Genomic DNA, 70,211 nt, shown 5'->3' on the forward strand with positions numbered 1-70,211 from the left:
GGGCTGGAGCTGAGGGAGGAACTGAAGTGCTCTGGGTGGCTGTTTCTTGGGAAAACAGCCGCAAACCCAGAAAGTGAAGCAGGCAGGGAGTGCCTGTGCCCTTGGCACACAGGCAGGGCAGCTGGGGGCTGGAAAAGCAAGTGCTGAATCCCTTCTTTTCCCCTTTTTTTTGTAGCACCCCTCTCAAAGCACCAAAGAGTGAGAGCCCCTCACTTGATGCAGCCCTTCCTTCTCCTGCAGCCCAAGAGAGAAATAAGGGATCCCCAAAATTCAGGTTGGTTTTGTTTGAGGCACCTGCCAGGAAACGTTCATGTTCCAGCACTGCCAGACTGTGTCCAGGGAAAGGTGGGAACACACAGGTCCATGGGAGCCGGGGGCTGGGGACATTTCCCAGCACACACGGAATGCCCTGAGTGCCAAGGGACTTTCAAAGTCATCGATCCATCTCCCAGCCCTGCCCACACACCCCAACAACCCCACCCTGGGCATCCCTGGCAGCGCTGTCCAAACGCTCCTGGAGCTCTGGCAGCCTCGGGGCCGTGCCCATTCCCTGGGGAGCCTGGGCAGTGCCCAGCAGCCTCTGGAGGAAGAGCCTTTCCCTGCTCTCCAGCCTGAGCCTGCCCTGGCCCAGCTCCAGCTGCTCCCTCGCTGCTGCCACATCTCCTGGGCTGCACATCAATGTAACATCCACAAGATCTCAGAAAGAGAAACCTCAACAAGGCTCCCAAAGTCACAGCCACAAGGCTTGGCTCATTGTCAGAGCCAACTGATCTTGCAGCAACGACCAAACCCTGTGGAAAACCCCCAAGCCTGGCCCTTTTCACACCTGACCTTTCCTTCAGCGATACATTAGCCCCTGTGCCCGGGCTGGCTGCTGCTGGAATTCTAAGTGGGATGCTGCTGAGTTTATTACAGAGCAGAGGGCTTGGCTCAGCAGGATCCCCGGGGGCTCCGGCCGCTCCTGAGCCCTGCTTGCCATGTTTAATGGACTGGGCTACAAGAAGCTCGGCTGTTGGGAGCCCCCAGCGTGGCTTGTAAAAGCCAGGCCCAACAATGAGCTGCAAACTGGGCTGTGTGGCTTCCCTGCTCTGCTTCCCAAGCAGGTTTTTGCTTGTAAAGGCTCCTCGCTGGAAGCCGCAGCGCTCCGAGGGTGAGGCCGGGACGGCTTTTGATACGTTATATAAAAAGCCCCCACGCTTGATTCCTTTCCCAAGGAATACTTGATATTTGTTGCTCTGGGGTCCCTAGAAAGGAAGAAAATTACTGGCCCATTAACAACTACCCCTTGGCCTGTTTTCCCGGATTTAAAACAATGCACTCAAAATTGGCAGTTGAGCCAGCCTTAAACATTTGTTTTGCCTCAGATTATTTGCAACACCCTGTAAACTCGGGGGCTTTTCGCTCCCTGGCCAGGGGGATTTCTCTTATGCATTTTTCCATGTGTCTCCAACATATGGAGCAATAAAAAAAAAAAAAAAAAGAAAAATCAAGCTCATAGCTGGTGTCACGAAATGTTTTGGGGGTGGGGAGGCCTTGGGGAGGTGGTGTGGGACTTGGATCACTGTGACCTGGCAGAGACCTGGGCCTGAAGGAAGCTCATGTTTTTATGAGCCAGGAAATTGCAGGCTCAGCTTGGGCTGTGCCAGTTGTCCAGATGGGTTCAAGTTTCACATCATAACTTGGGTCTCGGTGGAGGTGAGGAGGTGGAGGGAGATGTGGCAGCTGCATGGGAGGGTGGACACCACAAGATGCAGGGATGGCTACGAGACAGAGCTGGTGCTTGGGGAAAACATAAGAGCCCGTGAAGGGAGAAAAAATTCATCCAATTTCCACTCCCACCCACAATTGCCCAAAAGCTGCTGAGTTGGGAACAAGTTCTCAGAGTCCCCGGTTGCCAGGGGCACAGATGAGCCTGGAGCGCTTTCCTGGGCCAGCTGGGAGCAGAGACACCCATCCTTCCTCAGGTACCAACTCTCCCTGCTCTGCCCTGTCCAGCAGGCTGAGGGTGGGATTATTGGGGCTGTCCTGTGTAGGGCCAGGAGCTGGACTTGATAATCCTTGGGGATCCCTTTCAGCTTGTGATATTCTTTATGAGCGTTCTTTTAAGGGGAGAGAGGGCTGGGAAGGGAGAAAGGTGTGGGACACAGAGGTGGGACCAAACCATGGAGAGGAACACCAACACACCCCAACCCTCAGAGCAGAGACAGTGGCCAAGGAGATGCCTGAAGGGCACTTCAATCCCTTTCCTCTGTCCGTCAGCAGAGGAGTTCAGCTATGCCCAAGTCTCCCAAAACACCTTTTTTTTCTGCATCTGTCTGAAAATTTTTCCATGCTCAGGGGTTTCTGGATGCATCCCTGGCTGCCCTGAGGTGCCCAGTGCCCAGCTGGGCACTGCCTGTGAGCCGCAGCATCGCTGGCAGTGAGGAGCCAAACACACTGAGGAGTGCAAGACTTTGGGCAAAGCTGGTGTTTCCCAGAGCTCAGCATTCACATACTCACCCACATATTGTCCTCTAGGAAATCCTGCTGGGAATATGGGAATAATACAGGAAACTTTGGGGAGAGGCTCAGGAGTCACAGCAAAGGGTGACATCCAGTGCTCCGTCTGCTCCTATCCGCAGCCCATTCCCTGTGAATTCCAGGGCTGAGAGTTCACTTTTCCAGCAGTGGGTGGGCATCCCACAGTGCAGGCAAGTGGCCAGAGAATCCCAGCTGCTCCCAGCACCCCTCAGCCAGGGGCTGTGAGCCGCCCGTTCACACCAAACACAGCACAAACATCGCTGCAGCACCCCCGGGCATCTGTCAGAGAAATGCTCAGCAGGGCACCACAGTCCAAGGGAGGGGATGTGTTTAACCTCCTCTTTAAATAAAAGGCAGAAAATTAATCACGCAGCCCGGACTGTGGTGTTTCCCAGCTTTCTTCATTTGTCACTTCAGCCGTGCTGTTTCAGTGCAGGTTTTAGCAGTGCCTTGGGCAGCCCAGCAGCAGCTCAAGGGCTCTTGGCAGGCTCAGCAGAGCAGGGAGTGAATTCTCCTCTGCTCCCCCACTCAGCTGTGTGGTCTCTCAGCCCTGTCTCGACTTGCCCAGGCTGCCCCAGCTCTTCAGCACAGTGCCCACGGCAGCCCCATGGAGCCAGGCAAGTCCTTTTGGCCACCAGAGTGAGGTCTCTCCAGGCCAAAACATGGCCAGGGACAGCTTTGGAGCTGGAGCCTCACCCAGAAACTTTCACCTCAAACCTTCCTGTGTGGGGAGGAGATGAGAGGGTTTTCCTGCCTGGCTTCAGTCCTTGCTCTGGGCAGACACTGGGTGGCAAAACACCACGGTTCTTTTGGGAAAATCCCCATCGACCTTCTCTCCCTGCCTTCAGCTGCCCTGTTTGATGATGTGCCATGCTGCTGGTGGGATCCAGGCCCACATCCCACAGCGACAGCCCATATCCGAGGCCCAAACAGGCGTGGGACCATGGCTGTGGGCTCAGGGTGGGCACCACATCCAAATAACCCCACACAGCCAAGGGGAACACGGCTCTCCCCCCTCAGCCCCATGCGAGCTGCGCTGGAGTTTGTAACGTCCAGCTGTCATCACTGGCATTTGTCAAATGAAGTGACCACTCTCAGGACAGGTACTATTTCAAAAGTGGACATCACTTTAAAAAAGTGCTAACGTACAAGGCTGTCAGGTCCTGGCCTCAGGAGCAAGATCAGTTCTCTGATGTTTGGGGCAGAGATAAGGCGCCGGCGCAATGGCCGAGCATGGCCCGGGCCCCTTCTGGGAGCCACTCAGCCGAGGGCACAGCAAGCTGCTCCTCCCCAGATGTGTGACCAGCAGCCTCCTCCCCAGCTCACTGCTCCAAGCAGCTGGGAGGGAGCTCCAGCCCGCTCAGCTGCACCCCAGCATCTCCCAGAGCCTCACCTCCATCTGCACGACGGAGCCTGAAAAGCAGGGCAGCAAAGCCTCAGTAAAATTCAGGGAGTTAAAGCACAGGAACAACCTTTCAGGGTTAAAACCTCCTGGGTTTCAAGTCACTTCCCAAGAACTCTGTGCTGGAGGATTTATTTTACAGAGCAGGCAGTGGCTTCCGCTGCTGCTGCTGACCCTGAGTGCTCTGCTCACCGAGGGCTGCTTCATCCACAGGATTTGAGGGTTTTCCCAAAACCAAGAGGCCTCTGAAAGTGAGGAGGGAAGGTACAAAGCTTTACCATGGTGTCTGTCGCCCCTTGTCCCCAGCAGGGCTCAGGGACACACAAGACTCATCTGAGCCTCTGCTTAGCGAAGGCCCCTGGGGCACAGGCCTCACTTCCCCCGGAACCTGCTCATGCACCTTCATTTAGGAGAACAAGCAAATAAATACCCCAAAACTAGAACTCAACCACATCCCTGCTGTTGCCTTCCTACTTGCAGCAATGGAGCAAGCCAAGCCCCAAGGCAGAGGCTCTCAGGATTTTTAAGGATTATCCAGCTGGAGCAGGAGCCCTGGAAAAGCACAAATAGCCTCTGCCCAAGGAAGGGACTCGATGGAATCACCCCAACAGGACAGGGAGTGACCGAACTCTGTCCCTTGTCCACCCCAGAGCATTTCCCTGCAGGGCATCCCTCCCAACGCTGCTCCCCAAACACCAGCAGCACCCAGGGCAGGACATTCCCACCCCAAAAATAACACAAACAAGCAAACAACACCTTCCCACCCCTTCTCCCCACGGGCAGAATCCCACCTACCCCAGGGACCGCTCACCTTGCCAGCACCCAATCCAGCATTGCAGCAGCTACTGCTGTCCCAGGGCTTTATGTAGGATTCACCACCCCAGGGAGGGAGAGTCCTGCCCTGTCTCTAATTACTGGCAGCTTGTCCAGCTAATTAATCCTCTCTTCTTCCTTCCTGGGTGTTTTACCAGCTGTGCTCATCAGGACATCCCATTCTTTGTTAAAATCAGAGTGGAGATTGACTTCAGTGTGTGGAGTCCTACAGTTGGTCTGTGGTGCATGGCTGGAAATGAAATGACATTTCAAGAGTATTTTCCCTAAATGGTGTGGTATTTGTCATGGAAATAACATGGAGAAGGGAAACCCAAAGGACCAAAACGATGCCACAGAAACACAGGGAGCACCTCCCTCATTGTTGATTGTGGGTGGTTTTTTGCAAATAGTAATTTTAGGGTAATCTGGTGGGGAAAAGAGATTTCAATCAGAAATTTTTTAAAATGTAAAAGTTCTTTTTTGTGGGTAAGGAAATATGTCTATTTAAATTAGAATGGCATTTCTTTATTTCTTATTAATAAAATATCACAATGGGAGGACAGAGTTTTGCATTGAGCTGTAGAAAAATGAATTAATAAAGCATCAGCGATAAGCAGCCCAGAAAAGCTCTCCAAGGCCTTGCCCAGGCTGTCAGGCCAGGAAGGGCCTGTGCTCCTGCAAGGAAAGCTGAAATCAGAAGTTGAGGCCCTGCAAACTGCAAGCAAAGCCAGGGCACCGTACTGAAGTGAGGGTGATTAACGCTGGCACAGCTCTCCTTGGGAAGTGACAGAATTTGCCATCCCTGGATGTCTTCAAACCACGTTGGGATGGTTCCAGGGGCTGGATGTGACCTTCCCTGGCACTGGAATTGCTACTGTTCACCTTGCAGCTCCCCCAAAAATCCGTGGAGAGACCCAATTTCTCCTCCCAGCTCTGCTTCCAACCTGCTCTGGGCCCTTATCAGAGTGATTTCTACTCCTTGTGATTTTTGCTGTCAGTTCTCCAGCCTTGCTGGGAGAGCTGAGGGCAGGAATGCCCTGCGTGGTGCTCAGCAGCATCAGTGGGGCTGATTTTGGGGCTTCATGACATTGTTCACATAGGAATTTTCAAGGGTTATGTAGTTTTTGGTGGGGATAAGGAGTCTGGGGGGATCTCGCTGCCAGCAGGTTCCATGAGCACACTGACTGTACAAAAATCCTTAAAATTCCTCCATGCAAAAACTTCTCTTCATAGGTAGCGAAAATAGGGAATTGCATAAACAAAAGGATCAGAGGAGAGAGGATTTTGCAGAAGGAAGTGGATGAGTGAACTCTGTATCGATGCAAACACCCGAAAATACAAATCACCAAGGCTCGAGCATCAATTTTTAGGTTATCATCTTCTGGAAAAAGGGTGAGTTCATTTAGGGCCAAAGAACCCAAAGGGAGAGTTTGCCATTCCTGAGACACCTCCAGGGGATGGAAAATCAGGAATGATCAACCAGAACAGCACCACAGGCATGAAGAAATAGAGAGGGGGGGACAAATCTGACCGAGCTGGGCTGGATCTGTGGGCTTGAACCAGAAATGTCCTGTATTTCACAGGGGTTTTGAGGAAAATTGTTAATATCAAATGTGATGTAGAAGCCAAAGTTTCAACCAGCTGGGCTGGGAGACAGGAGATGTCAAAGCAGAGCTGCAGGGCTTTTTTAATGGCCCTTTTATCAACCCAGTGGTCAAGCCACTGTGTGAATTTTGGCTTTGAGTCGCAGGGAACAGAGGATGCATCAAGCCAGGGTCTGTCCCAGTGCCTGGAGCAGGAGGGAAGTGTCCAGGGGGTTGTTACACCTCCTGACAGCCTCCTCCAGCCTGAGCCACACCGTTTTGTTGCCTTGGTGGTGGCAGAGGGAGGGTGGGGGTTTGCAGCAGGCCCATGGTGTGGTTTTGATGGATTATCAAGCATGGAGAGACAAAAATTCAGGTTTTTAAAGGACATCTTCACCTGGGCACTGAGAGCCCCCTGAGTCATTCCCTTGTGCTGACTTTTTCCATGGTTCGGGCCTTCCTAGGACCTGGATTTCAGAGCTGAGCTGAGCCTAAGGTGCAGGCAAGCGCTCTTCTGGTGTTGCTCCTCTCTCCTCTCTGTGCAAGGACCATCCCAGTGGCTAATCCTGAGGAGGGTTAATCCCACCACATCCCATCCCAGCTCCCCGTTCATCCCCAAACACCATCCCAACCCCACTCTGCTGCTTCCAAACCCCACCTTTATTCTTCTTCCCCCTGGCAAAGCTGCAGGGAATCATCAGAGGCACCCATGCGGCCTGGCCTGGCTCAGAAGGGTGGCACTGGCCATGGAAGAAACACTCGATTATTTAGCAGCTGTCAAGGTGAAGCTGGATCACCTCGGCGTGGGGAGGGAAGGCTGGGCTTCGGGAGAGGCACAAAAGCATCTTCCCCAGGCAGCTGAGGGAAGCACAACCCACGGAGCAGCTCCAGGCTGCCCGGCGGGACTCTCCGGGTTTCCAGGAATGAAAGGAAGCTGGGGATGTCCTGGCAGACGCCGGGGCAGGGCTGGGCAGACGAGCTCTGCCCATCCATCAGCGCCCGTCAGGCTCCCCGAGCCAGCCGTGGGATAAATCAAACTGAGAGGGGAAGGGGGAAAAGAGTCCGAGGGGGAGCTGGGGAGGCTGCGAGCAGGGGGGAGAAGAGGGAACGAAAAGGCAGTGCGAGGGAGAGGAAAAACCAGATCAAAGGCAGAAATTCATCAGAGATAACGGAATTATTTATTTTTCCTGCTGCTAGTGGGGATTTTTTCCCCCCCCCCCTTTGAGGCCCCCCAGGCCTTCGGGGCTGCTCCGTCTCCAGCCAGTCTGTTATTCTCAGGCGTCCCGTCACCCCACCCCAGGCACAAAGCAACATGTTCACTTCATCACACGGCTCTGCTCGGCACAGCGAGACCTTTTGATCTCCGTCTCTGCTGTGTTTATATGTGACAGTGCAAGAAATGTATTTACAGTACACGGGGCTCTGTTAGACACTGCCTGCCTTCATTTGAACATTAATATTGGCAGCAGGGGAGGGGGGGGGAGCAGCTCTCCTTTAATTCCCCCCTCATTTATTAAAATGTTTATTTGGAAAACCGCAGGCCCATTTATCTGGTTATTACTCAGAGCAGGATCAAATAATAACTCAGGTTCTCCGTGTCACACAAGACAACCCAAATATACGCTGGATGAGGGCTTTCAATGGCCCTTGGATCCATCCTCAGCCTGGCACTCCACCGGCTGGAGGGCCCTGGGTGGGCTCCCTGGGCCTGTGATGCAGCTTTTCATCCCTAATTCCACAGGCTCAGCCCCAGCCCGAGCCTGTTGCTACCGCTGGAGGCGCCCCCGAAAGCCCCCCGATAGCAGGGGGTGCCTCTGCGGTCAAGGGGAGCCTCAGCAGAGCTTCTCCCCAGCTCTGCCTTTGAAGCCTCCCGTCTCCTGCCATCCCGTCGCCTTTCCCAGCAGGAGATGGGTGTGTGCAGGACCAAGGCACGTCCATGCCAAGAGTTCACTTGTTGATGGCAGCCAGGGAACGCAGAGTCACCACGAATCTCCTGCTCTTGGGATGTTCTGGGCTCAGTCTGGCAGTTCTGCTCTCCTTCCTCTGTGTCCACCCCACCATTCCCTTCCAACGTTCGCTCCCTGTCTTGTACCTTCTGCTTCACTTTGGGTTTGCCAACCATGGTGAACCATATTTTGAAAAATGCCAGTTTCAAGGTCTCAGCAGGTCTAGGCCACTCTCAGAGGGTGTAAGGGCCCCTGGCACATTTCTGGTGACCAGCTCTTGGTCTTCAGAGGCTCAGAAAACACTGAAGCCACTTCTAAGTGGAGCTTGGTGTTAATTTGTGAGCAAACAGCCTTTGGCATTGAAATGGTGAAGGAAGGAGGAATGTGGATAATTTCACGTGATCACAGCAGAGCCGGGCTGGAGCACTTCCCACACAGGTCCAGAGGAGAGGCTGCAGGTGCCAACCTGCAAAACACTTGGGAAAACTTCGGTGCTTGAAGAAAGGAATAATTCCAGACACTGCCAGGTGCAAGGAGTAGCAAATTCAGTAAATGAGAGGGGACACGTGGGCTCTTTGCATTTCACATCCCTCTCACTCTTGACTGCAGAGGTTCAACAACCATCAGATCCCAGCTCTTCTCGGCATCATGAAGGGCTTCCCAGCAGCAGCTGCCTGCAAATTTGGGGTTTAAAAGTCCTAATTTGTGCTCCGAGAGCTTCTGCATCCCACCCACCTCCTGCCCTCCAGCTCCACCACGGCTCTGCTGCCCCACAGCCTCTCTGGGTCTTTGGAGGTGTTAGGGGTGCTTTGTCCCATCCTTGGAAGTGTTCAAGGCCAGGTTGGATGGGGCTTGGAGCAGCCTGGGATAGTGGAAGGTGTTCCTGCCGTGGCAGGGGATGGAATAAGAGTTTCTAAAGTCCCTTTAAATCCAAAAAATTCGGCGATTCCATGGTTTAACCATGAGGTGACTCTGCCTTGGCGGCTCCCAAGTGCTCCCAGTGCAGGGTGATCCCAATGGGTGCTTCCAAGCACAGACATCCATGGGATTCAACCCATCTCCATCTCCCAGAGCCTGCAGGGAGCTGAGCCCACCCCATCCTGGAGGGGGAGATTCTGGAATAAGGCACTGGAAGCTGGCACTGCCACCCACAGCATGCCAAGCCCTGACCCCTTAGGAACCATCCCTGCTCTGGAACCATCCCTGCTGCCAGAACCATCCCTGCGCTGGAACCATCCCTGCTGCCGGAACCATCCCTGCTCTGGAACCATCCCTGCTCCAGGAACCATCCCTGCTCTGGAACCATCCCTGCTGCCAGAACCATCCCTGCGCTGGAACCATCCCTGCTCCTGGAACCATCCCTGCTCCTGGAACCATCCCTGCTGCCAGAACCATCCCTGCGCTGGAACCACCCCTGCTCTGGAACCATCCCTGCTCCTGGAACCATCCCTGCTCCGGGAACCATCCCTGCTGCCGGAACCATCCCTGCTGCCGGAACCATCCCTGCTGTTGGAACCATCCCTGCTGCCGGAACCATCCCTGCTGCCGGAACCATCCCTGCTCTGGAACCATCCCTGCTCCTGGAACCATCCCTGCTCTGGAACCATCCCTGCTCCTGGAACCATCCCTGCTGCTGAGAACCATCCCTGTTCTGGGAACCATCCTTGCTGCCAGAACCATCCCTGCTCTGGAACCATCCCTGCTCTGGAACCATCCCTGCTGCCAGAACCATCCCTGCTCTGGAACCATCCCTGCTCCTGGAACCATCCCTGCTGCCAGAACCATCCCTGCTGCCAGAACCATCCCTGCTCCTGGAACCATCCCCGGCTCCAGGAACCATCCCTGCTCCTGGAACCATCCCTGCTGCCGGAACCATCCCTGCTGCCGGAACCACCCCTGCTGCTGGAACCATCCCTGCTCTGGAACCATCCCTGCTCCGGGAACCATCCCTGCTCTGGAACCATCCCTGCTCAGGAACCATCCCTGCTCCGGGAACCATCCCTGCTCTGGAACCATCCCTGCTCTGGAACCATCCCTGCTCCTGGAACCATCCCTGCTGCCGGAACCATCCCTGCTCTGGAACCATCCCTGCTCTGGAACCATCCCTGCTCCGGGAACCATCCCTGCTCCTGGAACCATCCCTGCTCTGGGAACCATCCCTGCTCCTGGAACCATCCCTGCTCCTGGAACCATCCCTGCTGCCGGAACCATCCCTGCTCTGGAACCATCCCTGCTCTGGAACCATCCCTGCTCTGGGAACCATCTCTGCTCCTGGAACCATCCCTGCTCCTGGAACCATCCCTGCTCTGGAACCATCCCTGCTGCCGGAACCATCCCTGCTGTTGGAACCATCCCTGCTGCCGGAACCATCCCTGCTGCCGGAACCATCCCTGCTCCTGGAACCATCCCTGCTCCGGGAACCATCCCTGCTCCGGAACCATCCCTGCTGCCAGAACCATCCCTACTCCTGGAACCATCCCTGCTGCCGGAACCATCCCTGCTCTGGAACCATCCCTGCTCCTGGAACCATCCCTGCTCCGGGAACCATCCCTGCTCTGGAACCATCCCTGCTCCTGGAACCATCCCTGCTCCGGGAACCATCCCTGCTCTGGAACCATCCCTGCTCAGGAACCATCCCTGCTCCTGGAACCATCCCTGCTGCTGGAACCATCCCTGCTCTGGGAGCCATCCCTGCTGCCAGAACCATCCCTGCTGCCAGAACCATCCCTGCTCCTGGAACCATCCCTGCTCCTGGAACCATCCCTGCTCCGGGAACCATCCCTGCTCTGGAACCATCCCTGCTCCTGGAACCATCCCTGCTCCGGGAACCATCCCTGCTCTGGAACCATCCCTGCTCAGGAACCACCCCTGCTGCTGGAACCATCCCTGCTCTGGGAGCCATCCCTGCTGCCAGAACCATCCCTGCTCCTGGAACCATCCCTGCTCCTGGAACCATCCCTGCTCCTGGAACCATCCCTGCTCCAGGAACCACCCCTGCTCCTGGAGCCATCCCTGCTGTTGGAACCATCCCTGCTCTGGAACCATCCCGCCCCTGAGCCAGCCCCGGTGCTCCTCAGGCATCACAAATATTCATTTTTAATGCCTCCTTTCCCCACATGTGGATTTACGATGCCCAGGATAAGGTGTCACCAAAATCTCTGACAAGCCAGGAAACCCCGAGCTGCTGCTTGTGCTCCGTCCTGACATTATTTGGAGACTTGGCTTGGGGAAATCCCGGGATTCTGGGGCCGAAGCCACTGGTGGCAGGAGCACAGATCCACTGTCACCTCCTGGGGGGCTTCAGAGCCCTGGCCCACCCGGGGCTGGGGTATCAGGCCCAGCAAACACAGCCTGGTTCCCAGTGGAGCTGTGATCACAATGAAAAGAATAGCATTTTTGGTAAAATTATATAAATTGGGTGGGGGGAATTTGCTTTAAAAAAAAGCATATTCACATTTTCAGAGTAAATGTCGGGGTTTCAGTTTAACATGACCTTCGAGTGGGTTTATTCTAGTAATTTATATTTATAGTTATACATTTATCCATTAGATATGGATTTATTTAGTTGTTTATCGCAGGGAGGGAAAAGGCATTTTCAGTTCCAAGCATTTACTACATGAGTTTACCTACATTATACTCAAATACAATGTTTTGACTCTATATTAAATTATTCCCGTGACTTCCCCTTTCCTGCCTTATCCTTTGTTAAAAAACTTGAATTTTGGCCTTTCAGCTTCATTTACAATCATTTCATTTCTTCCAACCTCCACTTTCTGAGGTAAACCATTCATTTTCTAGCCCTTGCTACTGCACTCTTTTAGTGCTTTTAATCCTTCCCGAGCACGCACAGGCAAAACTGCCCCATACAGAGGCTCAAAAATAAAACTCAGTAATTGACAACTTGAAAAACGTTTATTTTAAATTTTTTTTCATTTTATTACCCTTTTTTTTTCACCCCTAGCTCTGCTAAGAAGGGGTGAGTCACAGCTTTGAAATCTGCACTGGATGCCAGCTGAAAACAGAGGCTTTACAAGATCAAATTGACAGATGATTCCAAGGCAGCCCCACTCCGCACAGACCCATCCATATTCCCAGTTAAAAGAAATATTGCATTTTTAAGGGTAAAGAAACATATTTAAGAGATAAAGGAAAAGAAAAGTTTGCTGGTCATCAATTATCATAATAAAACAGAGGAGTGGGGGGGGGGGGGGATGAAATTCACTTTAAAGACATATTAAAGCCCCCTAATCTTCAAAGAGATAAAGGCTGCCCCTGAGAGAGCCACTTGGCCAGGAGGCAGCCACGGGCCTGGCCTCAGGGGAGGCTGATCCAGCTCCAAAATAAACCCGGGATCAACTCGAACCGAGTGTGGTCGGGTTCAGGGAAGGAGGAGAGGGGCCACGGAAGGACGCGGTGAGGCCGGGCTGGGTGGTGGCTGTGGGGACACCAGGGTGGCTTCGGGGTGGCACCAGGGGACACCGAGGGATCCCTCACACTGCTCTCCTCCCTCCAAGCCCCGCTGCTCCTGCCGGACATCCCAAACAGCTCAAAACACGACCAAAAGTCCTGCCTGGCCCCGTGCAGCCGCAGCCGGGCCTGCAGGAGCTGAGCTGAGCTCAGCACGGCCGGCGCTCCCCGCCCGGCTCGGGCTGGGGCTGAGCGAGGGGAGCTGAGCGGGGCCCTGTCTCTGCCCCGAGCACCCGGCGGGCGTGCAGAGCCCACGGGCTCGGCGAGGACTCTCACGGCCTTGGGGCTCGTGGGGACGCCGAGGCCCAGCCTGGACTCTTCCCCTGTGATCGCTCACAGGAGATGCAGCAGGGCAGAAAATTCTGCCCTTTCCGAATTTTGGGAATTCAAATTCCACCTTTTAAGCAGCCCCCACAAAGGCTTCAGCTTATCCAACGTAGACCAAAGGGGAGGCTCCACCTGCAAACTGCGTTTCATGGCTCACCAGGTGGAAGAGGCTTCGGTGCCGCTCTGAGTCATTTCCCATCATCAAACATGTCTTTTTAAACAATTTGAGAAAGCAAAGTTCAAAAATCCAGAGAAAAAAAAAAGACCAAAAAGATGAGAAATGGCAAGGCCAGGTGAACTGGGATTTATTCTGGAAAGATGACATTGATTACAGCCCTTGAGAAGTAGAAAATCAACCATGGACGCAAAAATGAGACTGTGAGTTTTGCCAGGTTTTGACCTCTGGTAAAACTGTGGGAGAATTAAGATTTGGGTCCATCTGCTGGGGTAAAGATTTGGAGAAGAAGGTTCCTAAACCTTGGTGAAAGGAGTGTCCCACTCAGAACCAAGCAGCAGGAGTTGTCAAGGGGCAAGAAGGACCACCAGGAAATAAAATCCTGGATGCAGAGAAGGGAAGGCAATTGCAGCTCTTTGGAGAGCCCTGCTGCATTGTGGAGGGAGCTCAGCGCATCCAGGTGCTCACTCCTCCCAGTGCCCTCAGAGTGCAGAGTGCGCGCCAGAAAAATGGGAATTTGTTGCAGCGTGCATGGATTAGGGATCATGCATTGGAACTGCATGACTGGATCATTCACACTAACGCAGAAATGCTCCCCATCCATCTGGACTGTGTCCCACTAACTAGCAGCTCCTCGGGTTTTCCCAGAGTATCTTCCCCCAGCCAGAGGAAAACTGGCCCAGCTCGACCCAGGAGCCATCCAGACCCATGTCAAAGCTCGGGAAAACCACAGCCAAGTTCTCTCCAGCCCCTGCAGCTCTGGCAGAGTCAGAGCACAAAGCTCATTTTATCCCCCCGAGCTCAAGCAGGGATCTGAGAGCAAAGCTGGACAGGAATGCGTGGTGGGTGACCTGCCACCAGGTGTGGAGCAATCCCAAAGCATCCCAGTGCGTTTGGCTCCTCAGAGCATGGAAACAGCTGGGTTCTTGCAGGTTTGGCCAACTCACTTTGCTCCTGCAGCGTGTGGTGGGCCAAGCCCAAGGAGGACAGTGTCCAAAGCTTTGGAGAGCTTGGATCCTCCGGCAGCGAGGGCTCATCCTGCCCCAAAACACACCCAGGCCTCTTATCTCAGCCCTAACTTTCACTCAGCTCGTGCTGTGCCAGCCTCTCACCCTCCTGGGCCCTGGAGGCTTTAAAAAGTTGTTTCCAACCTCAGGGCCCGCTGGTGAGGAGAGTTTATCACCGAGCTCTGCGCCAGACTTCTTCGGCAGCTCGCAAGCCAAAACTAACACAAACAGCAGGCTCCTCATTCATTATTCTAATTCCACCATAAAACATTCCCAAGCCAGCTCTGACTGAGGGTTTTGGGTGATTTACTGCCTTTTCAGGAGGCAGTGTCTATGAGCTGGGTGAGCTCGTGGGTCAGATTTACACCGAGGAGCAGCTGAAAGGCGCTCGCCCTCAGCGCAGCCTCTCCCGTGCCCAGGGCAGCAGCAACGCTGATGGCCTGCTGAAGAATTCCCCAAATTTTCCTGTTTCCCACCACACGGAAGTGGCTGCCTCCAAGATTTTCCTAAAAGAGAAAGGGAAGGGAGAGCATAGGGCGTTGGAAGTGGGGTTGGCTTGGGCTCAAGGGTCTGCTTCGAGGTGGGAATTAAGGAGCGCTGCCCACTGCCAGCTCATCCCATCCCTGGAAACATCCAAGCCAGGCTGGATGGGGCTCTGAGGTTGAAGAAGGCCCTGCCCATGGCAGGGGATTGGACTGAAGGACTTTTGAAAGTCCCTTCCAACCTAAATTCTTTTATCCAAGACACCATGCACAGAACAAGAGGCTCTGGGAATGTCACTCACTGAGGACACCCACACCATGGCAGGTCCTGGCACCACGTCAGGGCTCTCGGGTGGCCAAGGAGGTGTCGGTGACAGCCATTCCTTGTGCTTGTGGCCACTGCAGAGAGCTGGAGCCAGCACTCAGCCTGGATGCGCTTCTGCAAAGCCTTTGCTCCTCCTGGATCCCCTTTTTTCTCCCTTTGGATGGAGGAAAGAGTTCCCAGCCTCAGCCTTGGCAGGCACCACACATCGCTCTGAGAGGTTCCATCTGACCAAGTGACTCCAACACGTGCCTTAGCAAAAAGATTCCCAGCCAGCTCTGCTTCCAGTGGCTCCAAAATCCCCAAATCCCCTTACAAGACGTGCTCCAGTGAGTGGGATGGCAGTGGCATGTGTATCCCACAGCACTGCCTGCTTTGCCTCCAGCTGTCCCCTGGGGAGTGGTGCTGGCTCTGGATGCTCCTGGTTAATCCAGATCAAATATAAAACCTTTGCCATTTTCCCCATTTTTCTGTCCCAGGTTAAAAACCAGATTCCCAGGGAGCCTGGTGCATGGGCAGAGGGGTTCAGCTAAACACGAACCCTTTGGCATCCCATGGCAGGTGGTCTGGAGTTCTTTCAGGAATCCTTTTATTCCTTGAGATGTTCCTATTTTAGTCTCAGCTGAGCTCACAGGTAAAGATGCCTGAGCAGGGTTTTCCAAGCAACACCAGCAATGAATCCAGCAGCTTTCCAAGGGCACCAGGCAGCAGTGGCTGGGAGATATCCTGGGAGCAAACAGCCCAGGAGGTCCCCGATCAGCAGATCCCGGCTCAAGGCACAGTGCAGTGATGCCTCATTGCTCTCTCGGCCACAACCAGCTCTGACACCAGCCAGATGCTTCTCCTTCCTCGAGCTGAGGCAGCTGAGCGAGCCACATCCCTGGGGAGTTTGGGAGTTGGATAAACCCCTGCTCAAGCTGCCAGGGATGAAGCCACTCAAGCAGTGCTGCCAACGGTGCAACAACGCATCTCTCATCCCGAGCATCCCTCCAAGGCTTCCCAGCCCTGCTGTGCACCCCAGCCTTGCCCCCTGCCAGTGCCCAGGCCTTGGCACCACGCTGTGCTGTGCTGTTGGACACAGCTGGCAGGGCTTGCTGCTGCCCTGTTTTCCCCTGGGGGCACCGGGAGCAGCAGTGCTGCAGACGTGTGGAGGGGAGGCAACCTGGCTTTCACATCAGGGCTGCGAGGTGAGGGATTTTGGTGTCCCAGCTCGCTTTGGCACAGGAGAAAATGTATTTCCCCTCCTTCCGTGGGCTGGAGCCTTTAACAGCACAGCCACTTTCGTGTTTCAGTCGGGGTTTTTCTTATTCCTGCTGCACAGAACAAAGCCAGTCTAACATCAAGACCAGGAATTTGGGTCCTTCTTGACTCACTGGAGTAGTGGAAGATGCAGCTTTCTCCAATCATCTCCAGGCTGCTTGGGAGGAGATGCGAAGAAGAGAAGGAAAACAAAGCTTTATCTAAGTGCCAGCGTTGTTCAGGCTTGGCTAAAATCAGATGTAAAACCAGCTCAAGGCTTGGAGTGAGGAGCTCCTGTGGATTTAGCTGTTAAAGTCAGGGGCAGACTCTCACCTTGTTGCAGGGACCACGTGTTTGCCCAGTGGCTCTTCAGCTGCCCAAGCCATTTCCACATCACCCAGAGCAGGAGAAAAGCCTGGGAAGCTCCTTCTCCCATCCTACAGCCAGCCAGAAAACCACCACTCACTTGGATACCAGCACTCCCAAATCTTCCTCTGCCATCGAGCAGCTTTAGGGTGCCTTGCTTTGCTTTTCTGCCCGGGTAGCCACACTTTGCACTAAGAAAAATATTCCGGGATGATTCCTTGCCTGTCCGGGGCAACAGCGGGATGGATTAGAGCAGGATTTGCGTTTTTGTACAGGTGAAGTGGGAGGACACACCTCTCTGCCAGGAAGGGACCATTCTGCGCCGCTTGAACCCAAACGCAGCCCCTCCAGGACGAGACAGGCCCTGGCTTTTCTCTGCCTCCTCCCTTATCGGAGGTGAGAGTCGCCAGCAGCTCAGCACGGTGCTCCCCCAGGAGCGCGGGGAGAGCTGCAAGCCCTGGCTCCGAACACCACCCCAGCTCCAGCAGCTCTGTGTTACCGCAGTCCCAGCAGAGGAATCGGCTCCTGCAGCCAGCAGAGCTGCTCAAACCCCGTCCGTCCCCTGCCTTCTGCTGTCCGCACAGGGGGAGGAGGGATCGCGCTGCGCTCCTTAACCGGCTGACATTCAAAGCCAGCAGCCTCCCCCCCGTCCCCGAGGCGCAGCCCCTGCGATTTGAATTACACGGAGGGGTAGGATTTAGGGGGCTGCTGGGAGCGGACTTGGCGCCCACATTCCCAAATCTGGAAGAGCTCTGGCCTTTGTGAATTGTGTTATGAAACAAAGGCGGAAGAAAACACCTGGAACACTGAGGCCGGGGCGGGGGGAGAGATGTGGCTGCAAGTAAGGTTTGGGCCAGATTTGCAGAGGTCCTTGGAGGTCTGCCACCTCTGCCAGAGGGACCTGTGCACCACGACTTGGAGAGACAACTTAATGCCCAGAGATCTGGGTCAGGGCTTGCTCTGCATGGCCAGAAATCCTGGATTATCCTCCCTGAACGTACACGGAGCAGCTCTGCTGCATCCCGGAGGCACCGACCTGCTCCAGATGTCAGGCGGAGTCGATCTCTGCCTGGGCTGTGTTGGATTTGCTGCACACACTCCGGCAGGACCAGCTCCTTTCCCATGTGCTGACAGCGCTGTGCTCAAGCACCTAAACAAATATAAAAATGTGCCTGGTGGGACGGAGCGCGGGGCCGAGCCGAGCCCCGCTGAGCTCGCAGCTTGCACCTTCCAGAGCTGCTCCCTGCACCTCCCAGCCACTCCTTCGCCCTCCAAAAAACCGTGGCACCCTTTTTGGAAACTCCAGCAAGGAGCTCTAACAAACTTCAGCTCTTCCCTCGCCGCGGGACGCTGCACAAACACGTGCGGCAGCCAGGAGAGGGATGTAACAGCCCAGGGACGCGAGGAAGCGCAGATAAAGCCTCTCCCTCAGCTTTCCCCGGGAAATCCCCCTCGCAGGTGTGAAGAGAGGGGTGAGAGGTTTGTAGGACACTGATAGGATGTCCCCAACCTCCCTTCAGAGTCTGCAGCATCGCAGATGATGGAGGAGAAAGCTGGAGAGGCGGAGACACCAAGCGCCTCCGCGGTGTCCCGGCAGTCCCCCCTGCAGCCCTGCCGGCATCGCTGCCTGGCGCCCCGCTTTGGGAGCTCCAGAGAAGGAGCTGCAGAGCTCAGGCTTCGCTGTGCCAGACACAGCCCCTCCCTTCCTACCAGGAGGAGGGAAAACCCCAAAAAGAAATGGCAATAGGAAAGGGATTGCAGGTCCTGCAGCAGCGCCTGGAAGCCGCCTCAGAGGCGAGGCGGGGGCACGGAGGGAGCCTGACTGACAGCCTGATTTAAGACCTGCCTGAAAAGCAAACAAAAGCAATTGAAAACTGCATCATCTAGGAAAACTTAGTAGGTTGTATTTTCACAAGTGAGGACTGATGGTAAGACCAGCTTAATCCCCCGGTGGACTTTCCACACCTCGGCAGGGGCCAGCTGGTTTGTCTTGCAGCTGATTGCTGAAATAACAGCGGCGGGCTGGGGGTTGGAACGGGATGGGCTGCAGGGAGCACACAGCAGAGGCTTTGGAAGAAATGTGCTCGGTTTCCAAGCCCACCTTGTCCCTGTCACAGCCAGTGGCACCTCCTGGACTTTGCAGCAGGGAGCGAGGGTGCCCCAGCCTGGCAAAGTCTCTGCTCGAAGGCAACTGCAGAAAAATCCCTGGAGGATCTTTCTCCCTGTTTCCAGCGAGTTTGGGGGGAGCAGGAAACGCAACCAAGAGCTAAAGACGTAACTTAGGGCCTTATCTTTCCTTGCCGGGGACTGAGCTGGGGACACGACCAGCCGAGCACGAGCTGCAGAGCAGCGCTGCGGCCGCCCCGGGCTCACCCAGGGCAGGCGCGGTGCCTCACACAGACAAGTGTTAAAAGATGACATCATGTGCAGGCAGGCAAAAAACCCCAACCCAAGGCATTCTGAACATTTCTGTAGATAATGTTTCCATTTAGGTTTGGCTTGAACGAAACTGCAGAGTTTCCTCCTGCAGAATCCAAATGAAGTCCAGACAAAGAGAGGGAAAACCACCCCTTTGCCCCAGCCAGGTGATGTTCCGTGCCCAATTCCCTTCTACCCCTCCCCGAAACGATGAACCAGGATGACATTTCCTTTGCCAACATCAGACTTGTTCACAGAGCAGAAAAGCCCAGGTCTAGCTGGCCCAACACACCCTGCACGGATCAGACACGCGAGCGGCAGATGGATGAGCCCCCGGTACTGAGCACGACCCTTTTTGTCAGCTTGTGGTTTCAAACCCAGACCTGCTGGTTGGAGAACAAAAGGCACAGCAAACACCCCTCAATCCATCCCTTTCCAAGCCATCTACTTCACCCTGGATTTCAGGCTGGATAGATATGTAGGAGTGGAGATAGATAATTAAATGAAGCTGGGAGGTGCCTCACCTGAGATATTGGAACATTCAGGGCTGACAGCCTAACAAGTTCCTGCAGGGGAATAAAGCCAAGCCTGGCATCTGGGAGCTCGGGGGGATGTCCAGATGATTAAAAGCAGCTGAGGCAGATTTGGTAGCTGGGTCTTAATGACCATGGTGTGAAGTTTTTGGTCAGAGGAAGAATTTAAATGACACTTTGTGTTTGCAGCAGGTAAGGAGCAGTTGTGCAGGTTGTACCCGCTTGGTGACCAGTGAACTCCACCAGGAGATGGCCCAGGATGCTCCAGAGGATGGAGCAGCTCTGCCTGTCCCCAGGGATGTGCTGGCTGCTGTTGTCAGGAGCGCCCGGTGCTCTCCAGATCCAAGGGCTCTGCTGAGAGTCAGCGTCCCAGGTACTGCCACACATCTGGAATCCAGACCAGGCAGAGAATTTGCTCCTTTCCTTGCCGGAGGGAGAAGATGAATGAAGCTGCCTGGCTGACCTGGGATTGTTCAAAGGGACAGATGATATATCAAGGTCTCTCCCTCTGCCAGCACCTCCGCAGGGATATGGAGCTGGTCTCAGGGCCATCTGTCCCCTGCTCTGTCCCCACCCTCCCTTTCCTGCCTTCGGTGTCATTTCCCTTCGTGGTTATTCAGGCAGAATTACTGGTTTGCTGCCTGATGTAGCTATTTCAGACCCGATATTTTGGCTGAGACAGTTTTTGCTTTATGAGAACACGACATTACAGCCCAGAGCACCAGAGATTCTGATGTTCTCAAAGCAGAGAGCTTTTTGAAATCCAATTTTGTGGTGGTGTTTGATCTCTTACATTCATCTCCATCTTGGCAAAGGTGGTGTTTGGCAATTCCTGGCTAAGCCAATGCCATCTCCTCCTCCTGTGCTCAGGGCTCTGTGCAGCTGGCAGTGGAAAGGGTTGGGCAGTTTGGAATTTTGGGGGATTAAGTCAGGAGCAAGGCAAGCAAGGTCACAAACCACCAGGGGAAAGTAACAAAGAGGATATAAAGATCAGAGATTTGGTCTCAAAGCTGGGTCACCCTCAGGCCCCAGATCCAAACCCCTGGCTGGGTGTGATCCCAAATACAGCCAGTCCCGCAGAACCCATCAAGCCCGACCTATCCATTTTCTGCTCTCCTGTTGCCAAACCCCTCGTGCTGCCCCTTTGCTTCCAGTGTTTTTCCCTGACCAGAGCTGGATTTAATCCCTTCCCAGCCTTTCCTCATCTCTGCTCAAGCTCAGAAGCCAAACCCAGAGCAAGCACATCCTTCCAAACCCTCCTCTCCTTCACCCCGAGCCTGGAAACCTCCATGCCCTGCTCTGGCTCTTGCTGGTCAGGCCCAAACCCAGGGCTAATGCACCTCCTTTGGGATGCAAGCAGCTCAAACTGTGACCCTGGCAGCCTTCCCAGCCCCAGCTTCCCAGTGGATGGGGGACGGGAGAAGCACAAAGCCCCGGAGCCACGGGCTGTGAGCAGAGGGAACAGCAGAGCGGCTGCCTCGAGCAGCGACTGCTCCCACAGCCCTCACCTCAGACACCTGCCTGGAAAATGGAAAGAGGAGGGGAAGGGAGGAGGAAAAACAGAGAAAAAGCCAACCTCAAGGCCCCTCATCTGATTGATTTCCTGCTGGAGACGGCTGGGTTACCACTGGCTGTTTATTGAGCGTTGCCTGCACGGCTGCTCCCGGGGATTCCTGCCTGGCTCCCCCTCCCAGCCTGCAGGGAACGGGCTGGGCTGGGCTGGGCTGGCCCCAGCCACTTCCATTTGTACCCCCGGCCCTGCCGGGGATGGATGAGTGGGTTCAGGTCGTTAATGCTCCTTTCCCTGCTGCTCCCACGTGGCCCTGCCCCGCTCCGGAGCCAAGCACCAAACCAGGCTGATTTCCCCCTAAGAGTGTTGGCTTTCCCTAAGCTCTGCCACCCCTCCATTGGAAACTGAAAACCTCTCATCCAGAAGCCTAAAAGTGCATTCGTTTTTAAATAAATTATTCATTTTCAGCTTTCCAATTAAAGGAAAAAAGCAGAATTTTCCTTCTGTGATGGACATCAAGGAAAGGGATTTTTCTTTTCCCCCATCACACCTTTAACTGCAATGCATTTTTCCAGGTTTTCCTGGTGTTGGGAGTGCCCTGAAGCTGCTGTTGCTGTCCGTTGTCTCCCAGTGCCACCAAGGGGATGGCAAGAGCCACCAGGTCCCCTGCAGCACCTCTGGCCTGGCCTTTTGAGAAAGGAAATATCCACAGAGCCATTGACTCTCCCGTTTTCTTCCAGCAAGCATCCTGCCTCCCCAGCTCCACGCCAGTAATTCCTAGACAAAAATTTATGCTAGAGCGTGAATTTTAAGCTGGAGTGCTCCTGAGGAGGACGCCATTCCATGAAATAGTGGGATTTGGGCTGAAGTTATCCTGAAATCATTCAACTCCATCTGAAAGCTCCATAGCAGAGCAGCGCAGCGAGCATCCTCTCTGTGGTCCATGGATTGGGAATTCATTTCCCTCCCAATCCCTTTCAAAGGGCAGCTATAAACTGTTCCAACACACCCAAAAACCCCAGGAAAATTCCCTGCAATCATTGCAATCAGCCCGTTCCATCCATTTTCACAGCCTGGGCTCTGTTTTGTGCGGCTCAGTGTCTCCTCCCCACCTCCAGAACAGCAGCAACTCCCCTGGCATCCCAGGAAATGGAGTTCCTGCTCCTGTCCTCTGGCATCCTGCCGCAAGTAACGATCACTGCAAATGGTTCCCTTTGTTTGGGCATCTCTGCTCGGAGCAGATCGGGCAAGAGCCACTGCAGCACTTCAAAAGGAGACTTCACGCATGGGTAAAGGTCCTTTAAAATGGGATTAAAAATTCACATTTTTGTCCCGCATTTTTTTGACGTTTCTAATCAAACCTATCCTGGGACAGAGAGGAGGACGGGCTGAGCTCGCTGTTTTCAGTGATACGACGCAGGGAGGTTTTGGTGGGTATTTCTGATCAGCAATTTTCTTCTTTTTTTTCCATTTCTAAAAATAAACCACCTTCTCTGGAGCACTTACCTGAAGTCAAAAAGGTTCCATTGAAAACTTAGAGTTTTTCATTAAAAAAAACAGCTTTAAAATAGATATGCATGCATCGTTTTCTCCACAACATTTCACTTGCTGCATTTTCACCAGACTGGCTACACCAAAAACTTTCTCTTTCCACCGAGTCCTAACCAAAACCCGGCCAGGTTTAACACTCCAAAATCCCATTTTAGAGCTGGCCACGATGCCCAAAGTGCCAAAGCGGAGCCTTGGATTGCTAAAATCGTTATTCCAGCGTGGTGTCCCGAGGGCTTTGGTGCTCAGCAGCAGGTAAGTGGCCTTTGATCTCCCGGGGCAGCAGCGCCGGTGGATAAGGCTCCAGGGAGACAGACTCCGCTTCCATCCCTCCTTCCCTAATTCCCTTCTGAAGTGCTGGAGCCACTGTCAGCTCTCATTAAAAGAAGGGAATGCCCTTGTTTTAATTCCCAACCAGAGCCAGCTGGATAATGACATTAACCCCGGCAGGGGGTGGCAGGAGAAGGCACCTCCTCGCTTCGAATGTTTGGACAAAAAATTTGCTCTCATTAGGGCACAAGCCCAGGAGATGTCGCCTTTGTAGGGCGGGGGACGGGGCTTTGTTGCGTTTGAATGTCCCCTCCCAGAGCGCCCCGGGCTGTAATTGGGGCCGGGCGGTGCTGGGGAAAGAGAGGGAGAGACAAAAAGGGCAAGGAAAGCTTCAGATCTCCTCTGCAATTCCAGATGCTGCTGCAAAATGTGCTCCTGGAACGTGATCCCTGAAATCAGGAGCGACGTGGTGACCATCAGGCCATGGACGGCCTTGGGAAAGGCCAGACCCTGCCCGGTGCAGGGCTGAGGGAAGCCCAGTCCTGAGGGCAAAGAGAGGAATTCAGCTTAAAATATCCGAGCTGGAAGGGAGACATGGGAGGGACCCAGAGGTGTCCATGGGTCCTTTCTACCAAGAAATGGGGAGGGAAAACCAGCCCCTAACTGCCCACAGCATTCCTGTTTCTCCTCGGGCACAGAAACATTGTTCCCATCGTTTCCAGCAGGTTTCCCGTATTTGCAGGTGGCAGAGATGCTGCAAACCAGGGAGCAGGATCGGGGAATTCCCAGTGCCAGGGACACCGGGAGGTGAGGGAAAAGCTCATTTTCCCACAGCAGCAGATGTTTTTCCACAGCAGGACACATCCCCTGGGAAAAGGAGATTCCCTTGAACTTGAACTCACCTGCTCCCAAGGGTCACAGCACCTCCCTGGAGTCACTTCAGACCGGGAGAATCCAGAGCTGAAAGCCGGGATGTGACGGGAAACACTCCTAAATCCATGAAACAGCCCACGGTCTGCAAGTACTGCACAGGATGTGATAACAAGGAATTGTTATCACTGACTGAGAGCAGCTGTGGCTGCCCCTGGATCCCTGGAAGTGTCCAAGGCCAGGTTGGACAGGGCTTGGAGCAGCCTGGGATGGTGAAACCCAGCAGGGGATCGGAACAAGATGAGTTTTGAGGTCCCTTCCCACCCAAATTCCATTCTGGAATTCTGGGATTGACTAAATCACCACTCCCTGATACCGATGACATCTTTCCCACAGACAGCACTGCTAAAGGCAGAGCCCCAAATCTTCCTCCCAGCTCCCCACGCTTGGAAAAGGGGAAGAGCTGGTGGGAAAAGAGGAAAGAACTGGCAAGAAAGAGCCTGAAGCAAGCAGAAAACGATGGAAGCGCCAACCAACAGGGAAAAATCGTCAGCCCGCCCCTTTCCTCCCGTGGGAAGCGCACTGTCAGAGGGATCTCGAGCTGGGCTCAGGACGGGGGAAATTAAAAGCAAGTGTTCAATTAATTCCTCATTTGTGGCCCAGGACCCAGCTTATTGCTTCCCTCGTTCCCGCCTCGCCCGCTGTCAGAGTGTTTGGAAAGAGGCTGGGAATGGCGGCCGGCCCTGCCTCCGGCGGCCACGGCACCGCAGGGATTCCTCGTCCATGATTTTGGTGTCACTGCAGCTGGGCGAAACCTCGGAGCTGCCCTGCTCATTCACACTCCCGGGAGCTGTGGAGTCAGATCCCTCTGAGAACAGCGCTGGGAGACCGAAGATTTGGGAATGGCCAGACTCCCACTCGTCAGCGGGATGGGAACACAGCTCCAGCAGCAAATGCAGCAGTGGGAACGGTGCTTGGAAAAGGACAACAAAAGCAGTAATATCTGAATTCAGCTGACCTTGTGGAGATTTCCTCCTGCTGCCTCCGCCAAGGAGAGGAACAGGCCCTGGCAGCCAGAAGGTGGGACCTTATCCTGCTCCAGGTGCCTCAATCCCAGCCCATCCCAAAACTCCCCCGAGGTCTGGGGTCAAAGTGCCTCGTGCCCCAAGGGCAAAGCTGCTGTGATTAACTGAGATTTGGAAATTGCATTTATTATCAATTTCCAGCTAAAGCTGCCTCACTAGAGACCTCTCTTCAGCATGCAGGGAGCTCCCACATCAGTGCCTTGCTTATTAAAACTTGTTTCCATGATAAAAACCCCTTATGGATGCCATTCCGTAAGGTTATTTATTTGTTTCCAATAGGAACTGGGGGAAAAAATCAAATTAATCGTGTTCCCAATGTTCCCTTTCAGCCTGAACCAGTTTTAAACTCATTAATATTAAAAAAAAAAATCAGTTTATTCTGTCACCCTTGAGTTTTCCCAAGGACTACAGAGATTCCCTGGGGGGAAACCAGGCACTTTAAAAATAAAAAGGAAACAGGTTTGAACGCTCAAGTCGGGTTGCAGCTCTCTGGAGGGTGACGTGACGGGACAAAGCCTGACAGTGACGGGACAAACGCCACTTGTCACGTTGTTTTCCGGAAGCTTCTCCTGAAATCAGGATCAAGGAGAGCCGGAGGACACGGGACACAACCTCCCCCAAGGCTGAGCCCGCCCCAGCTCGGCCGCGCTGCCGGGCGGCAGCAAACGCACAGAAAATTGGGGAATGTTCCGGGGATTCCGGGGGGGGCAGCTCCTTGCCAGGGAGGTTAAACTGGGGAGTGGCAAAATCAAACTGGGAATGGCAAAACCAAACTGGGAAATAGCAAAATCAAACTGGGAAATAGCAAATTCAAACTGGGGAATGGCAAAACCAAACTGGGGAATGGCAAAATTCAATGAGAAATGGCAAAATCAAACTGGGAATGGCAAAATCAAACTGGGAAATGGAAAAATTCAACTGGGAATGGCAAAATCAAACTGGGAATGGCAAAATTCAACTGGGAAATGAAAAAATTCATTGGGAAATGGCAAAATTCAACTGGGAATGGCAAAACCAAACTGGGAAATGGCAAAACCAAACTGGGAAATGGCAAAATTCAATGAGAAATGGAAAAATTCAACTGGGAATGGTAAAATTCAACTGGGAAATGGCAAAATCAAACTGGGAATGGCAAAATCAAACTGGGAAATGGCAAAATTCAAGTGGGAATGGCAAAATTCAACTGGGACATTGTTGCAGTGGGGATACTGCAACACGCATATATCAAACCAGGAGTCCCGTGGAAAGGAAATATATACGGACAGACAGATTCTTGCTAGATGTTTCAGAGATGTTTATTTCTCCAGCCGCATGGCCGGAGCTCTGCCGAGGAACTGTTCCAGTCACGGGACCAAGGGTCCTTCTGCCCGCGCAGGGAACACAAACCAACCAATGGGAACGAGGCTGAGCAGGGACAGGGAAACCCCGTGTCTGTGCCCTCAGGGCCCCTCTCCCAGGGCTACACGGCAGGGGAGGGACCCCAACACCTCACCCGTTTTATTTTAATAAAAGGAGAATGAAAACAACTGGATAAACATAACAAGAACAGTTTCAAAACAAAACAAGCCACCCTCCTGAGTCTTTAAATGTCCAAACAGATTCTCTGGAACATCTTAGGGCTGACAGAAGGGAGACAGAATTCTCTGAGCATGCTTTGTGGGGAAACTGAGGCAGGAGAGGGTTTAACTTCTTCCCTCCCCCTTTTCATCCCCCACTCGGCATTGGAAAGGGATTTTTGGGGAAACAATTGGCAAAAGCATGGTTTTGTGAGGGAAACCATGGATGAAAAAACGGATTGGGAATACACTGGGGGTAATAGGACATAGGGTAAAAGGGAAAGGTGGGATTAGGAAAGGGAAACTGTAGGGGGGGCTTACAATAGAGATACTGTCTAACATGACTACGATTTTTTGCATATATACTGCCTTTTACAGGAACACCATCAGGCCCAGTGACCTGCGATGCTTGTAACCCTTTTCTCCCTAGTACAATATTAAATTCCACCACCTCTCCATCTCCCAAGCTTGGGATGCATTTTTCAGGGTTATTCTTTTTAATAGCAGTTCTATGCACGAATATGTCTTGCTGGTTGTCACACCTTGTTATAAAACCATAATTTTGCTTAACATTATACCATTTTACTATCCCTAAGGTCTTAGTTGCTATGATCTTTTCCTTTTTCCGAGTGGCTGCTGTTTTCTGTCTCGCTGCGTCTTTGCTCTCTCCTTCGGTCGCTCCCGTGTTGGAATTGTCGGGGCTGCTGGTGCCTGCGCGCTCTTCCCGGGGTCGCGTTCGGGGCTGTGCGGGCCGGGCCGGGCCACGCCGCTCAGTTCTCCGTGCGTCGCCTCCTCTGGTCGCAGCTTCGCTGCCGCTGTCGGGCGCTGCACCCACATCTCGGCCGGGCCCCCGAGCGATGACTCCCCCGTGCCCCGCTCCAGCGCGCGTCTCGGCTGGGCGCGGCTCCGTTCCACCGCCATCGCCGCCAGCCGCCGCCCGCGTGCCGCCCCTCTCGGTCGGGCGTTCACGGGGCTCGCTCCACCACGCGCTGCACGGGACCATTCGGGCACCGCCGGGTCCCGCTGCTCCTCGCTCTGCCGCGGACACTGCGGCTCGCGTGGCTCCGCCCGCACGCGGGAACTGCCTCGCTGCTCCTCGCAGAGCGCTCGGTGCACGTGGCCTGGGCCGCACGGTCCCTGCGCCACGCTTCCCTTCACCAGGACACAGCTGACATTGCTCAACACTCTCGGTAACTAAATAATATTCACGAAAATATTCTTCCATCGGCATATATTTTGACTCCAGTATTAACTGTGTCCAAACGGTTTTCCAAAAGCCCTTGGTAAGAATTAAATCCCAAGAAACATAGAAAAAGTTCTTAAACAACCATGCCAGGAAGTGTTTCAGTTCTTTTTGAGCTTGAATCAAGCTAAAATTTACAAATCGTTGTTCAAGAATCATTTTAAGTTTAAGATAAATGTCCATATGCGGCTCTGAGAGCCAAGAGTCTTCCCACGGTTCCTCCATAGTTTAGATATGGAATAGCAAAGCAAAACCAAGAAGAGGAATCCAAAGTTTCCAGGGTTTACTCACACAAATCAGTCGCTTAGGGATCGGGGATCGTTCTGCTCACAAATCTCCACCATTTGTTGCAGTGGGGATCCTGCAACACGCATATATCAAACCAGGAGTCCCGTGGAAAGGAAATATATACGGACAGACAGATTCTTGCTAGATGTTTCAGAGATGTTTATTTCTCCAGCCGCATGGCCGGAGCTCTGCCCAGGAACTGTCCCAGTCACGGGACCAAGGGTCCTTCTGCCCGCGCAGGGAACACAAACCAACCAATGGGAACGAGGCTGAGCAGGGACAGGAAACCCCGTGCCTGTGCCCTCAGGGCCCCTCTCCCAGGGCTACACGGCAGGGGAGGGACCCCAACAGGACATGGCAAAATCAATCCGGGAAATGGCAAAATCAAACTGGGAATGGCAAACCCAAACTGGGAAATGGCAATAGGTTGAAGTAAGAAGCCCTGCTGCAGTGTGTAAAAATCCCAGTTTTTTGGGGATACAGCCCAGCAGAGCCCCAGGAAAGCGGCTTTCACTCCCCCAGCCCCTCCCCCAGCCCCTCCCCCAGAAGAGCCTCGCTCGGGCTTGGAGGAGCATCCACGGCATGGGAAGCACCGAGCTGGCCACTAAATCTTGGCTTCCCCTCCCGCTCTCCCTCCCTACAACTTGGCTTCCCAGGCAGTAAAATAAGGATAATGACCAATTTTGTCTTTCCTTCTGGAGGGATAATTTGATTGGAGGAAATGACCAAAAAAGAGCCCATTTTGGAGTTCCAAGTGGAACTGGAGAGCCATGGATCCAAAGGAATTCATCAAAGAGCTCCTGGAGGTGAAGCTCTTGGTCCTTCCAAACCCACATTTGGCTCAAAATCAGAATCTTTTGCAAGAACTTGTCCATTTCTATGAAATTTTTGAAGAGGGACAAGGCTTTTCCTCAACTTTCCAGATCTGGAATATTTCATTTCACTCTGGGCATTATTTCTCTGGACCCCTTTGTTTGAAGCATATTCGAATATCTCATGACATATTATTATACATTAAATGTCAGAACGCATTTTGATGCTGGTAAATTTCAACTATGTACACAAAAGTCCAAACAAAACATTTTCTCCTATTGAAATGTCAGATTTTTATTGAAACAAATGATTTAGAAAAAAAAAAAATTCCCAGAGTCAGGAAGCATTTGAGACTTCCTCCACACTTAACTGCTTTTGTTCAATTTTCCTGCATGAAAAACTCTGGTTTCTGATTGTTTTGCAGAAGGGGAAAATCTCATTTTGTTGTTTTCAAACTAAAAAATTGCAGTTTTCAGTCAGCTCTCAAGGCACTGGAATTCCTCAGCCTGGATTTTTCCCCCAGGAGGAAAAGAGGAGGAAAAGCCCCTCATTTCCACCAACAGTGGAAGTTTTTTTAAACAAAAACTTGAGGCAGCTGATAGAAAAGACTCCGCTCCTGGCGAGCCAAGAAAATCGAACTGGTGACAAGTTTTTTTTCCTGAAAAGCCCCAAATTTGCAAACAGGCCTTGGATCCTGTGGAATATCAAAGCTTTTTACCTTTCCAGGCTGGCATTTGGCACATCTTGGCCCTCCATCCGTCATTACCCAGCAAATCGTGTTGATGTGAGAAGGGGAAAAAGGAAGTTTTCTTTGTTGGGAGTTTTCCTTAAGCTTGGGAAAAACAAAAAGAGAAAAAAGAGGGAAGAAATAAACTTGTGCTGTAATTTCCCAGCATCTTCTGCTGCTCCTGTGGAGAGAAGAACAGGGAGCTGGAGACATTCCTGGGCTCATCATGGGGAGCTGGAACTCTCTGCACAGCCACAGAAACGATTGTTGGTATCACACACGTGGTGGTGAAAGTCCTCCCACAAACCTCTGGATCAATCCCTTATCTGATGCAAATGAGGCTGAGAAAGGAGATAAAACCCCATGGAACGACTGGTGCCTTCTCCTGGTGGCAGTGGTTTCCCTGTGGGTGAGATTTCATGGAAAAGAGAGGCAACTTCTGCTCCTAAACACTCCCAAAATGCACCGAATTTCCATGGAATCATGGGAATTCCATCTCAGAAGGGCCCTTGGGAGGTTTCAAGTCCAACCTCGTGCTCAAGGTCCACACTGAGTTCAGGGTGGGTCACTCCCGGCTGTGTCCAAAAGGCAGGACAAGCACATCCCTGTGCTTCCAGGCCACTCCCTGAGTTGTTCTTCCCAACTTTCTCTGGAAAGAAAACTCCTATTCCCCGGAAAAGGAGAGGGTGCAGCGAGTGGAGGCCAGGAGATGGAGAGCCAAGGAAAAGCCAAGTGCCAGCCTCAGCCTCCCCCCTCTGAGATCCCGCTCCAGTTCTGGAGCCCAGGTAACAAAGGCGAGGTTGTTATCCCAAACCACTCACGAGATGCTCCACCTTAAGTGCGGGAATAAAAGAGGAATCCCAGAACACCCTGAGCTGGAAGGGACCCCCTGGGGCCATCGCAGCCCAGCCCAGTCAAAGCTCAGCTCTCACCGAACGGGTTTAGAGCGGAGAAAGCACCCAGGTGAGCTGGGGGTGAGCACAGCCCGGGAGAACCCTCACAGCACCGAGGAAAAGCTGCTTCTCCAGGATCCTGGCGGCAGAAGTGGCAGCACCCAGGGCCTGGCTGTCGGCAGCACCCGTGGGGTGGCACAGTGGGTGCTGGATCTAAGTGATCCCCACGGCCTGGGCTGGAGGATTGATCCCCCCACAGCCCTGCCCTACCTGTGGCTCGAGCTCTTGGCTGTTTTCATTACTTTTTCATTTGTGACTCGCATTCGGAAGGGTAACAGGACACCCCGGGGCAATGTGTTTCCAGGGGATTATTGCCTCCAGCTCGTTGCTTTATGACACATGCCATAATCACCCAGAAATGTACAGCCTGTCACAACTCATTACTTAAGCCTGGCTTATGCAGCCACGTATTAGGCGTGATGGATAGAGCAGAGCCACAAAATCGTATGGACATTTGGTGGCAAGTGTTAGTTTGTCTGGAGAATGGCTTGCAGCTGGGCCAGCTCTGCCTGGAGCCGTCCTCAACTTCAGAGCACTCACGAGCTGTTTTTGCTCCCCCTCTGCCCACTCTGCCTGAGCAAGTCCCACAGTTTCACGCTCCTCTGCTTCCCCTCTTAGCTGGGCAAGGCTCTCCCACCTGCAGCCACCAGCACCGAGCACCTTCCAGGCAAGCTGAGCCCCACAAAACTCCCCCGAGGCCTCACAAAAGCAAGTCCCAAGTCAGGCTCCTTCTCCCTTTTACTGCCCATAAATCACCGGTCCCGAGATTTCCTGGAGAGCAGCGAGGTGGAGGAGGGAAAAGGGGAGAGCAGGGAACGTGGGGCATGAGCTGCTTTCTTCCAGGGAATGGTGCCACTCTGGGTTTATTTTACAGCTCTGGGCACTCCGGGCAGCTGGCACAGGGAGCCAAATGGCTGAAAGCAGGGGTGAAGGGACACCCTGGGATCGGGAGAGGCAGAGGGACACGCTGGGATCGGGGGGAGCAAAGGGACACCCTGGGATCGAGGGGAGCAAAGGGACACCCTGGGATCGGGGAGGGGCACAAAGGGACACCCTGGGATCGGGGAGGGGCACAAAGGGACACCCTGGGATCGGGGGAGGGGCAGAGGGAATCTGGGGAGCAGCCAAGGGCCAGGAGAGCAGCAGGGAGCTGGTGACCCCAGGGAATGTTCTTGGCCAACAAGGCTGGGGAGAGGAGCAGGCCTCAGGCCCAGAGCAGCCCCACAAAGCTCCCCCAGCACTCCAGGGTGTTTAACCAGAGCTGATGTTCATCATCTCGTTCCAGCCATGGGCAGGGACACCTCCCACTGTCCCAGGCTGCTCCCAGCCCCAGTGTCCAGCCTGGCCTTGGGCACTGCCAGGGATCCAGGGGCAGCCCCAGCTGCTCTGGGCACCCTGTGCCAGGGCCTGCCCACCCTCCCAGGGAACAATTCCTTCCTAACATCCAATCCAAATCTCTCCTCTTTTAGCTTAGAGCCCTTCCCCTTTGTCCTAGCACCATCTGCCCCTGGAAAAAGTCATTGTCCCACTTTTTTATAATCCCCCTTTAGGCCCTGGAAGGGACCCTGAGGTCTCCCTGGAGCCTTCTCTTCTCCAGGTGAACAATCCCAGCTCTCCCAGCCTGGCTCCAGAGCCTCCTGGGCATCTCTGTGGCCTCCTCTGGATGTGCTCCAACAGATCCACACCATTCCCATGCTGAGGACTCCAGACCTGGGTGCAATGCTCTACCAGGATAGAGGGGGGATCATCTCCCTCAGGGTGATTCTTAGGGATCTTTTCCAGCCTAAACAATTCCCAAGATGCTGGTGGGTCTCAGGAGAGCCTAAGCAAGCAGCAGAATCCCCTCACGCGGATCTGACTGTCAGAGGAGTCACGAGATGCTGTGGAAACCCTCCTCAGCCTTCCCTGTGCCTTTCTCTGCCTGGGAGCACTCACAGTGAGGCTCTGAGCGCTGGACCACCAGGACAGGCATTCCCAGAGGGAGCTGAGATCCAGGGATTGCCTGGCAGGCTCCTGGCTCTCAATGCCAGCTCTGTGCTGGCCTGGCCAGCACACACCACCGTCCTCCTGGCCACGTCCCAGCCCCACAGCGGGTTCAGCCCCACTCAGCCCGGCCAGGGTGGAGATCCATTTCGTTGTTGGGCTGGGGAGAGCCTGCCCTCAGCACAACCCTGAAAGAACCCACGGCCCCGCCCTTTGCACGGAATAAACTCGCAGCAAGGCTGTTCGCCCCCAGGGAAGTTCATCTCACCTGAGCCCGGGACACTGGCACAGGGCCAGAGCCCTCCTTGCCCCGAGGAGAGGGGGTCCATGCTCTGTGCCTCTCAGCTCGCTCTCCTTCTGCCCCTCTTTCCAAACGGCCGCCTCCGCGTTCTCCAGCTCTGCAGCTCAGATGTGTGCACCATGCCCTCTTTCACAGAGGTTTTGGGGCTTTTAATCCTTCTTGCTGCTCTCTGAAGTTAAAGACATTCAGGTTAAAAATACGTGGCTGAGGTGTTTTTGTTCCAGACCCCCTCCGAAACCAAAGGTGGTGTCTCAGTGGAGCAGAACCAGCCTCCCGCAGGTGACAAAGGCAATTCACGAGCACATAAACTGCAGTTGTGACAGTGAACTGCTCCTCTCGGATATATGGAGACAAATCCCATTTGCCCACATCCCTTCTGCTGTACCTGCTCCCACTCAAGATTCCCTTTTTTCCTGAGAGCAGCTTAACGTAAATCCCGGCTGTCCCAGGAGCTTCTGAAGGCTTTCTTCTCCCTGCCAAGTTTCCTCCAGCTCTCGGAGGGCAAACAGCAGCCACACAGCCCCTTTTGTGCTCCAGGGCTTGGCTCCTGCTCCCCCCAGGCCGGTGGGCAGGAGAGGTGCCCTGAGCCACACTCGGAGGGCTGGCACAGCATCACAGCAGGCTTTGAGCAGCAGCTGCCGCTGGGTGTCCATGGAAAGGGCACCTCACCCAGCCCAGGACTGCAGAGGAGGAGGGATCTGCAAGGCAGGGCCTTGGCAGCATGGGGGAACTGGGTTTGGGGGCTGGGAGCCTCTGGGGGGGATGGTGCTGGTCAGGGAAGGGGAGATCAGCCCCGGCAGGGGCAGCTGGGGGATCCAGAGTTCAGTCTGGAAAGCACAAAATACAGCACCGAGTGGCACTGGGCTCACTGAGGGATGAGAGTCAGAGCCCGCAGCTCCAGAAGTGAGACTCCCTCAGCCCTGTTCTCCCTGCAAGGGAAAAACCCCAGGGCAGGCACGGGCTGTGGACAGGGCTCAGCTGCAGCTGTCCCTGCCCAGCTCCTCACGACCTCCCCAAAACCTCCTCATTCCCCCTCTGCCTGTGGGAAGGGACACAAGCGACTTCTGCATTGCCAAATCAGCTTTAAGGGATGTTCCTGTGCTCCTATTCTGCTCCAAACTTCCAGGACAGGAATGGAAACACCACCCAGGCCCCTGCAATGACGTCTGAGCACCACCAGCTCTGGCCCTGCAGCCTGGAGAGGCACGAGGGGCCCCTGTGCTGCTGCGGCTTGGGGACATCTGTGGGCTGCTGGGACACTGGCTCTGCATGGTGATGGCCACTGGGGTCTGTCCTGGGCCATAAACCCTTGAGAGGGTCACAGAGGGAGTTAATGAAACCCTACAGTCACCCAGGGACAGATTCAGGTAATGGAGGACATAAAATCCACCAGGTGAGAACAATAAACCCCCTGCAACGGCTCCACTTCCTTCTGCTTTCTCCCAGCTATTTCCTCTCCCTCGTTATTGTCCTGGGGTTGGGTTTTTTTCCCACCTGTCCTTCTGACTTTCTAGAGCACTTTCCCAGTCTCTTCTTTTAGGTTTTTCACCCCTGCCCTTGTGTTTTTCCCTGCAATCCACAGCCCAGTTTCGTTTTCCCCTTACCTGGCACCCGTGGCTGCAGTTTGTGCTCGGTGTCACAGTCCAGGCTGTGGTTTGCATACACTGGGGATGTGCTCCCACATCTTCCCTGCCCTTCTTTTTTGGGAGAAAAAAGATATTATCTAAGGTTTTCCTTAGTGGCACCTTCATATTAAAAAATTCCAAGCACTTTAAAGTCCTGCCTAATGCCCTTTCCCTTTTCCATGGCAGGCCGTGGGACACACAGGGATCATGATCCCAGTGCTGCCCATCCCTGTCCTACATAAACCAGGGCTGGAGGAAGAGCCCAGGGTCTCCAACCTCTCCAGAAACATCGGCAGGGAACGGGAGGACATTTCACCCTCTCCTCTGCCCGGTCCCTTGGGAGATCCCACCGAGGAGGGAGCATTCCAGGAAGGAAACCTTCCTTTCTATTCCCTCGTGTTCCCAGCCCTGCCAGAGCTGTATTGATTTATTCATAGATGAGAAATGGGGCTGTGATCTCCTGGCCGGGGTGAAGCAGGTCCTGCCAAGCCACGCAAACGGTTCCTGTTACTGCAGGGAGCAGAACAGCAGCAGCCAGCCCCACCAGAGGACAGATTCCTTCAGCACAACACCTTGGGAGCAGAGCTCTGGGAAGAGCAGGATGTTTTTGCTCTTCAAAAGGTCCGTGTTAAGATAAAGGGGGAGGGTGAACACGGGCAAGTGTGCTGTGCGTGGTTCTCGCAGCACTGCTGAAAGTCCGCAGTGATTCTCCAGCCTCTCTCTCCCTGCGTCCTCCATCAATGCCAGGAGTGGATCCCAGTCCATTCCCTTTGCAAACTTCCCTCCTTCCCTGAGTTTACCTCTCCATTTCCTCTGCTTCTTGTGTTGGGAGACTCTGTTGGATCCCACGTGGGACCTGGGGATCCCTCCTGGCCACACTGGCAGGAGCAGCAGCCACTTTCTTGTTAAAATATCACTCCCTTCTCCCAGCCAGCAGCCATCAGGAGGAGAGGAACCAGCCTCAGGCTGTGCCAGGGGAGGCTCGGGTTGGATATTAGGGAAAATTTCTTCACCAGAAGGATTATCAAGCACTGGCACCGGCTTGTCACCATCCCTGGGGGGTTGTGGTGACTGGAAGGGTTGGTTGGACTCAGTGACCCTAAAGGTTTTTTCCAGCCTACATGACTCTGTGATTCTACTAAAAACATTCAAAATAAAGCCGGGGAAGCCTCCAGAATGAATTCCCTGTTCCTACCACCCTCCGAACCCTCAAGTCTGAGATTCCCTGCTTGGGGGAACCTGCCAGGCTGAGGAACAGCCCGAGGGATGGGGTAGGGACACAAGGGCCGTGCGGGGGCTGCAGCCAGGCGTGCTGCACACCAGATCCCGGGAAAAGCCCGAATCCCAAAAGCGGCGGCTCCTGGCACAGCCCGGGGGACGCGCAGGGGACAGGGACCGGGTGCGCTGAGCGGGGCGGGGATCCCGGCCGGGGGCAGGGGGGGGTCGAGAGCGGGACCCCGCAGCCCCCGGGACCCGAGCGCCCCTTGCCTGGGCCGGGGGCCACTAGAGGGCAATCGTGGCGTGTCCCACGCCCGGAGCGCCGGGAACCAGGGATGCGCAGGGGGGACAGAGGCTGCTTGGTAGCCGCAAGGACACGTCAGGGCACCTGCCTGTCCTAAAGTTTAAAAAAAAAAAAAAAAAAAAAAAAAAAATTAAGTCTGTTCGAACTCTGCTCGGTTTAAGCGCTGCAGGTGGATAAGCGGGACCTTTAGGATCCGTGCGGACGCTCCCAAGATGCTGCAGCTCAGCCCCGGCACAACGCAGAGAGTGCGGCCCCAGCTGAGCTGCGTTTTATCCCCAGCTGATGAACGGAATTTAGGGAAAACCTGTTCCTAGGGCAGGCAGATGTCAGCAGTTGGCTCCTTGATGGAAATATTGGAGCCGCCCTCTGCGGTGGGGTCAGACCCTTCCCCCCCAGTAACAGAGCAAGAGGAAACAGCCTCAGGTTGCACCGGCGGAGGATTCGATTGGATAAAAGGGAAAATTTCTTCAGCAAAGCCCAGGCAGTGGTGGTGGAGTCCCCGTCCCTGGAGGGATTTAAAAGCCGTGTGGATGTGGCACTTGGGGACGTGGGGCAGTGGTGGCCTCGGCAGTGCTGGGATAACACTTGGACTTGATACTCCCACCTACATGACCCTATGACCCGCCTCTAGTTTTCCCAGGGATGCGCTTCCGTGCCCCCACACCCCATCACCCCTCCACGGGATGCTCCCTCTGCCCCGGGCCTGGCCGCTGCTGCTCCCAAGCTGCTCTGAGGGACCCTTCGGGAAAGGATCTGCCCTGCTCCTTCTCTCCAGCACATCCTCGGTGACACAGAGGGGCTCCTGGAGAAGTCCCGCAGCCCTGCTGGGTTTGCTTGGCCAGTCCCCAGCTCCGTCCCCTGCTCCGGGCGCTTCCCCCGGGTGCCAGCAGCCCCTCCCTTTATCAGGCTGGGGCGGTGGGAGATAGGCGGCGGGGCTGATAAGCCCTCAAGTGGCAGCGTGCTGTAAACATTCCCACTGGTGCTGTTAGATTAGAGCGCTGGGAAAATGCCTGCAGCCCCCGGGCCACCAGCGCAGCCGGCTGGGGCTGGGGGGCTGCGGAGCTGCTGAAAAGCGCCGAGGGAGGAGCTGTGGAGGAGCTGAAGCGCTCCGGGGCACGCCGGATGCCGTCTCCCAGGGAAGCGGGGCTTGGCAGGGGCTCCCCAGGATTCCTCGGAGGGCTGGTTTGGCATCCGAGCCTGCAGCCAGTTCCATCTGCACCCAGAGGCTTCGCTGCCTGTTTTGCCCAGATGGACGGAAATCTCACTTCTCCGTCCCTCCGTCTCCCAGGAATTCTGGTACCCAGCGGTCTCAGCTGGCTGGAAGCTCTGGCTGAGGGTTTTCACTTGTACCTGGAGGATGCCACAGAGCTAAAGGCTGTGCTCCTCCTTCCAGAGGAAGCGGTACCCATTTTAAACCCGTTTTCCACCGTAAAACCAGCCCGTGCCAAGCAGCTTCAGCAGGTTACTGCCTCTAGGGCGGAGCGGAGTGGGGAGGGCAGACCCTTCCTGTCCGGGAGCAGAGGGGCTCTTTCCGTGCAGCGGCTCCTGGGCACGGGCTCAGCCGGAGCCGGGACCCTGCCGCCCACCGAGCTGTGCCACGCTGGTGGCTCTCGCAGCTCTGCCAGGCGAGGTTGGGCACAGAGGTGACGCCACCGGCGGTGACAGTGTGGCCTGGCGCTCAGTGTGGGGCGCAGGAGCAGGCCCTGGGAAGGAGGGGACGCGGTCCCAGCATTCCCACAAGGAGCGGGCACAGCAGGAAGCAGCGATCCCTCTCTCCTACCCCGCTCCGGTGGGTCCCTCCTGACCTGCTGGGCATCAGCATCACCCCGGACCTCCAGCTCCGAGGGTGAACACCGTGGCTGATGAAAGCTCCCCATCCTCCTTTTCCCGTTACTCTGGGAAGGAAATTCTCCGTTTCTCGGGGATACCCACGGCTCTGGGAGCTCGCTGCTCAGCGGAGCAGCCGCAGCTGCCTTGCAGAGCCGCTCGGAGGCAACATTCCCTCCTCTCCCATTCCCAGCAGCTCCTCGGGCAGCTTCCAGAGCTCACAGTCAGGCAGCGCCGGGCCCTGGGAACCTCCCACTCCCACTTTCTCCCTAATATTTCCACAGTGAGTAAATCTCCATCCTTTTAGGGCTCTCAAATCTATTATTTTTACATTTGCAGTGGATTCCCTGGCCCTGATGTTAATGAAAACCTCCAGGAAAGCTCCTCAAATACAGCTTTGACTTTCTGCCCAGGACCTGTGGACAAGGGAAAAAAAAAAATCAGGCAACATTAATAAAGCAGGAGGTTTCTATTAAGTCTGAGGGACTGGACTCTCTGGCTTTCTTGGATGCTGAAATCCTCTGGTGCAGGATAAATCTTATGCACTTCATTTTCCCAATCTCTCCTTCAATATATTTTAAGAGAACGCTGCAATATCGGGGTAAATAATGTCCCGACTGCAGCGTGGGGTCTGCAGGGCGGCCTGGGGTCAGCCTGTGCGCCGGGGCATCCTCCACCGTGGCTGCCTGTGGGCTCAGCCCTCTCTCCCTAATCAGGGGGCTGAGCCCGGGGAGGCTCTGATTAGCTGTGAAAACAAATAACGAGCAGTCCCTGCGAAGCCGGGGAAGGAAGCGGGTGAGTGGATGTGCATGAAGTCACTAAACACGCAAATCTCTGCAGCCAGCACCACCTTGGTGGGAGCAAACCTCCCCCAGGTCTCTTCCCTCGGAGCAGGACGCGTTTCCCATCCGCGTGCGAAGGAGTTTTCCATTTGCGGGCCCCGCTGCTGCCTTTGCACAGCACCTGCTCCTCCTAAAGACGCTGGATTTTCTTGGGAAGAGCTGTTACCTGGAAGCGTGCGCGCAGAAAAGGGAGCAGGTCCACGGGGTGCTGCGAGCCCCAGGTCAGGCTGGGAGATGATTTCCCCCTGCTTTTATCCCTTTGAGTGCTCTGCAGAGCGCCCTGAACGCGAGTTAATGCAGCAGCTGCAGCACGGGGAGCGCCTTGGGGCTGCTTTCACACCCTGGGCTCGCACGCAGCCCCCGGCGGCCGCGGATGCTGCGAGCGGGGGGTTTTGTTGGGATCCTGGCACCTCGTTGCCCTGGGATCGCCGGCGATGGGGCTGCTGTGCCGGCACAATGCACAGGGAGCAGGCTGGTGCTTCAGGCTCCGGGGGATAAATACAAAGGAAAACTCCCTCCTTGCCTAGGAGCAGGAGCTGGCGTGCTCGGAGCGCCTCGTGCTGCGGGGTTTAACGCAGCAGCGCTCCCGGGGCTGTTACCATGGCGCTTCCAGCAGCAGAACAACCTTTTCCTGCCTGGAAAAAACCCGCCAGGCCAATCCCAAAGTGCCGAGGCAGCGGAGTCCGGCCAGTGTGAGGCAGGAGCCCTGCAGCCAGCGGGGATTGGGAGCAGGGTGCGGCACAGACGCAAATCGGTACAGCCCAGGGCGGCTCACAAGGCAGTTCTGGGGCTTGGGAAGCCAAGGGGCTCTGGCCTGGAGCTGGGAATGTAGGGCTGGAAAGCACCATTTGGATTATGGAGTGTCCTGAGCTGGAAGGGCCCCACAAGGACCATTGATCCAACTCCTGATCCTGTCTCCTCCCCACACACCCCAACAACCCCACCCGGGCATCCCTGGCAGCGCTGTCCAAACGCTCCTGGAGCTCTGGCAGCCTCGGGGCCGTGCCCATTCCCTGGGGAGCCTGGGCAGTGCCCAGCAGCCTCTGGGGGAAGAACCTTTCCCTGCTCTCCAGCCTGAGCCTGCCCTGGCCCAGCTCCAGGAGCTCCCTGGGTGCTGTCCCTGGGCACCAGAGAGGGGAGCTCAGTGCCCCAGGGACAGGCTCCAGTCCACTGGCTCTGTTTTCATCCAACATAAGAAATCAGAATTTGTCCTCCTGTCAACGAGGGGCACCCTCCTAAGGCTCATCCTCCATGCCCTCCGCCTTATGGATCATCACAGGCAACCTCAGCCCTGCCTGCTGGAGATCCATGTCCTGCTTCTGCTGGAGATAAGGGCCCGAGGATGATGACAGGCTGAGAGAAGAGAAGGTTGAGTGGAGACCTCAGAACTGCTTTCCAGGATCTGAAGGGGCTGCAAGGAGACCACAGAGGGACCGTTCATCAGGAACTGGAGCGTCAGGACCAGGGGGAATGGCTTCAAACTGACAGAGAGCTGGTTTATGTTGGATAGTGGGAATAGATTGTTCCCTGTGAGAGAGGTGAGGCCCTGGCACAGGGTGCCCAGAGAAGCTGTGCCTGCCCCTGGATCCCTGGAAGTGTCCAAGGGAGAAGCCTGGGACAGTGGAAGGTGTCCCTGCCCACAGCAGGGGTGGCACTGGATGATCTTTAAGATCCCTCCAAACCGATTCTGGGACGCTGTGAACGACTCCCACCCCTGGCAGATGAGGTGTGAAATGAGGCCCTGAGCAGAGGACAGAGCTTCAGGTGTTCCCCTCTGCAGGCTCTGGGAAGCTCTGCGAGGAGCTGGGTCCCGGATCCCTGCGGCTCCATCCCCTCTCCGTGGTTTTACAGGGCCCGGCAGCACTCAGGGCAAATTCACTCGAGCGGATTTAGGGGAGGGGGCAGAGAGAAAACTCCCCAGTGGCCGAGTGTAACAAACAGTCACCGGGCGGGATCAGGATGCTCACACCATAACGTGTGGCAGTTGTGCTTTCACCAGCCCCGTGGGACCTTGGCAAGTAAATCAACTTTCCCTACCCTGACCCAAATAAATGTCCTGGAGTGGAAATAAGAGATTGTCTTTGCCTGAGATCACCGTGTGCTCGTTCCAGGGGATATCAGTGAGCAATCCTCACTTCTCTGGACCACTCACAGCTTCACCCTCTTCTCCCTGAGCTCTGTAAGGAACCACTAATCCAAATTCCACCAGAGCTGGGGGTAAATCTCCATCTGGTTCACAGGTTTTCAACAATTCCTCAGCCATTAAAAGGCTGAAAGGGATGGGTGGGCAGAGCCCACAGTTTTCTGATCCTCCTCAGAAAAATCCTTGCCCTCATTCCAGACCTGACTCCTGAAATGCCCCTCCATTGGGAATAGACACAGGGGAGCAATCCCCAGGAAGGCAATCCTCACCCCACACACACCAGCCCCCAACCTCCTCCCCCTCTCCCTCCCTTGGTAGGGTACCTTTAGGGCCACATTCTCATTGGGATTTTCCCTCTTGCTCCTTTCCACGTTGTCTGGAGCCACCAAAGCACAAAGCTGCGGCAGAATTATTTCTTGCCCTGCCCTACTCGTCCAACCAAGTTCCTTCCTGGTGCTGCTGGAGGGGACATTTCATTTCTCTGCAGGGTGTGGGTTTAGCAGGATGACCAATGGCTGTTTGAAAACTGTGGCTGAGGTCCCACCTAAAGTTGTTACCTCAGGCATCCTTTGAAATCTTCAGGAGCTCCTTCAAGGCCCTCGGTGTGAGAGGCCAAGGATTAAAGGATTCAAGTGGTTTCCTCTGTGCTGTGTGGAGACCTCAGATGGTTCATCTGGGGCTGGTGTCCCCTGGCCCTCCCAGGGGCTGCTGAAGGGTCATTGTCTCAGTTCAGGTTCCATGGCGCTGACATCAGGAACAGCTGTCGGCCCCTCTCGTGCCCCTGATCAATAACGTCCCAATCTCGGCGCTCGATGGCATCAATTATTTATCTCTAATTGGATTGGATTCCTCCTTGGTCCCAGCGAATCAATTAATGAGTATTTGCCACCAGAGCTCCTGGTGCCCTCCAGAGAGACTTGTCACAGCAGCACCGGTGGGAGCTGGGGCAGGAAAGGCTGGGAGGAGCGGACGGGAAATCTCCTGGGGGCTCTTCCCTCGCAGGACGGGCGGAGAGGCCATGGCTGTCGGGCAGCTGAGCTGGGACAGCGCTGCACAAAACCTTTGTTCTCCTTGCAAGACCTTTCCTTGGAAACTGAAGCTCCTTGAGGTCCATGTGGAATGGGGAGAAGTCCTGAGTCACAGAATCCTGGGATGATTTGGGATGGGAGGGATCACCTCGTTCCAATGGCCTGCCATGGGCAGGGACACCTCCCCCTGCCCCAGGCTGCTCCCAGCCCTGTCCAGCCTGGCCTTGGACACTGCCAGGGATCCAGGGGCAGCCACAGCTGCTCTGGGCACCCTGTCAGGGCCTGCCCACCCTCCCAGGGAACAATTCCTTCCCAGTATCCCATCCAGCCCTGCCCTCTGGCAGTGCGAAGCCATTCCCTGTGTCCTGTCCCTCCAGGCTCTTGTAAAAAGTCCTTCCCATCTTTTCTTGGTAGATTCCCTTCAGGTCCTGGATGCCAGCATTGTCCACTCTGCGTTTCCACCACTTCCACCCTGCTATTATAACCTCCAGCCCCTTTCCCAGGGCAGTTGCCCTCGTTCCTGTAACTGAAGGATCCCTGCCAGGATACTCTCCCACGGACGCACAGTTGGGCGGCAGGGATCCCCTGCAGGCCAGCAGCTGCCTTTGATAATGAAGGATCTTTGGGAGCTTAAATGTTCTCCTTCTGAGCTCTGACAATATTTAAGCATGTGTTAACAGTTTAAAGAAGCAACCCACTGGAGGAAGTCTCATTTGTCAGGAGCAGTTGCTCGAAATTTCATCATAACTGAGTTAAGGCAGCCCAGAACGGAGCGGGTTGGAGCGAAGACAGGAGCACTGATGGATGGTTCACACCAGCTGCTCAAGCGGTCCTTTGAAAGCTCCTCGAGCTGAGGTTCTGCAGATCAGCGGCCCTGGCTCCTGAGGGAAGCAGGGCAGCTCCAGGAAGGCAGGATGGGGTTTCTGGACCCTTGTGCAGAGCCATACATCAGCACAAAGCCTGCCAGCAGTGCTCCTCGTCCTCCACATCATCCTTGGGAATCAAAGCGCGGCTTGCGGTGGCTGGGGAGGCTCAGAAATCACCTTCACTTCACACAGAAGAAAATCCACCACGGCAGCTCCAGGAGATCCTCACAGTTCTGCGTTTTTAGCCACAAGGCCATGAAATACCTTTGGAGCCCTAATGTTCCCGATCCCTGGTTCTCTGGGGGACCAAAACTGCTTGGAGAAGTCAAGGATCGGTCCTGAAGAATTGTTCAAATGTTGCTGCAACTGCTAAACCTCAGAACCAGCAAAGACACCGCAAGGAGGTTTTCCTCCAGCCTGTGAACCAGGAGGGCCGTGGAGTTTGGCTGCTCACCAGGCCAGGCAGGGAACAAAATCAGGGAGTCCCTCCTGAAGTCATCCACAAGTTCAGCTCAGCTGTCAGAGGAATCTGAGCAAGGTGAGGGCTTTTGGGGGCAGCCAGGGCGGGGCAGGTCTCGGTGCAAGGCGGGATAGATGGCACAAAGTTCCTTTATCCATCTGGGTTTGTTAAGAATCAAAGTTTTTCCCCATGACTGCATTGAGATGAGGATACTTGAGAACTTCAAAATGCAGGAAATGGGATCTTCATGCCGTGGTGTGGAAGGGCAGAGTGACACGGGTTAAACCTGGTGTGCCATGCAGAGAGCTGTGCCAGCATGGGAAGAGACCACTGGGAACAGGCAGGAAAAAGGGAAGAGCCTCAGCCAAGCCCCCGTGGGTGGGCACACCTAGGACCTGCAGCTCCCAGTGCCTGCTGTCCCCACCAGCTCCATCCAAGGGCTGCCCGCCCTGGCCCACCAGCACTGAGCACCCCCAGCAGGGGAAGGACATTATTCTCCCTTTTGGGGGAGTGTCCTCCCTGTGCCATCCTGAAGCTTTTTAACACCCTCAGCAGCCTTCCCCATGCTGATTTCCAGCAGATGTGGTGCTAATGAGTAACACTGCAATCTCAGTGCCTTAATATAGTGCTGGGGGGTGATAAGTCAGAAATTGCTGTCATCGTTGGGGTGAGGACGATCTGGTCATTGTTCAGAACTGTCCTCCTCTGATGATTACATCAAGGGCAATGCATTTTCTCCCATCTACTCCCACTCTGCTTCCAAATTTAAAGCTATTCAGCCATCAGACACTTCTGGTTTTTCTAAGGGCTTAATAAGAGGCCGGGATGCAGATGTTCAGATAAAGCCCTGACAAATTGCAAGTGGAGGAGCCACGTTCAACTTGACCAATTAGGGGATGCAGGGCAGGAAAGGGCCCCAGCAGCTCTGCTGAACCAGCTGCCACCTCTCCACGTGGTGGAGAGGGCAGAGAGGATGGCTCAGAGCCCAAGCGAATATTGCCACTCAAAGCTGAGAGCTGGAGATGAAATCCAGGGCTTGGGGGGGAGCAGATGGGTGAGGGGATGTCCTGGTTCCTACACTGGCATCTGGGCTGGAACCACGCTGAGATCCCAGGATTCAGCCAGCACAGTCCAGCCAGAGCAGGCCAGGCCCAGGGGAAGCTGCGTGGCAGGGAGCGTGGTTGGGCAGGGTGGGCATCCCGGCGGGGCCGTGCAGCTCCCACCTTCGGAAAGGCTGGGAACGGATGCTCCAGGTGGGGATTGTAAACTCCATCCTGCTGTTAGAGGGTCTGAGGAACATTCCACGTGGCCCACAGAATCACAGGATTTTTGTGATCCTGAAGCCCTCAGAGACCATCCCATCCAACCATCCCCCAAGGCCACCACCAACCCCTGTCCCCCAGTGCCACACGGCTTTTAAACCCCTCCCTCCCTCCCTTTTGAATCCCTGCTGACCCCACCACTGCCCTGGGCAGCCTGGCCAATGCCTGAGCACCCCTTCAGGGAATAAATACTTCCTAATATCCAGTCTAAGCGTGCTCAGGAAGGGAAGAGTGGAACTGGAATGGGACAGGAATGGCAGCCCGAGCGTGGGGAGGGGAAACGTGCTGAGACACAGGAGGCAGCATTTCCTGGGAGAGAGCAGAGGGGTGGGAAGGCAGCCCGGGAACAACAAAACCTCTGGCAGTTCTGCTTTGGAAGGAGAGTGGAGGAGTTGGGGGCAGAGCAGGAGAGAGGGCAGGGGTGAAGTGCCAGGTGTGAGATCATTCAAGCAAAAGGAAACATCCCAACACCTGCCTTGGTGTCTGCAGGCAGCTGCACCCATCAGGCCACATAATTCCAGCATCTGGAGAAGCACTAGGCTAGGAGGGACCCCTGGAGATCTCCAGTCCTTGTCCTGCCAGCTTCCAACATCCCCATTTTGTCCTCCCTGAGAGCCTTGGGAGGAGGAAATCCACCTGCAAGCAGCTCTAGCAGACATCCCCCCTCTTCTGCATCCTCATTTGTACATCACCACACAGTCCTGGGCCTAGACAAACCCTCTTCCCAAACTCCAGAGCGATTCTGGAAGGCACCTGTTAAAATCTTGCTATCCAGGCTGCCCAGGGAATGGGCCCAGCCCCACGCCTGGCAGGGACCAAGGGGCGTTGGGCCAACGCTCTCAGGGATTGTTGGGCTGTCCTGTGCAGAGCCAGGAGCTGGATTTCAGAGATCCCTGTGGGTCCCTTCCCACTCAGGATATTCCACAGCTCCGTGCTGGCAGAGCTGGTACAGGCAGGACGATGGAGGAGCCAGCAAAGAGCTGAAAAATGCCTCTGTTACCTGGGGACAAGAGAGAAGCAGAGCTCCAGCAAATCCCCCGGTCCTGGGGAAACGCTGGCTGAGCTCCTTCTCCCGGGCTCTGCTGGACAGCTAAATCCCATCCTAAGCTTATGAAATACCGCCTGCCCTTTATTCCTGGATCTGCTGGATTTGCTGCTGGCCAGAGCCGGCATCTCTGTGGCCCCTCTTCCCAAGCCCGTGGTGCTGGGAGCTGGAAAGGCCCCGCTGGAGCGGATGAAAACGCGGGGAGAGCTCAGGCTCGCTCGCTCGGTGTCGCATGGAATGAAAAGGGGGCCCAGAGCCCGAGCCTGGGGCTGTAAATTTTCCACCAGCGCAGGGCCTGACGTCCTGCTCAGGCGTTTCTGCTGCATCCCCTCCCGGCTCCCGCCGTGGGAATGCGCTGTCACTGCGCCTTGCTGATCCAGGCCTTCCAAAGGAGCGGATTGAACGGGATTTAACTCCACAGATAGCCTGGCAAGGGCGAGATGGCTTAGGGGAAAGGTGGGGGAAATAAGATAGCCTTTGCTTCTGCCCAAGGAAAAGGGAGGGAGGCACGTTTGATACAGGGAGAGGAGGGAAGGGCCCGGCAGCTCTCGCCCCTGGCTTGGGGCAGCACGGGAAACACCACCAGGAGAAGGTAATTATTTAAATTAACTAATGGCTTCCTTATAGCCTGGGAATAAAGAGCCAGATGTGTCCCAGCTCCTGCCTCACTTCCAGGGCTGCTTTTCCACCAGTTTGTGAACACAGGGATGCGAATCCCAAGCCTTACCTGCTGCCAGCTCCGTGCCCTTCCTCTGCTGTCCATGTTCACCTCCCTGGTCCAGGAACAAATCCATCCCATGTCCAGTCACTCCTTGTCCTCCAAGCAGCCCGTGGCCGGCGGGGAGGGAGCTCTGGAGTGCTCAGCCGGGGTTTGGGATATCACGGCTCAGCTCCCTGGGCTCCCACAAACACCTGCAGCAAGCTGGGAGAGCCAGGCCTGCTCCAGCAGCTCCAAGATGGGGATGGCACCCATGGGGTGACACCCCTGCTCCCTGGCTGCAGGCTCAGTGCCGTCCCAGCATCCAGGATGGCAGAAAAAGGCTCCTCCATTGGGAATAGAGGCTGTGGCTCCAGGTGGGATCAGGCTTTGCAGCACTCTCCCAAAATGAGTTGTTGGAGTGAAGGTTTTGTCTCTGAGTAGAGGGAAAAAACAAATCCTGTGGAAAGCCCCATGATTTTTATCTAGAACAGATTATTTTTGGTTGTTGGAAGTTTTCCTGGTGGACCCACAGAGGGAAAGGGATGACGCTGTTCAGTCATCCAAGTTACAGAGCAGAGGAGCTATGGGCTGGGGGACCCTGGATGGATGAAGGGGGGAGAGACAGAGACCCCACTTCAGAGCTCCCCAGCTCCCTAACACCTCCCTCACATCCTTGTGCTGCCCAAAATCCCTCAGGCAGAGCTTCCCAGACAGCCCCCCCCTCCCAGAGACCCCATCCTCCATCCCTGGGAGCCAGAACCAACCCTGGCCTTCTGGGGACGGGGACACCTCTCCCTCCCCTCTCTCCTCACCATCCAGTGCTGACTCCTGCCTTGGCTTCCCCAAATCCTGTAAATCCCTGGCTGCAAATGGTGCTCAGAGCCAGGAGCTGCCCCCTCTCCAGCCCAGGAAGAGGAGGAAACACAGCCCCCTCCTCCTCCCCCTTTTTCAGCTCCCTTTCCCCCATTTGAGCTCTGCTGCGGCTGTGGCAGAGATCCAGGGCTGGGATGCTCCACACCTGCCTCTGGCATCCTCCCATCATTATCGTCCCTGGAATTAGGGAGGGAGCAGGGAGATGGGATGTCCCAAATCACACCCTCTCCATTGCTTTGTGTTAAAACGTCCCACAACACGCTGCAACAAACAGGCAGACAAATAGCTGCGTTAAAATGTGACCCCCACAGCTGCTTTGGGCAGGAATTACCTCAGCAGAATTATCCCTGATACTCACCCCTCCCTCAGCTTCCCTGGAAAAAAAGGGAAAGCCCTGAGCCAGCGGCCCCTGATTTATGTGCTCAATGACAGAGATCACAGAGGAGCTGGTTTTAAACCCTTCCTTAACAGAGATGCGGATGGCAAAGTGGGCTCAGCCCCAGATTTGACCTCCAGCTCCAGGGAAATGATATTCCAGCTCTTCTTCCAGAGCCTGTTAGAATCTGGAGGTGCACAAGAATCTGGAGGTGCACAGGTTGCTCATGAAGTGGGAGAAGGAGGCCCATTGCAGCACCAGCATCTCCTGCTGCTGCAGGAAAACCTTCAATCCCCAGAAATAAACACCTCCACGAGGTTTCCCTGGTCTCAGGTATTGGCCCAGCTTTGAATTCCTAAAGGTGATGCTGGTTTGCCAGCCAAAGGGCTGGAAAACAGGAGTTTGACTTCCAAGGGATTGGTAAAACAGGAGTTGATTTGATCTCTGTTGTTCCTTAGTCAAACCCTTAAGTCTCAATCCATCAATTTAAATAAGGATTATTTCTGAAATGTTTACTACTTCACTCGGTATTGCCATAAACCCTTTCATAGTCAAAAACTCAAACCAGTCTGGCTCAAACCCAATCTATCCAAAATGTAAAATCTGAGGTGTTTTCCTCACCATCTTGTTCTTCCCTCCACAGAGAATCTCTTCTCCAGAATTAAAGCCCTGCCCCGCTGTGTTGCTGAAGAGTGAGTGTTCTCACTTGTTGCTAATCTCCAGGATTTTAATTTCATGGCATTAAATTTTATTTTAAGAGCATTTTTGGAGTTTTCAGGTGGCCATATGCCTTTGCCATGAAAACCATGAGCTCGCCCTGAGCCACTCTGTGCCCTCCAGCACAGACTTTTATAACCATCCTGTGGAGGAAGATGAAGCTGTGGCTGGCCTGAAGCTCCTCTCCCTTCATCCCTCTCCAAGTTGTCCAGCTCTTCCAAGGTAGATTCCCAAACCTATGTGCGTGAACTCCCAGGGTTTTGGGAAAATAACACCCTACAAAACCATTCTTCAAACCCCCCTTATTCCTCAGCACCCCCTTTCCCCTCCCTTTTCCTGCTGCTATGTGCAGGCAGGGCCTTTCCACACCTCCTGCTTCAGCTTCCAACTGCTCCAAATATTTCCCTGGCGTTTTTTTAAATGGCAATTAATGGAAATTAAGACATTCCCCCCACTCCTTTCTTTTAAAACGCTTCCCACTAAAATCACCCTGAGTGCTGAAACGCTGGGCCTGGTGCCCACCAGCAGGAGCAAGGACAACATTCAGGCCTCCCTCCATCCCAAGGAGCCGGGAAGACGGTGCAAAGCACCATGGGCTGCTCTGGAAGCCCATTACTGTTTTATGGAGGTCACCCTCACCTAATTATGCCACTGTTCCTCCCAGCCCCGGCCTGACCCTGCTGATCCTGCAGCGGATTAACATGTCCTGGTCACTTGAGCGTGTGGGGAGCGTCTGCTGCGGGCAGCCAGCGGCCCAGGACTGCCTGCAGCTCCGTGTTATTCTGACCTCGGCCGTTTTTTTCCGTGGCCGGGCCTTGGAGGACCTGTTGAATGGGGCTTTCATTTGGCTGACCCCCAGGGTCAGCTGTTTTCGGAGCATGAAATATGGCTGCGGGTGGACAGGAGGGAAGAGATAAACTCGGCTGAGGAGCCTTAACAGGCCAATGAGCCGTGACTAATGATGATTGGGGTTTGTCTTTCCAGGCCGTAATTTATTGGGCTGCTGACCACTTAGTGCACTGCTCGGGGAATTAACTCCTTCAGGGCAGCAGCTCTGCCCCTTGGGGATTGAGCTGCTCAGCCTTCCCCGCTTCTGCGGGGCCAGCAAACATTTCATTCTGCATCTCTCCCTGCTGTTACACACCTTGGTTGTTTTCTGGTCTTTTTACCACATGTGCCCACAAAAAATGCTTCTTGCAGCTTTTCTCTGGGCAGATTTCCTATCGCCCCAGGGTTTTTTGCAGGCAGAAAAGGGGCCACGAGTCCCGGTGACCCTTTTGGGCAGGCCCGTGGTGGCTCCTGGCTGGCAGGCGCGTGGCACGAGCCACGAGTGCCCCAACAAAAGAGCTGGCGTGTCAAACACGGCTCTTACATCTTCATCAGGGGCTCCCAAAGCTTGCAGCTCTCTCCTGGGAGGACAGCCCCAGCATCCATCTCTGTCATTCCCGGGCAGATGGAGACGGACAGGGATTCTCCGGGCTGGCTGCTGTGCCTTGCACAATGTAGGCTCAGCACTCTGAGATTCAAGCCCCGATTTTGCCTTTTTGTCTCCTTAATGTTCGGGTTTTGGAGCAGTTCATTGCAAAAATTTGGATTTCTTGCTGTTTAGAAAAGTTGACAGCACGAGGAACTCCTTGGCAATGTTAGTTCATTTTGTGGAGGGACCTGTGTCTTCTCCATCATCCTAAAAATGGCATGATAGAAATCAGAGTTACTCTAAAGGCTGAGTTCTGCCTCTTCCTGGCTGGGATTAAAGAGGCTCATTTAGCTTTCAAGTGCCCCAGTTTCCCCACCTGAAAACAAGATCGGGGGAGGATGCTGCTGCTGCCAGTCCATGGGGTGTGTTTGGGCATCAGCAGGGTGAAAAAGATCCAGCAGGGAGGGATCTGGAGCAGGGAATGCTGCTGACCTTCCTCCTGTCACCCCACACGTGCCTGGGTGCCGATTGGGGTGCTCAGAGCCAGTGCAGAGGAGAAATCCCAGCTTTGGGGAGAGCCCTGGAAGAGCTATTTGCAAACCAGCCCCAAATTGAATCAATTAATTGAATTGTCAGCCGAGCCGTATTTAAGCACTGATCTCATAAATTGAAAGGAGAGTGGCCTCCTTTGGATAATTCCCCTTAAAAGCACAGGAAAAAAGATCTCAGAAGGCCTAGGGGGAGACTGGAAGAGCTCCCCATGGTCCAAATCTATTTCTGCCTTTAAAAAGCTGTAATTATTCCCACATTAAGAGCCATCCTGCCAGAGCAGTTCCACAGGAGCTATTCCTGCAGGAGGAATTCCCAGCAGTGGGCTCCTCCAGGGTGCAGGGACTTCAGCAGGGCCAAGGATCACGGAGCAGAAGGCACCAGATGTCCCCAGGAGCTCGGCAGCAGGCGCAGCTGGCAGGGAGCTGGGGTGAGCCTCGCCATGCCTTTGGTGCCCCTCAGGAAAGTTCCCCTGGACATTTGGGGCTGCTTTGGTGCTGATTCGCCAGGACAGGCCATGAACCCGAGCCCTGAAATGGCAGAGGGAGCAGCGAGGCACAGCCCTGGGCGTGGTAATGCCCCGCACTGACCTGGCACTCCGCGAGTTTAATCACCCTGGAACTCATTACTGCAAATTAAAGCAGAGCCTCTCACCCCAGCCGGGCTCGCCGAGCATTCCTGGGCAGGCACGGCATGGCTGCAGCTCCTCCAGCCAGCACCTGGGAGAGGATTTCCCTGGGAATCGGGGGTAGTTCAGCAAACGAGCTGAAGTTTGATTCAGCTGAGGGGCTTGTGTTGGGATTTGCAGGCAGTTCTGTAAATAAATGGGTTCGGCAGAAGGGCTCTGAGGAGGTGAGTGCTTTACATTGAAATTCGTGGCAGAAATTATTAATAATTAGAAGAAATTGCAGGTAGAGCCTGGGAACTTGTGTGCTCATACCTTCCCATTTCCAGATTTCTTTCTAACTACTTTTCAGAAACTCAAAAAATAGAAGAGTTATTGATTTCTCTGCTCTTTTTTTTTTTTTTTGGCAGAAAGAATCGATTTTTGGAAAGAAAGGAAGCAATTGCCTCTTCCCCTGCCCATGCCAACTCCCTGGCAGCTCCTGGGCTGCCCGCCCAGCATCATCCAGCGCAGCATTCCGGCTCCTGTTTGATGTCCCCTGGCCAGAGCCCTTCCTGCCGCTGTCGCTGTTATCACTGAGCGGTGCCCGGGCAGCAGAGGCAGAATCCCCGCTGCTGCCGCAGGTGTGAGACCACACACGAGCAAACCTGTCCTGCCAGACGGGAGGGACAGGAGGGGTGCTCGGGGTGGCTGAGGGATGGCAGCCGGTGGGGAAATGGAGATGTGAGAAACGTGAGACTGAGCAGAGAGGAGAGGGGGAGAAAATGCAGAAAGAAGGGGGAAAAGAAGGGAAGGCTGGGAAATTGAGCTCCCGCATACCGGGGTGGGTGCAGCCCCTGGCGGCTCTGCAGCCCCGGTGATTAGCCCAGACATGATCCAGCCTCGGCTGGCCTGCGGCAGGGTAAGAGGTCAGCAGCTCTGATAAAACAGAGCATCTCCAGCTCCTCCTGGGGGGTGAGGCGGCTCAGACCGCGCCGGAGAGGTCTCGGCGCAAACGGCCTTGCAGGCCCCAAAACCACCACTGGCCACCGGGCTCAGCTCTGCTTCTGCCCGCCAAATGGGCCCATTTGGGGGCGGATGAGCCTTGCAAAGGAACGGGGCAGCTGCTTCTTGCTGTGCTGTGGGGGCGAGGCGCGGGGAGGGGGCGGGCGAGGCGCGGGGAGGGGGCGGGCGGGGCGCAGCGCGTCCTTGGGCGGCGGGGCCCTTACCGGCCGCCGCCACCGCGCCCTCGTGGAGGGCGGATCCTGCCCGCGCCGGAATTCCCGGGCCGGCCTTGTAAAAGGGGAGCTGCATGGAAAAGAGAGGGGGAGATGCTTAACAGAGACAAGACCTGGCGATCAAGAGGAGAGAGGAGCATCCCAGCACGTCAGCTTAACCCTTACAGCACCGATTTCCGCGCCTCTGCAAAGAAATCCCGGCACGGAGTAGAGCAGGCAGAAAATACCCTCCAAAACCAACCCAGCTTGGGGTTTGGAAGGGGAAATGCAGTTTCTCCTACCCTGAAGCCTGTGCTTTCCTCTCCCATGCTCTGGGCAGCAGCTCACAGCCCACAGGCAGGGTGTGGGTGGCTGGGAAATCGTTAACTGTGCTGCAGATGCTTGGGTGAGTTTGGATAAACAGCCTGCTGTTGTTCTGCACATGGGAGTTACTGTAGGAGCTGCTGAAAGGCTCGGGATTTATAGCCTTGGAAAATGATTTATTTTGGTAAGCCCACAGCTGATCCAGCTGGGGAAGCACCAGTGTGGGATCTCCCTGCGCTGCTGCTCCCTCGAGCGCTGCATCAGCGCCACCAGAATCCCTTAAGGAAAGGGAGAAATGCTGGGACAGGAAAAAAGCCACAAAAGCTGCTGCTGCTCACCGCAGTGTGCAGATCTGTGCCCTCACACAGCCCTGGAAGTGCCCCAGGCCAGGCTGGATGGGGCTTGGAGCAACCTGGGACAGGGGAAGGTGTCCCTGCCCATGGCACTGGATGAGGTTTAAGGTCCCTTCCCACCCAAACCATTCCACGATTCTGGGATTCATTTGGGCACAGACCCAACCAACCCTTCCCGTTTCCAGAATGAACACAAGCAGCCTGGGGATCAACAACCCCCCATCCCAAAGCACACCCTCAGCACACAGGCAGCAGCCGCTTTCTGGCTCTCAAAGCTGTCCCAGGTCTTTCAGGATCACTCCTTTGATCCCTTTTTTTCCTGGGAAAGTGCTGGCTTGGGGTGGATCTGCCTCTGCTGTCTCCCACCCATGGCACCCTGGAGGCCTCCAATTCCTTCACACTCTCCCCACCCCACCAGGAAATCCTGTCCCCAGCAATGTCAATGACGAGGTTTTGTGGTGGCAGGATCACGCTGGAGAAGGAAACCCTCCCAACCTGACAGCAGCACCTTGCAGGGCTGTCATTTCTTCATCCACAGCATCATTTTGGGGTCTGGAACTGTAGGAACTGAGGCTCAGCCTCCCCTAAATCCAGCCCCTACCCAGAGATGCTTTTACTGCAGGATTTCTCTGAATTTACCTCACTGGAGCTCACAGCCATGCAAAATCTCAATCAACACTGAGTTGTCCCACCTGCAGCATTTCTCCTCTGCCCCTGGGGAGTTTTGGGAGGTACCAGTCCTTGGTGCCAGTCGTTTCACACCCCCCAGGCCTCAGCACTCACGTTCTGGTGAGAAGCTGCTGCCTCTGGAATTCCCTCCAACTCGTGTCACTCGTGGGACAGGCTGCAGTAAATCAGCTCACGGCCTGACGAGCCCTGTCCCATCATCTCTGATGGACAGAAACACTTCCTGTAGGAAGCACCTACTCCCTCCACCCTTTTTTATTAATTAGGGATCCCACTGAGTTAAAAAGGGGAGGAGTTCTGTCTGTGAAGTCCCTGCAGGAGGAATTTACACTCAGCAGGTCTGAAAAGCAAAGCCATGCTCCGGGGTGCTCAGTGCAGCCCCAGCTGTGTCCCCCCAGGACAGACACCCTGGGATGGGCTGGAAGGGGCAAAACCCTCCCTGCCTACCTTAGTCCAGGCATGAGGGCAGCTGATGTCCCCTGGAGCCGCTGTGGCTGACCCTGCCTGCAGCGCTGCAAACCAGGTTATTCCCATTCCGAAGGGTGAAACTCTGCAGAGGAGCTGAAGTGTGAGAAGCAGCGTGGGATTCTCAGATGGAGCAGGACATTTGGGCCAGGGACGGCAAAGAGCGAGCAGGACGTGGAGCTGTTCACTCACCCTGGTGTCCCAGCCAGCCTGGATGGGAAATAATCACAAATTTCCTCATTGGGCACCCATCCATCACCCTCCGGTCCCACACACCCAGCAAGGGGCATCACCTCGAGGGCAGATCTACCTCTTTGGTCCCAGCCGAGGGAAAAACTGGCAGAACAGCTGGGGGACTCCCACATGAATAATCAGAGGTTACCAAAGCCCTCATTAAGCAAACCAGGCTTGGCTTTCCAAAGGATGGGTTGAAAGGCAAATGTCTCCTGTTACAAGTGCAGTGTCCAGAAAAAGAATAATCCCTGCCTGCTCCAGATAAGGGCAAGGGTAGGTATGCCTGAAATATTTCTATTACTTCAAAGTTCATAAATCTATTGGTTTAAAACTGTCAACAAGAAAGAGGAAATATGAGCTACAGACGTGGTTATCACCAGGAAAGGAATTTCCTCCAAAGGGAGAGCAAGACAGTAAGGCCAGGAAAGAGGGACAGATAGGGAAATAGCTCTATGAGATATGTCAGGAGTCTGGATGAGCCTGGCCTAGGAATATCTTTTCATTGACTCCAGCGGACTCTGTCTGTGCCCCAGCACAAAAGGATGGTGAGGGAAGACTCATTTTACAGTCCCCAGCTGAAAAAGCCAGGTGGTAGAGGCTGTCTGGGTTTATTGGTGTTGTTTTGTTGGGTTGTTTTGGATGGGTTTTTTTAAGCCTTTGAAATATTTCAGGATTTTGTCAGAAAATCCCTGACCCTGCTTTTTGGTAGGCTGAGCTGGTGTTCCCAGGGGGAAAAGTCACCCAGCAAAGAGGTTCAGTGGTCTGGGAAAGAGACTCCAAGGACCTTTGGCCTCAGACGGAGAGGGCTGCACGGCAGAAAGGAAGAGGGAGAAGGGGAAGCAAGGACTGCAGGAATGGGCCCTGGAGTCTGCACTGGACACTGTTTGCACAGGGGGAAATTGAAATCAACCCTCAGCAGCAGCTTTTCCACCCAGAAGCATCCAGACCATGAGGGGCACTCAGTTTTCCTGCCTCAACATTGGAGCTCCCCAAACACAGCCCCCGTTTAACCCCCCGAGCTGTTCATCCCCCCCAGTCACTGCACACCCCTGGGGCACCGCTGCTGCGGCCAAGGAGACCTGAGGGGCTGCCACCTCCTCAGCAGGAGAGGGCAAAGGGCAGGAGCTGCACGTGGAGCAGGCACTGGCACTGCTCCAGAGGGGATGGAGCACCCCGGGGAAGAGTCACGGACCAAAACATGAAAATGGGTGCACCCTACAGGTGGGCCAACAAAGCCTCCAGAGGTGAAGAGCACCAGAGCTATGTGTGCTCCCTGCCAGTGCTGCACACTGGGCACCTGGGCTGTCACCTTTACTGTCCCCACCAGGGCTGGATGGTCACGGGCTGGGCCCAGACATGGCTCTGCCTGGAGCTGGGAATCCTCCGAGCACTCCTGTTCCCAGAGCTGTCAGGGCAGCGCCAGCCCCACCAGGAACAGCTTCAAACAAGCGCAGGCAGCAGATAAAGGCTCAGAGAGGTCACTCTCACTGCCTCCTACCTGCGAGCAGCACCATCACACCCCGCCTGAATTTCGTCCTTTGGATGCCTGAGAATGAGTCTTTAATAAACCCCATCCTTCCCCTGCTTTTTCCCTCCTCTTTTTATCTCATTCTGAGTCACCACCGTGTCTCAGGGCAGAGGTCCCCGTGCTCCCCTCTCCCTCGATAACCCAGCCCTGCTCTGCTCCGTGGCTAAGCAGTAACTTGCTCCTAGAAGAGTGTTTACATTTGAAAATAAGTCCAATTACACCAGCCCATCTAATAGTCCTCTCTGTATATGTTACTGAGTACTTAGGGCCATTTTTCTCAAAGCCATTATGCTCATGTGATTTTCCTCAAAGCCTTTCGAGGGGATTTTGTTTTGACAGCAGGGCATTAAGGGGGTGAAACTGATAGCATAAGTACCACTTACAGACTTTGATCAGCTTGCCTCATAATTCTCTTGGAGAAAGTCTTGTATATATTAGAGAAGGAAATTAATTTTATTGCCGCCGTGGCTTTTTTTTCCCTGCCAGTTACATCCAAGCACTTGTGCTCAGATTTTTTTTTTCTTTTTTTTTTTTTTTTTTTGTTCTTTTTTTGGCAAGCCCCTCGTGTTCATAGCTGGAGCACAGATTGGGCTGTCCTCCTCCCAGGAGAGAGCCAGCATGGCTTGGGCCCTCATCCCCCTTCCCAGGAGGATGTTCCCTCTGATATGATCCCAACCAGGTAATGAGAGACTTTCAGACCTCCTCCATCCCATGCACTGGGTCTCAATGTTGTACAGATAAATTGCAGCAAGAATATACAAATTTTGGTCTGTAAATACAAAAAAATAAGCAGATGACTGGGCTCCTCTCTTCATTCAATATCATGAAATCATAGGATAATTTGGGTTGGAAGGGACCTCACAAATCATCCCATTCCACCCCTGCCATGGTCAGGGGCACTTTCCACTATCCCAGGCTGCTCCAGCCCCCATCCAACCTGGGATATCGGCTTTTCCCCAATTCAGAAAAGGAAAAAAACCAACCTTTCATTTGTTTCTCTTGAGTCAAAGATCCATTCTTCCTCCCAGCCAGGCCCCTGCCATCCTCACACCCAAATTTCTCTTCTTGCTCATCCTGGAGTGACTGTTCCCTGCATTTTCAGCTCTAGCACTAGCTTTATTCTGGGTTTTCTTCTCCCTTGGACACTTCCAGAGATCCAGGGGTAGCCGCAGCTTCTCTGCGCCAGGGCCTCCCCACCCTCACAGGGAACAATTCCTTCCCCATATCCAACCTAAACCAACTCTCTGCCAGTTTGAAGCCATTCCCCCTCGTCCTGTCACTCCAGGCCCCTGGAAATGAGTCTCTGTCCAAACAGTGATCCAGGAACTGCATCAGAAATAAGAAAAAGCCCACAGAAATCGGTGAGGAAGACCTGTAACTCAGCAGAGGCCTAACCAGGCCTAACCAGGCCCTGTCTCTGGATCAGCTGCCCAGCCCAAACCCAGCTCCCAGGTGAGCCTTTCATAGCAATGTTTAATGTTTAATCCCTGCCCAGGTCGGCCAGGCCAGCAAAGAGAGGGAGCCTTGGAATGTCCCTGGAATCAGGACGCTTCCAGCCATCCTGGGCCCTGTGACAGGGTGATACATCTCTGACAGGGCCTGAAAGGAATCCCCCTCTCCATCCTTGCCCTGCTCCCTGCCAAATCCCCGTTGGAATCGAGAGCGGAAATGTTTGTGTGGAGCGAGCAGAGCTGGTTGGAAAATTTTTTGTCAAAACAGATTTCCGTCACAAAGTGACACCCTGGTGGCTTTGGCAAATTTCTGTTCAGGAGCAAAGTGGAGAGAGAAAAAAAATGTAAATGTCAGCGTGGCCTTTTGACATTTTCCCCAACGCAAAGGATGGGCTTTCTTGCTTGGGAGTGACTTTTCCTTGACATTCATTTTCTACATTCAGCTCAAAACAAATCAGCCTTGCTACCAAAATGGAATTTGTTGACTACTCTAAGAGGCTTTTTTCTTTTGGAATTGAATATGCAGAATTTCACGGAATGGTTTGGGTTGGAAGGAACCTCAGAGATCATCTCGTTCCCACTCCCTGTCGTGGGCAGGGTCACCTTCCACTATGCCGGGCTGCTCCAGCCCCCATCCAACCTGGGATATCGGCTTTTCCCCAGTTCAGAAAAGGAAGAAAAACCAACCTTTCATTTGTTTCTCTTGAGTCAAAGATCCATTCTTCCTCCCAGCCAAGCTCCCGCCATCCTCACACCCAAATTTCTCTTCTTGCTCATCCTGGAGTGACTGTTCCCTGCATTTTCAGCTCTAGCACTAGCTTTATTCTGGGTTTTCTTCTCCCAGTCCTGAGTTAGCATCAGACCCCTCAGAAAAAACCCCAAACAAACCAAAAGCAACTTGGGCACCACACGTACACCTGGAATCCAGCAGGTGTGAAGTGTGTACCTTGAGATCACTGCTGATCTCTGTATTCCCAGGATTTCTCCCAGGGCACTCAGCAGAGCAGGAATTCTCTGTGCCGGCCATAAGTGACCATCTCCTGCCATCCTGCCTCCACCCACACTCCCTTTCTCCAGCAAGGATTCATCTACCAGGATTTCTCTCTCCCTCTCCGGCAAAAAAAAAAAAAAAAAAAAAAAAAGAAAAGTCTGGAGAAAAATCAACTGTGCCTTCTATAAAACCAGCTCCAGTTGTTCAGCACGGGCATTGTCTGGTGAAACATGATCCACTTTTTCCTCTCTGAAATAGGTTCCCAAAGCAATTGGGAATTTCATTCAGGAGACTGTAATGTAGCTGCATTTTGCTTAAGCTTAACCAGCTGCAGGGAAGTGTCTCCTCCACGCCGGCTGTGTGGCCGTGTCCTGCTGCCAACAGGCCGTGGATCCGCAGGGATTGATCCCCACCACATAGCTCCAGGGGCTGGAAAGGGCACTTGGATGTCTGTCCTGGAGAGCTGCAGCTTGCTGAGGCACATGGCACATCATTTCTTTCCTTGGAGTGCAGAGCTGGACTCACCCCAGCTCTGGAAAACGGGGAGCTGGGACGCGGCTCTGTCACCGCAATATTTCCCGGCCTCTTTGCTGTAATGGAAAAGGCTCAAATCCACTCCTGTGTGAGCTCAGCAATACAGCTCCAACACTGAGTGTTGGCACTGCAAGTCAATTCTGGAATGAGCCTGGAAAACGAGCAGCTCTCAACAAAACCTCCCCAACCTCAGCTTTTTTAGACGCCAAGTGCCAGCAGACACAGAGCATCATGGCACAGGCAGAGCTGTGGCCTTCACTGTGCCACCCTGCACAGCCAAGTTCTCAGCCCACAATGATCAAATGCTCCCAGAGCTGTGGAGGATCCATGAGAGATAACCAGGGAAGGCAAGTCTGGAATCAGGAGCTTCAAATCCCTGTGCAGGTCTCACGAGGAATTCCAGGGGGACTCAGCGGCTCAGACAAAGATTGCGAACAGCCAGGCAAAACCTTGATTCTTTACCCAGCCAAAGCTGATGAAACCTCTGCCTCCTCATCCCCACATCTCGCCCAGTGCACTAAATTCATCTTGCTAGAAACTACCTAAATATTCCCACAGGGACTTTCCGGGCAGCTCTGCTCTCCAGCACACAAAGCCAAGCCGTGCTCAGGTCCTGCCTTGCCCAGGAGCACCGGAGGTTTGAAGCTGGTGCCAAGGATTTCCCTTGGCTTTGCAGCTGATTCCAGGTTAGGGCCAAACTCCAGCTGTGTTTCACCACAGGCAAGACCCAGGATCATTGCCTTCCATCTTGGGGGAATTACACCACGAAATAACATCTCAACACCAAGGTTTGGGGAAGAGAACTCAGTGCTTAGACCCAAAAAGTGACATTTTGTGGTCCTCTGGGTGTATCCTGGGAGCAGTGGGATTTACCAGGGGGTTACAGGCTGCTGGCCCTCCCTGGTGTGATGAAAATCAGCTGCTGAGGGCAGCAGAAAGCACTTTAGATAAGAGGTCAGCAGAGGGGAAAGAGGAGCAAGGCTGGGGGATATTTGATGCTGTCAATCACGGATCTCACAGGGCCCTGTGGAAAAGGCTGGAATTCAGCGAGCTGGGAGCATCCCAGCGCTGTCCCTGCAGGCAGGACAGCCGTGCTCTCAGCTCAGGTGGCCCTGCTGCACTTCAGGAGCCTCCCAGGGGAAGGTGCCCGAAGCCCACAGCCAGTGACCCTCACAGAGAAATCCAGGCTGCCAGTTTATTGATAACATCAACCAACACCTGAGCACTGCCTGACACGGGTGGGGGCAGCAGGGGATGCTTCCCAAAGTCCCACCTGGCCTCACACTTCCCTCGCTGCCACTTCCAGGTGCTTTCAGCAAGGACAATCGATGTGTCCCAGCTCTCCCTCCCTTTGCTGACAAATGAGAACTTCAGAGCTTCGCCTGGGGTCAAGAGCAGGGGCTGTGCTGACAGGGCAGGGAGGAGGAGAGGGCCCAGGCTTCCTGCTCATAGGAGCCTTTCAGCAGTGACTTTCTTGGGTAAAAAAGCAAAAAGAGGGGGGACGGAGCTGAAGAGGTAATTAAACAAACACACTCAGTAGAGCAAATTGTTGGAGCCCAGCAGAGCAGCATTGGAGCTAACAGAGAATCCAGCACTAAACACCGGTCAGGATATTTAATGGGATCATTTGTTCCCCAGAAAAGCATCACTGTCAGGACGTTCAGAGTGCAGAATCCCAGTCCTTGGGAAGGGAAAGCTGATGCCAGGAATTTGTGCGGCCCATACTGAACACCTCCAAGGAAAGGCACACAGCTATGGAGCAGGAAACCCCTGCACAGGTTTGATGACAGGGCAAGCACAGGGAAAGGAGCAATTCTGTCCCTCCAGGACACCAGAAAAGTTACTCACAGGGCTGAGGTTCATGCAGGAGGGAGGCTGGAGACAAACTGCCCACAGCACACAATGCAGGGCACAAATTCCCTGCAGCACATCCAGAGTCCATCCAGGAGAGCAGGGACATCCCAAACACAGGCCAGGCCAGGGGCAAAGGCTCAGAGCTGCCTTTCAACAGAGCTCCAGGGCTGGGGGAAGAGGACAGATGGGTGGAGGCCACAGGTGAGCCTCATCAGGTTAATTAAGGGCAATTAATGCCTCAGGATGACAACTTGCACCTGCTCCTGCTGTGGTGTCTGTGACAGAGCAGAGCCTCTGGGGGGAAATCCATCTGAGGAAACACCTCCCAAGGGCAACAGGGAGCTGGGCTCACCCCACTGCCAGGGCTGCTCAGGCTGGTGGGGCCAGCAGAGGGACCTGCTGGGGTGGCACAGGGGACAGGCGGGGAACGCCACAGTTGAAAGTCATTTCTCGCTGTCCCACACGGACCTGGGAGTGTGGAGGATGCTGCACCTGCGCTTTTCCCAGATGAAAGCCTTCCCTTGGAGCTCTCCTTCCCAACCCACACTCTCTCAAAGCTGGGTAACTCTCCTGGGCACCAAGCCAGCTCCGTTCCCAAGCTCACAAGGCTCAGCTCTGGGCACCTATGCAACAGAAAGGAGAAAAATTTAGGAGAAGCCAACATTTAGGATAACTCCCAAACACAAGTTTTGGAGCACGACCGGACTTTGAAGGGGCACAGATTTGTGTAGCCTTAGATTTAAATCAGTGCTCTGTGTCATGTTCAGGGAACTGCAAATCAGACGTGGTTTGGGGCCTCAAAGATAATTTCAGCTCCACCAGGAGAGCAGAGGGAAGCAGGCAGGGGAGGAGGGAGCTCCGAGCACTATCTGCTGATTCCTGCACTTTCCAAGAGCACCTCGAGGTATCGTACAGCAGAGGGAGGCCTTCGGAGCCGCCTTTGACTGCGCGCCAGGCCTGGGCCGTGGGCTGCTTTGTATTAATTTGTGTAACTTCAGGAATAAACTGTGCTTGGCTTGTCTATGAATTTTAAACGAATTGTTAACACGTTTTTATGAATGGAGGAGGAGGTGCTGGCCGGGGAGGGTGCCTGCTTGTTGTTTCAAGCAGAGGAAATCAATCATGGTTTTTCACAAAATAAAACTTTATTGAGCTGTAATAAACAGATACTTCCAAAAAACACTTCAAACCACAGAACCAAGGGGAAGGTGCTTCAGTGCTTCAGCACAAAGTGCAGGTCAGTGAAGGAATCTCTGGATTAAAGCTCCTTTTAATCCCTCCTAACATCAGGAAAGAAGATGTGTAAGTGTGCTGGGGGGTGGCTGGATGGCGGGTGGGAGATGAGCCCACAGCCGATGTCTGGGCTTAGCAAGAGACCCCACAGAGCTGCTGCCTGGCGCCAGCTCGGAGATGCTTCCATGCAAAAAGGACTTGATGATCTTCGTAGTCTTTTCCAACTTAGCAATTCTGAGATGCTCTGCAGGGCCAAAGGCTGCCTGGGACTGTGACACAGGAATAGCACTGCCTGTGCTCTCTGCTCCCACCCACCCTCTCCCGGCCTTTCCAGAGGTTTTCACTCATGGGGGGGTTGGGAAACACAACCTCCCACATCTATTTCTCCATCCCCTTTTAGCAAAGGGGCTTCTCCCTGGGGTTGTTGCTGGGGAATAGGGAAAACGGGAGGTTTTTCCTGTGCAAATCTGAATTAAGTCAGCTTTAATTGAGAGCAGAGGAGCAGCTCTCACTTTGGTGAGTCCCTCTCCCTTCTGTTACCCACTGCCAGCTGCTTTTGGGAAAATGGGGACACAGAGCTGCAGATAAGACCCCTGTGCTAAGGGGAGGCCATTTCAGGCCTTTCAGCAATTTCAGATTGCTCCTCTCCCTCTGTTCCACAGCCTCAAGGATGAAAAGCTTCCGATGGCTGTGATGAGAGAGAAAAGAAAGGTGAGAGACAGAGACCTGCAGGTGTCCAGGGTCTCCAAGGCTTTGGCTTCTCCTGGTGTGGAATGAAGGCAACTTCCTGTCCATGTAACAGAAGTTGAAATAATAGGGAACAAAAAGGAGATCCAGGCCAAGAGAAACCCCGAGGTGAGGAAGTTCACAGCGCTGCCTGTTCCCGCAGGCTGAGCTCTTCAAAGCCAAACTCTCCCAGCCAGGAGACAAACCAGTCCTGCTCCTTTCCCTCCCAAAAACCCCGGCCGTTCATCTTGGAATGGGAAACTGGGACTGGAAAACCAAGGGGCTGGCTCTTGGTACTTCCATTAGGTTTGTGTTACGGAGTTGTTCATCAGAGGTCCTGCAGGCTGAATGACCAGTCCCTGGATTGCTTCCAAGGATTATTTCAGCTTTTCCATATTTTCTAGGCCTCGGTTTGAACGTGTGACTTGGGCCAGCGCGCTGATGGATGTTGCTAAAAATGCACGCTGCCCCCCCCCCGACTCCTCTGGAAAAAATGTGTTTTGGAATGTCTCTGGATTACTTTTCATCAGGAGCTTCTGGAGATCGACGGGGTTTGTTGCTAAAATCAACCTCCAAGGCAATTCCCTGCCCCCCGTCCGCGCGTGTTGGCTGCGTTTTTGTGCTGCTTGAGGGCAGGAGATGAATTTTCAGAGCTCATGAACAGAACAAGGCAAACACAACCTTGTTCCTTCGCCTGGTTTTCTGTGCCTTTGTGTCTCCAGGCCCTGATGGGGAGTGGCCTGGGGTGGGATGGTTTTTGTGGCATCTCCGTCCTGATGCTGCTGGGTAGGATCCTCATCCCCAGGTAACACCATTTTCCCAGGGTTATCCCAGCAGAAAATGAGCTTTTCCATCTCACCTGGTGCTGAACACCGAAGCGGGGGGGACACAGCAAACCTGTCCTGAGCTGCTCAGAATAAAGGAGGGATGGCCACTCTTGTCCCATGTGGTTAATCCGTCCCACCCGAGGCAGGGATGGACTGAATTCCCCAAGGAATCACAAAATCCAGAGCCAAATTTGTGCTGTCCAGGGCTGCACAGAGCCCAAGACACCTTAAAGCCAAAAAGCACAAGGTTTATTTGTGAATTTTACAGTCAGAACCAGGTGCTCGAAGCCAATGGACCTGAGACGTCAGCAGCACCAAGGCACCAAGCCTCAGATCATTTCAACATTGCAAGACTCGAGGCAGAGAAAGACAATTTCCAACAACCCCAGTCTGCAAGAAAATTCATTAAAAAATATGACAGGAAAGAAAAAAAATCGAAAAAAGAAGGAATAAAGGTGGGGTTTTCACTCTGTGGCTCCTGAGCTTGTAGGAGGTCGCATTTTCCGGTGATTCTCTGCGAGTGTCAGAAATTGGCTTTATTTAAAGAAAATGAAAGTTCAAGTAATTACAGGGTTGCAGGAGCCAAGACTCTAAGAAAAACACGGAGTATTTTGAGAGCTGGCAGCGCTGCCTGTGGAAAAGGAGTGAGTCACAGCGTCCTTTTGGACTCGTGCATGGGGGAAGGAGACCAGCAGGGCTCGTGTGGCTGGAGCCCACTGGCCACCTCCCCAGCACGGCTCCGACACAATCCATGGGTGCTGGAGTGGCCGGGAGCAGGGATGCAGAGCCCAGGGTGCCCTCAGCCACCTGCCTGAGGGGCAGGAGGGACAGAAATGTGGCAATCTGGGGGAGAAGGAGATGGGGAGGGGGAGTCCCTGGAGGGATTCGCTGTGAACCAGAAGCTCTGAGCCCTGCAAGGAGGAAAAATCCCTCTTTTTCTGGGCAAAGACTTGGAAATAGCTGGTCCTGCTTGTTCCTTTTCCTGCCTGGTGCCAGCAGAAAAGGGTAGAGGGAGGATCAAGCCCTCAGGCCCAGGTGGCCCAGTGGGAGCGAGGACATGTTCAGCGTTGCTGGAAGAATCCGGAGGGTATTTCAGCAGTCACAAAGCTGGTTTGTTGTTTCCCTTGTAGCCAGTGTCCTTCCAGGCTGCCACCTCGTCCCTGGCAGCTTTGTCCTGCCTGTGTCCCTGGGCTCAGAGCATTTGAGTTAAACTGATTTTCCAAAGGGAGTCCCTGAGAGTCAGAGAAACTCCTCTGCTGTTCCGTGTTGGAACAGGGAAGGGCATCCCAGGAGCTGGGTTGTGTCTGGAGGAAGAACCAGCCCCTGTCTCACTGCAACATCTGTCCAGGTGTCCCAGGGCATGCACAGCTGGATCAGGAGGCCTCTGGAGCTCTTGCTGAGGTGGCAGAGGAGTCAGGGAAAAGCCCCTGGCTGGTGGTGCAGTGTGTGGGAAGAGGACAAACAGAGCCAGGCAGGGAGCCGGGGGGTGGGATGGCCTGGGAGAGCAGCTGAGCACTCCCTGAGCATCCAGCTCCCCAAATCCGTGCTGCAATCCATCCCAGGGGAATGGGGCAGCCCATGCCAGGGGGTGTTCCAGCTGCACAGGCAGTCAGCTCCCCGCTGATATCCCTCTGCCCTCCTTCCCAGCAGAGGGAGTTTGGGATTGATCCTGCCTTGATCCAACCTGTTGTGTCCAGACCAGGGTTGTTGCCTGATGAAACTCACATTAAATACGGATTTAAAAATTCAGATGCTGCTTTCAGATGCGCTGCAGCTCCCAAGGAGCTGTCACCGGCATCATGGCAAAGGAAGGATTCCCTTTTATTTCCTTTCCCGTGCCAGCCCAGGGAGCAGGGGGACAGCTCTGCCTCAGCTCTGCTTCACGCCGCTGGTGCTGATCAGGGCAGCCGTGAGTGCACAGTTAACTACCTGCAGAGAACGGTGCGGCCAAGGTCCCTGCACCGGGGCAGGACGAGCCTGGAGAATCCCAACGCTCTCTTTGTGCTGGGTTTGTGCTGGGTTTGTGGCTGTAGTGGAGGGTGTTGGGCTCAGGAGCTCAGGGCTGGGGACATGGTGACAGCAGCCGTGACGGGGCTGAGGCTCCCCTGGGACACCAGAGAGGAGCCCAGGGAGTCCTGGAGATTCCAGCAGCTCCCTGTGGCTGGGGAAGGTCTGAGGAACGAGCTGTCCTGCCAGAGGCTGGGTGATTTCACTGCAGTCCTATGAAGGCCACCCTCAAAGTCACGTAACTCACTCGCTTTTGTACCCAGACTGAACTCGTTTTCCCCCTCACTGCTGTTTAATTGGCTCCACAGGACCGAGAGCTCCCGTTCTGTCTTGCAGCACTGAAGACACCAATGATTCCATCTAATTACAGCCATCCTGGCTCTGGGACTGGCGGATCCTCTGGCATTATTTATGTCACCTGCTTTGCTCCACACGGGGCTCCAGCCAGCTCCACTTGCTTTTTTTAGCAAGGCACATTTCATTTTTCACTCCCCACTGTCATCCCCTTCCCTCTCTCATTCAGAAACTTCACCCACTCCTGTCCCAGCCTGTCTCTCCCTGCTGCCCTGCACCATAAATCAGCATTAATTATGCTGCTAAAATCCTCTCCATCACTCATTGTCCTCATCATTATTATTTATCCCACCTGGAGGTGGCACAGGCAAACTCAAGCTCCTCCTCAATCCTAGGAAGGATTTTAATGGGTTTATGGGCTTGGCAACCCAACTGCAACACCTGAGGCAGAGTTTCCTGATGGGGCTGCAGCTGCCAGGTTCTGCATCATGGAATTGTGGAAGGGTTTGGGTGGGAAGGGACTCTAGAGCTCATCTTGTTCCACCCCCCTGCTTGTGGGCAAGGACCTTTCAGTACACCAGGTTGCTCCAAGTCCTGTCCAGCCTGGCCTTGGACACTTCCAGGGATGGGACATCCCTCAGGCTGGGTCTGTTGGTCCCTTCAGGATGATTCCCAGCCTGCTCCAACTGTCCCTTCATGGGTGGGGTCAGAATGAGACACTCAGACTCACATTTCCCTTGCCTTGGGATCACTGTTCCCAAGGCTGTGTGTTGGAGTCACCTAATTCAAACCTGCATCCTCACCTGTGTCTGCAAAAACACCTCACAGACAAATCCAGTCTGGGATTTTCAGGCTGGTTAAGGTGCCAAGTGTTCATCATTGTTGCCCTCTCAGTTATCCCATAAACGGAAGGGGTTGAAGCTCAGTGATTCTGGACAATGCAGCAAAAGCAGTGCGTGTAAATAAACAAACCATGCAGCTTTCCCTCCTCTGCCTCCCCCGGGCAGGACAAACAAATGTAAGAACTGAACTGAAGCTGAAGGTGTTGGAAGCCCTCTCTCCTTCCTGGAACAAACCCAGCTCCAGCAAGGTGGCAGCTCCTGCTTTGGAGAAGGTCCCCAAATTGCCACTGTGCTGAAATTCCAGCTCCCCCTTCCCTGGTGTCACACCTCTCCCCTCACACCTTCTGGATTTTCCACTCCACCTCTCCCGTGCAGCAGAGATGGAACAAGCTGAGCCCAGCCCCCAGGAGTGACAATGCCCGGGAATATCGATCCTCACACTTCTCACTCCGCATAGACACGGCACCACTGGATCCCCGACCTTCAGCTGTGCCTGGAGCCTGTGAGCTCCCACTCTGGAGCCTGAGAGCTCCCACCCTGTCCTGCAGGCCGGGAACACCGTGTCCAACAGCCTGGGAGCAGGAGAACAGCCTGGCCCTAGAAAAGCCACGGGAATGCTGCTGGCAGCGCCCTGGCGTGCCTGCCTGCTTCCTTCCCTGTTCCCTGCTTCCTTCCCTGTTCCCTGCCTGCTCCACCCCCAAAGCTGCCAGCAGCTCCAGCTGAACACCAAAAGGACCCCGCATCCAGCAACAAGAGCAGGGAAAGCAGCCATTGCCCACTTGCTGGATTCAAGGCCCACTTCCCCTAAAAAACAAAGAGGATGAAGCTCTTCGGGGTAGGATGCATGGGAAGAGAAGGATTCTCGGCTCATTTCCAAGTGTGCAGAGAGCAAGGGCCTGATTGTCTCCTTTCTGCACTGGAGAATTATTTGTGAGCATGAATATTTTGATATGAGATCAGGAATGAATTTATGGTTTCTTTGTTTCAGGGAAAATCATGCGGAGGAAGGTAGGTAACAAACTCCAAGTGGTTTAGGAAATTCCCCAAAATGTTCTGACAACATCATATAATCCTAGAATGCTTTGGGTTGGAAGGGAACCATGGGCAGGGACACCTCCCACTGTCCCAGGCTGCTCCAAGCCCCAATGTCCAGCCTGGCCCTGGGCACTGCCAGGGATCCAGGGGCAGCCCCAGCTGCTCTGGGCACCCTGTGCCAGGGTCTGCCCACCCTCCCAGGGAACAATTCCTGCCCAATATCCCATCCAGCCCTGCCCTCCAACAGTGTGACCCCATCCTCCCTTGCCCTGTCACTCCACATGTTGCAGGAAGTCCCTCTCCATCCCAAACCGGTCCTGAATTATTTCAACAAAGACATGACCCTGCCCCAGCTGGGTCCTGCCTGGAACTCGTTTCTTCAGTCCTTCCCAAGGAATTGCACCATCTGTGGAGGTCACCTGGCTCCCTCCAGGAGTGACTTTGGAAATCCGTGGGTCCATCTCAGCCAACTCAAATGCAAAAAGCCCCAAAAGCATTAGGAGTAGGCTCAGCTTGATGGCTGGAGAGAGGGGGAACCCTGAATTCCTGGGAGCAGGAGCCCAGCAAGGCTGTAGATGCTGGAAAAGGCACATGGGAGAGAGCTCTTCCAAAGGCACCGGGATCAGGAAATGCTTCAAGCAGAGCTCCCACTTTATTTGGCACCTGCTGATCCAGCCCAGGGACATGGGGCCACGGGAAACCAAGCTCCATAAGCCCTGAGCCTCATGGATCAACTTCAACTTAAAAAAACTTTAAAATACGAGGAAAAGCCTTTCATAAGGCAGGGAATTCTGGAGTCTTCGTGACATAAAGAGGATTGGGATTGGGATTGGGAGGAAATGCCAACACTGTTGCTAAAACAGGGACACTGAAAGACAACAAAGAGGATTTCCATCCAGCCCTAGGGAGGGGTGTAGGTGCCAAAATACTCTCCAACGACACTGAAGAGCTAAAAATTTTTTAATAACTCTACCTCCTCGAAGACAGCCTGGTTTTAATATCTGTTCTTGCCCAGATTTGGTTTCATTCTGGTTTTATCCTATTCCTATGAAAGTTGTTACAAGAGCAATAAAAAGACCTCGTTACAAGACCTTGAGTTCACATCAAACCCCATTTCTCTGACTGGAGAAGATCCCCTTTGCTCGTGTGCAAGCTCCAAACCAGTAGCAAACGAGGTTTGATTAACTGGATCTTGATTAGAGCTAAAGGACTTTTTATTGGCCACAGTTGTATTTTGAAGCCAAATAAGTAAAAATCCAGTCAGAGCAAACAGCTCTGGAATAGATTTTTTAAACACAAATAATTTGGCAAATCTCAGCGAGGAGGGAAACTCCAACACTTTGTTTGATTATTTTAAAGCAAATCGTTTAATTACAGACCACTTCAAGCTAAAAATGTCTGTTTACATCAAAAGTAACTCTCAAGTTTTCTTGAGTACAAAATGATGTTCTTTTCAAATTGACTAGAAGAGGGGTTTTTGGCAGAAGAATATCGCTGCTTGTTATCTAATTCATCAACATAAAATGTGGCTGTGCTGCTGTTCATTGTCCTACGAACTGAACTGACACCATTTCTTTCTGAGCATTAAAGAACTCAAAGCCACAGGCTAAAATCCAGTCTTTTTCTCTGGGGGGTTTGACATTCAGCCTTAAATGCTATTTTTCCTCTAGATTTCAGGCATGTGTGGGAATATTTTTTAATGAGGTTGGGGAATCCAGCCCAGCCCAGCATTTCCATTGAACACATCACTAATCTGAGGAGGCTTCAGAGTCCTGAGCTGTCCCCTCCTCTTTCACTGCAAGTCCCAGCCTTCCCCAGCCAGGAATTCCCTCTGATTTCCTCCTCAAACCACTTGATTCCTCCTGCTTCCTTTACTATTCCCTTTAACCATCCCTGACATGCTTTTGGCAGCCTCCTGCGAGATAATCAGGTTGTAGCGCTTGAGAGCAGCCCCGCTGCGATAAAGCAAAACTGAGTGATAAAAACCAGTGATGTATTTGCAGATCAGAGGCAGAGCAGGCTGGGCTGGGGACTTTTGATCAGCACAGCACACACGTTCCTCATTGGTGCTGTAATCCAGCAGCCACTGGATTTGTCTGGCTCAGTTGTCGGGCTGGGGTTGGGGCTGGAGCCTGGAGTTCTGTCTGCAGAACTCAGCTCCTTCCCCAGGGGACTGGACACGGCTCCTATTTTCTACCCTCCCAGATATTTCTCAGCACAAACTCTGCCAAATGCTCCGTGTGTCCTAATGGACCTCAGCTCTCTGGCAGCCGCCCTTCAAATCTTGGTCTGGCCGAGGCTTAAACCTGAAAAACTTACAAGGGAACTGAAAACTTCGATGGAAGTGAGGGGGAAAAAACCCAGCAGCAACAATGACCCACAAAAAACGAACCCGAAACAAGCCCAAAGCACGCAGCTGTTGGCCCTGCAAAGATCTGCACCCCAGCACTATTGATTCTGTGACACCCCTGCTGCCTGACCCTTTAGACATGGCTCACTGGCAAGGTGTCAGACATTCCAGTGGCACCTTGTTACACCCTCGGGCATCTCCGGTGTCCGGAGGTGTTGGACACCCCCTCAGCTTTTAAATTCCCTTGGTTTAGCAGCAAATTCCCATCAAGCTCCAGGTGAGAGGAGTTTGTTCATAACCCAGTTCGTAGGAGCTCCTCCCAGGCTGTGCCGTGACTCCCCTGGGGTGATGCTGGTTGGCGTCATTGACCCAGCTCAGCCACCAAAGGTCACTTCTGCAATATGGGAGGGGACTGACACCTCAAAGCTCTTTCCTTCCCCCTACAAACAGCAGCTGGTTTGAAAAATGATGCCCATCACCTTCCATGGACTGTGGCTGGAGTCTGGATAACTGGAAATCTGCTTTGGAGATGTGGAGAGTTCCCTGAGGAGGAACCCTCTCCTCCACCTCACGTCCCTCAGTGTTGGGTTCCAGAC

General features: G+C 54.1%; 1 long non-coding RNA gene across 5 annotated transcripts; it reads right to left on the reverse strand.

Moving 5' to 3' along the window:
* Positions 1 to 29,062: 29,062 nt before the first annotated feature.
* Positions 29,063 to 41,937, reverse strand: LOC125335522. 5 transcript variants are annotated; one of them, XR_007207470.1, is made up of 4 exons: positions 41,030 to 41,937; positions 34,352 to 38,137; positions 32,715 to 32,916; positions 29,063 to 29,913 (listed from the first exon to the last, which is right to left on the reverse strand). It is a non-coding gene; the product is annotated as an uncharacterized LOC125335522 (long non-coding RNA). The 5 variants fall into 5 exon arrangements; XR_007207472.1 differs by having other exon boundaries at positions 32,715 to 34,444; XR_007207473.1 differs by having other exon boundaries at positions 29,063 to 29,691; positions 32,715 to 38,137.
* Positions 41,938 to 70,211: the final 28,274 nt, after the last annotated feature.

This window comes from Corvus hawaiiensis, chromosome 18 (genome assembly GCF_020740725.1).
Source record: "Corvus hawaiiensis isolate bCorHaw1 chromosome 18, bCorHaw1.pri.cur, whole genome shotgun sequence".
In the NCBI taxonomy this organism is placed as follows: Eukaryota; Metazoa; Chordata; class Aves; order Passeriformes; family Corvidae; genus Corvus; species Corvus hawaiiensis.